Source organism: Onychomys torridus, chromosome 15 (assembly GCF_903995425.1).
Source record: "Onychomys torridus chromosome 15, mOncTor1.1, whole genome shotgun sequence".
NCBI classification, from domain to species: Eukaryota; Metazoa; Chordata; class Mammalia; order Rodentia; family Cricetidae; genus Onychomys; species Onychomys torridus.
The window spans coordinates 50,251,168-50,323,256 of NC_050457.1; the positions used below are offsets into that span (position 1 = coordinate 50,251,168).

General features: G+C 43.1%; 3 protein-coding genes across 3 annotated transcripts in view; 2 read left to right on the plus strand and 1 right to left on the minus strand.

Annotated features, from left to right (window-relative positions):
* Nucleotides 1-1,782: 1,782 nt before the first annotated feature.
* Slc45a2 (solute carrier family 45 member 2) lies at nucleotides 1,783-28,995 on the plus strand. Its single transcript, XM_036206776.1, has 7 exons — nucleotides 1,783-2,167; nucleotides 4,186-4,362; nucleotides 15,818-16,143; nucleotides 21,143-21,286; nucleotides 21,909-22,032; nucleotides 25,160-25,371; nucleotides 28,771-28,995. Exons 1-7 carry the CDS (start codon nucleotides 1,783-1,785, stop codon nucleotides 28,993-28,995), a joined length of 1,593 nt encoding a protein of 530 aa, XP_036062669.1.
* A 4,197-nt stretch (nucleotides 28,996-33,192) lies between these two features.
* On the minus strand, nucleotides 33,193-36,148 carry Rxfp3 (relaxin family peptide receptor 3). The gene is given in 2 exon segments (XM_036207072.1): nucleotides 33,193-34,685; nucleotides 34,687-36,148. Coding segments are annotated over 2 exon segments (1,440 nt in total). The 5' UTR covers nucleotides 35,596-36,148; the 3' UTR covers nucleotides 33,193-34,154.
* A 27,000-nt stretch (nucleotides 36,149-63,148) lies between these two features.
* Adamts12 (ADAM metallopeptidase with thrombospondin type 1 motif 12) overlaps nucleotides 63,149-72,089 on the plus strand; it is a 253,145-nt gene continuing 244,204 nt past the window's right edge. The window contains exons 1-2 of the mRNA XM_036207207.1: nucleotides 63,149-63,275; nucleotides 70,052-70,413. Of these exons, the coding sequence (XP_036063100.1) occupies nucleotides 63,149-63,275; nucleotides 70,052-70,413 (489 nt within the window). The remainder of the gene's footprint in view (nucleotides 63,276-70,051; nucleotides 70,414-72,089) is intronic.

A 72,089-nucleotide genomic window follows, 5' to 3' on the forward strand; every position in this document is an offset into this window, starting at 1 on the left:
CCTCCTTCCCGCTCTACCCCCATCCACTCCTCAGAGTGGGCAAGGCCTCCCATGGTAGTCAACAAAGTCTGGCATACCAAGTTGAGGGAGAGCCTAGCCCCTCCCCATTGTGTTATCAAGGCTGAGCAAGGTGTCCCACCACAGGGAGTGGGCTCCAAGAAGCCAGTTCATGCACCTGGGATAAGTCCTGGACCTGCTGCCAGGGACCCCACAAACAGATCAAGCCACACAACTGTCACCCACATTCAGCGGGCCTAGTTCAGTCCCATGCAGGTTCCCGAGCTGTCAGTCCAGAGTCAGTGAGCTCCAACTAGCACCAGTCAGCTGTCTCTGTGGGTTTCCCCATCATGATGTTGACCCCTTCTTCTTCTTCTTCTTCTTCTTCTTCTTCTTCTTCTTCTTCTTCTTCTTCTTCTTCTTCTTCTTCTTCTTCTTCTTTTTTGAATGCCAAATGCCATTTATTGAAGGAGGGAAGAGGTCTTAAATACAGGCTTACAGCACAATGGGAAAACCCCGGAGGGCAGAAGTTTGCTTCTGATTTTTTTTTTTTTTTTGAAGTCTTTAAAACAGTAAATTTAATTAGAGGATTACTCTGGCGATAAAGAGCAGAGATAGTATCTGCTCATCCAGACAGGGGCAGAATCCAGGAGCCAGGGTCACACCTAGGGCCGCAGGATCAATAGCTATGGGGAGTTAAGGAGACCCCACACCCAGTGTGGCGGATAGGAAGTAGGTTCACAGTGGACATGCAGCCAATGCCAAGAGTACCTCAGGATGACGAAAACAGGATCACGCTTGTTCTCCCTTCCACCCAGGCTTTTTATCAATGCTTGTTGTTAGTCAAATATATCTAGAAGGCAGAGAACAAGGGAGCCTGGGAAATTTAGTCCCATAGGATCTAAGCAAAGTAGGAGGAAGTGACTGGCACAAAACATAGACTGCATATATGCCATTCATTCAACTTGTATTTATTAGCAAATATTTTGGGGAACCTAAGAGGTGCCAGGCTACATGCTGGGGATGCCATAGATCAACCTGATCTCTGTCCTTAAGATAATCAAAGGATATAATTAAGGAAATAACGGAAGCTATCACAAACACTGAACTATCTCATTTGAAAATGTACTGAGTACAATCAGAAAACAGTTCAGGGGCATATGTGACAGTTAATGGTTTGAGGAAAGGATGAGACCCCCTCACTACCCACCACTTTAAGTCTGGTTAATTTGTCTTTTTAAAATAATTTATTTTATGTACATTGGTTTTTTTAAGCTGTATGTAGAAATTGTAAATTTGTGGAAAGGGACTATAGAAAGAATAATTTCTATAGAAAGAAGTTTATACAAATAATTAGATCATTTATATTTTTATTTAGTCTCTGTATAGGAGACTTTATGATTTGAAAACTATGGAAACAATGTGTACAATTATGTATGTTTGTGTGTGTGTGTGTGTGTGTGTGTGTGTGAGAGAGAGAGAGAGAGAGAGAGAGAGAGAGAGAGAGAGAGAGAGAGAGAGAAGGGGAAGGGAGGGAGGGGGAGAAGGTCTTTAGAAAAACAGCAGCATTCTAAGGAGTCAGAGGGCTCACAACAGCTAATCTCTGTCATGCTTCCAAGTGCCAACACCCCCTTTGCTTCTCATCATAACTTGTGATCTTGGAGGCATGAAAGAATTTCAGCTCCTCCTCCAGCCTGCCCATCTCTGCTCAGACAGGCTCCATGTCAGATCCAGTTTGGAGCACAGACCTGAGGGCCACGCAGGAAGGTTATTCTCTCTGTGGTCATGAGTGGCAGGAATGGGCAGGCTGACACCCGTACCTATCAATCCCTAGCCGAGGATTGCCCCTTTGGCTCTGTGGAGCAACCCAAGAGATCCACGGGGAGACTCGTCATGCACAGCATGGCCATGTTCGGCCGAGAATTTTGCTATGCAGTGGAGGCGGCTTATGTGATGCCAGTTCTGCTCAGCGTGGGCCTGCCCAAGAGTTTGTACAGCATGGTGTGGCTCCTAAGCCCCATCTTGGGATTCCTGCTGCAACCTGTAGTGGGATCAGTCAGTGATCACTGCAGGGCCAGGTGGGGCCGCCGGAGACCCTACATCCTGACACTGGGCATTATGATGCTCTTGGGAATGGCCCTGTACCTCAATGGAGATGCTGTTGTATCAGGTAAGTGGAGTACACAGGCCTAATAGTTCACTGTTACTGTGAAATATCACCAATATTTTTCAGTGCCTGTAGGAAACTGGCTCTAATCAATGGTCTCTCCTAGCATGCAGTAAACTCCCTTCCACCTTTGAATGACCCCCAAGCCTATGATTGAGGAGCCTGCTTCCAGAAACATCACAACATTGTCTTTTATTATTGTAAGGTTTCAAAATGGATTGAATTTTTATCCCTTTCACCAAATTAAATATTCTTACTTATTTTTCAGTTGAAGGATGTTTGAGCATATTATGTCTCATGGAATACTTTATCAAACTGTCCAGCTTCAAGCATGAATAACAAGTCACCTACTGTGTACAAATAAGAGTTAATTCTGGGTGGATAACATTGTAATTAGTACCCTGTCAGCTCTGTGGACATCTTTGTATTGTGAATTCTGGAAAACAAATTTGGTGTTAAAGCAATATTTCTAGCTACAGACCAGCTACTAACTCCTAAGTACTTGGTGGCAGCACATTGAAAAGGACATCATGAAGAAACACATATTTTTAGACCATTTATGCCAGTAGAATGAGTGATTATGATACAGGATAAGCAGGTAATATTTGTATATATTTAGGCCAGTGGCTCTCAACCTTCTAAATGCTGTGACCCTTAAATACTGTTCCTCATGTTAAGGTGAACCCCAACCATAAAATTAGTTCCTTACTATTTCAAGAACTGTAATCTTCTATGGTTATTAATCATAATGTAAATATCTGACATGCAGGATACAAATATGTAACCCTCCCCAAAGGGGTTGTGACCCACAGGTTGTGAGCCACTGATTAAAAAGGATGTATAAATATGGAAATGTAGGAAATATCTAGGAAATTTAAGATACATACTGGAGGTAAGAAAGAGAGAGTAGACGTATTTTTCACTTACTTTTATACTGGAATATGTCAAATATGTTTATATACTGAACACTATCCTTAGGTCAACAAAATATAAGAGACACAACGGTATATCACTCTTGGAGGACTGGGTAGATAAATAGAGCATGTGGACGGAATGGGCCCTACCTAAGTGTTAAAAGTACTACAGGGCCTTTTTAACCAATAGGATTTGGGGAGAGTTGGTTGAGGACAGACATGTTTATACTCCATGATCTCACTTGCCTGGGGCATTCAAAATTGTGTTATCATGGGGTTATAGAGTTACAAGCTGTCATACTCACCCCCTTACAAATGCCAAGTCACAGACTTGGGAAATAGGACCAGCTATCTGTGTTTGGTTTTGGTTTTGGTTTTCTTGAGACAGGGTTTCTCTGTGTAGCTCTGGCTCTCCTGAAACTCACTCTGTAGACCAGGCTGGCCTAGAATTTACAGAGATCTGCCTGCCTCTGCCTCCCGAGTGCTGAGATTAAAGGCTTGTGCCACCACCGCCTGGCAGCAATCTGTGTTTTGACAAAATGGTTCAGACAGCAGTCAGGCTGTCCAGAGTTTGAGAAGCCCTGTGTTTGGGCAGCTCTGTACAACTGTGGGCCTGCACATGCAAGAAAGGAATGTCTCAGAGAGTAGCCATCTTTGGAGCTAGGATTTTCTTCAGGATATTTTAAATCATTATTATTTTTAATGTAAAGAGATGTCATTAAAATCCCAAAGTATTCAGATAAAGTATATGACCCAGTGCTCTTTAAAATAGTCCTAAGACTGAGCAACCATCACCACTGTGTACTTACGGGACATTTTCATGCCCTCCCCAAAGAAACCCACCCCCCATTGGAAGTCACTTCCTTTTTTCCCTCGGCACCAGGTACCAGGCAATCACTAATTTGCTTTCTGCCTGTAGATTTGTCTTTCCTGGGCATTCAGTTGCATACTTTCTTAAACATGAAAAAAAAAAAGTGCCAATTTTTTTAGATGTAGAAAGAAAACCACATAACCAAAAAGGGATGATTTGATGACAGTTTAAGTGAAATACAAATATATAGGTTGTTCTAAACATGCTTTGGAAGACCAATGTTTGTTCTGTTTTAGCTTTGGTTGCTAACCCCAAGAGGAAGCTGGTTTGGGCCATAACCATCACGATGATAGGTGTGGTTCTCTTCGATTTTTCTGCTGACTTCATTGATGGGCCTATCAAAGCCTACTTGTTTGACGTCTGCTCCCACCAGGACAAGGAGAAGGGCCTCCACTACCATGCCCTCTTCACAGGTAGGGAATATTCCAGAAAATCTCTCCTTCAGCTTTGCAGACAAGGAGAAACTTCAAGGGAAGGCGTCTCTGTGCTTGGCATCTTTTGAATGAATGGATCAGGTGATAGGAAGCGCCTATCACGCGCTCTGCCCTGTCTCAGTTCGTTTCTCTGAACAAAGTAAGCTTCTGACCAGGGCTTCAGAGTTCTTGAAAAGGAAGTTTATTTAGACAAGAGGCTTCTTCAGAACACTGTGGAGACATGTACAGCTGAAGTAAAAAGGAGCCCTGTGCACTGACCCCTCTCTTTAAAGTGTCGAGCCTAAGGCATTCATCAGTCCGCACCAGCCTTGCTTAGGGATGTGTTGAAAAAGCAGGTTTTTGGGTCCTTTCTTTAGTTCTGCTGATTCAGTGCATTTTAGATGGGGCCCAGGAATTTGCCTTTTATTTGGTAAAGACCCCACGTGGTGTGGCAGGTGTCATAAGAAATACATTTAAAACCAAAATTAGAATTAAGCAAGCAACTGAGTCCCCACCATCTTCAAGAATTCTTAATTCTATAAAGAAATCAGCCTGCTCACTTTAAATGTCCGGGTTGGGTGGGCAGAGAGGGCTCTCTCCATTGCTAGGGGGTTGTGGCCCGCCTCCCTTGATTGCCACTGGGCCGTTTCCTGAGCAGTGCTTGGAAGCACACCAGGAGTGATGAGCAAGCCCCTGTTAGCATGCCAAGGGAAGGCAGGACCCCGAGCCATGGGGATTTCTATATCTAGCAAGGGCCCTTTTCAGGCCACTTTGTCATACTGTCTTCATCATCAAGCCAAATGCAGGTAAGTTTGGAAGCATCTTGTCTCCTTCCCTGGCCATGTAGGGCCCTACCTCCAGACCCAAGGTTAGTTCCTGCACGTGGAAGCCATCGAATCTAGCTTTGTCATTTTGGCAAAAATTTAAGTAATGCAACTGTGAAGGGATGAGGCTGCCCCAGTACCGCAAGCTGTTCCCACCACTTTGGGGGAAGGTGGAGGGTCAGAGCGGCAGTCCTGTCTGTCAGTGGTCTCTGACCTCTGTGTCTCAGGAGGTAAAAATGCTGCAGAACAAAGCCAGGGTTTGAGAAAACCTCTACCTCACCTTTGCTCTTACTGCTCAGCAACCTTATCCTCTCACCTGGGTGTCCAGTCCCGTCGAATTTTTCCCTTTGTTGTACTCTTAACTACTAAGTCATCTCTCCCCACATACCCCAACCCACAAGCTGTTTTCATTCCACACCTCAAGCTTTATTTCCCATTAACCCCCTCATATTCTCCATGCTGTGAATAATTCTCAACTTGTTTCCAGCACAGACATCAAGTCTGTTTCATTCATATCCCCACCCCCCCCCCCTTCGGCCATCAACAGTCTCATTGCAGATGATCAAAATAAATACTAACCCAATGCAAGAAGGAGCCTGCTTTTTCTTTCTTCGCTTTGTATCTTAATAATGCCTTTATTTACCCTTTGAGAATTTCAAATCATTTCTTTTGGTCATATCATTTCCCTCTCCCAACTGCTCCAGACCCTCTCCCTTTCTTTTCTCTGGGTTCAAGGTCTTGGCTCCTTCAGAAAAGCCCTTTAGAAATCAAAAGTACCCTGAAGTTCCCACCTCCTCCTAAAGAGAAGACCTCTTACTCTTTTCTAAATTGCAATTAGACTTCATTTCTAACGTGGTTTTCAATCCACAAACTAATCAAAGTGCCAAAGTTTGGATACAGATACAAAGGGGTTCTGTTGGGTGGATTTCTCCAGCAGGGAAAAGGGGGCTGCACCTCACCCTTCACACATCCTGCAGTGTACCACCCCTGGGGGTTCTCTGGCCAGCCTGGACTGCTGTACCCCAGGAATGCTGCCTAACTGGCTTGAACAGCAGGAAGGTAATCTTCACAGTTATGGAGGACGGCAATCCAAGGTCATGTTGGCGGAGGTGGGTCTGGCAAAGCCTCTTCCTGGCTTGCAAACATCCGTCTTCTTGTGTCCTCACATGACTTCACTTCTGTCCATGTGCCCCCCACGTCACTCTCATTGCCCCCTGGGGTGTTTTTCTTGTATAAGAAAACCAGTTCTGTTAGACTGAGGCTCCCAGTCTCATTTAACTGTCTATACCTCCTTAAAGACCCTGTGCACAACACTAGGGTTGAGGACGTCAGCACATGAACTCGAGGACAGATTGTTTTTGTCCATAAAATGGCCATTGCCGAGCTCAGCTCTCCTAGGAAAAGATGCAATGTTGATCGAGCTACCCACTTTTCTCCTCTTTTTTCCCCTCCAGTTCCCTGCATTTTCCTTTTAGCATACTGGAGATATTCTAGGGTTTTTTGTTTGTTTGTTTTGTTTTAATAAACATAAGAGCACAAAAGTTCTTTATAAAAAGAGTATTTTTTTAAATGTTCTATTTTTTATGTTCATGGTCTAAGGACCATGATTCTTGGGTCTCACTCCAGTGGTTCTCAGATCATTCTGCGGAATGCTTCTTTTAAAGTCTCCTAAAATACCTTCAGCCCCTGGTTTGATGGGAAGAGCAGCTGGTGACAAGTTCAGCTCACCTGTGAGGAAACTACGTCATCCTTCTCAGCTGAAAAGATCAGTCATTTTCACATAATCTCGTTCTTGGCCTTGGCTATTGCTCTCCCTCCTATTTTAGAACATTTCTGCCCACTCCAGGTGTGCCGTGCATTTCACAACAGGAGGAACTATGTAGAGAAAACACGTGTGTAAATGAGTGAGAAGGCAAGGGAGGTGGGATAAAGAGATGGTCAGCTTATTAGTGAACTACTTGCAATTATCTGATTGAAGTCACTTCATTGACACCCTGACTCTCCCCCATCCTCCCGTGGGGTGGCAGGTGCTCAAGGAATGCATAGCCTGGGAAAGGGGTTGGTCACAACAATGCTCACACGCAGTGGCTTACACACCTGGGTGGGTTTGCTTTTCTTAAGTAAAACAAGTCAGGGAGGGAATGCACTGTGGCTTTTGGTCAGCAGCCCATGTCTGCACCAACTTACCTCGCATTTGGTTCCTCTGTCAGTGTGGTGCCTCTTGGATACATGCTGGTTGCTATGGTTCCATCATGTTTCTATCAAGACAGGAGGGATGGAGAGGGGAGTCGGGGATGCAGCGAGAGGGAAGAACCTCCATGGTCTTTTTAGATGAGGGGAGCAGGAGCTTTCTGTTCCCCACAGACATTTTTTACTCTTATTTAGCATAATTAGATCATCCAGTAGGCTCTTGAGGTTGAAAAGTGAGGCTTTGTTTGATTTTTTATTTTTAGGGATGGAGGGAGCGGCATGTACTTCCCTGGAGCAAATTGGGAGCCATTACCAAGGGAGAAGGGACATTTTTACTAAGTAGAAGAAAGCCAATGGTTACAAAATATAGACATAACTGCACTTCGGCCTTAAAGAAACATTTGATTTCCTGGTTTTCTTTGTTGTGTCTCATAGTGAGTACGAAACTCTAGATGTCAGTGTCTCCAGGGCCTGTGTTTGGTCCTATGAGATATTAGTCAGTCTCCATGGCCTGTGTTTGGTCCTATAGGAGATAACTGTGTGTGGATAGCTTCTAGTAAGTCTACCATTCCCCAAGAGAAGAGCAAAATCAAACCCCTCATCTTCTAGGGCATTACTCTGGAGTCCCACCCAATTTAGATCTTAGTTTTCAAGGTCTCTAACTACTTGGTGATGGTGCTCTGCATTATTCATAACTGACACTACTGGATCACTCATGAAATACAGAATGCTTAGTTCTGTGTATGCAAACAGGCACATACATTGTGTGTGTGTGTGTGTGTGTGTGTGTGTGTGTGTGTGAGAGAGAGAGAGAGAGAGAGAGAGAGAGAGAGAGAGAGAGAGAGAGAGAGAGAGATTAAAGGAATTTTTCTACTGTCCCTTAGGGAGCTATTTTATTCAAGCCTTTTGTCTCTTCCACTACAAAGTGACTGTTATCTCTCCAGCCCTGGCTCAGCAGGAGCTGCGATGGGTTTGGTGGACTTGCTCTTAGCCTCTCAGCATACACACCAGTCACTGTGGAGATCAGCTGAGGCCATGGAACCCAGTGAACCAACAAATCCATACGTATAGGTAGGAAGTGTCTTCTTTCTATGGAGAGTTCCTAACCCAGTATATTTGTGCTAAATTGAACTTCAGACTGCCCTGGCCTGGGCAGTGAGATCGATATATCTGTTGGTGACAAACTTGAATCTGGCAGGCTGGGAAATCCTGCCTCCCCTTAGCTGCAGTACAGGCTCAGGATGTCTGAACTTTGTGTCCACCTCCCCCAACCCAACCTGTGAGTCTATGATGTCAGTCGCAAACAAACTGGCAAAAGGGCCCATGCCCAGAATGCGCTCACTTAATTTCTCTATGTGCAACGAGCCAAAGGCCAGACATGTATGCTCCCTTAATTTCTCGATGCTTCCATCTGCAAAAGCTGTATTTGTAAATGAATGCCTCAGGGAGAAACTGATCCTGTGTACTCCTTCAGAAGGAGAGGGAGCAACTTGGTGGGCTTGGCTTCTTCTAACCTCAAAAAAGTACTTCAAAGTGCGCACAAAATATTAACATGTAAAAATAAAATGCTCTGTTTGGCAAATAATTAAAGACAAAAAAGAGAGTTAAAAATGAATTTTAGATAGAGCCCCCTTAACCAAACTTTTTGTTCAGTAGGGAAGACCTACCTTTCATGTTTGGGGCTATTTTAACTTCTCCTCACTCGTGAATAATTGGTGGGTGAGTGGTTTTTTTTTTTCATCAGCGGGGGTTCCTTTTGAAGTGTGTGCCTGCGGAGAACTTTCACATCTCCTCCCCCAGGTGCCCTGGAAAGGACACAGCCAGAGCAGAAACCAGACACTCCCCCACTCCACTTCAATTCTTTTAGTTTCAAACTCTGCATCTATTTTTCCAGGGTTCAGTGTGATCGTGTCTTCGATGCCTGTTTACAGTGTGCAGTGATCAGGGCCGTTACCATTTCCCCCCTTTTACTGATTGTTTCAATGGGTTGAAAACCTTCAACCTCTTCCTTATTTACGTTGAGCTATGCAACAGATTGCTGTAGAATGTCAGTACCTGGCTGTGCTATAGACTATTAGGCTTCGTTCTTTTTACCTAACTGTAGAAAGATGCTGACTATCAAACCTCCCGCCCCCATCTTCTGCTGACTACTATTCTATGCTCTATTTCTATGTGCTCAATTTCTTTTTGCTTCCACTCACTATATATACTTTTCCATGCTTGGCTTTGTTGCTTGACACAATGTCCCTGGGAGAGCTTGGTCACTTAGCACAGTGTCCCCGGATACCAATCGCCTCCTTTGCCTCCTTGTTCTGATTGCAGATCCCATGCTCACACATGAGCTCACGTTATTCATTCATTCATTTGTGGTTTCTTTGTCTGCTTTTTCGCCCCTAGCTGGCAGGAATGTCTTTCCTTTTCATTGCCCTAGGACCAGAGCTTTCAACGGTGCATAGAATATGGGAGGGCCTCAGACACTGTTGTTGTGGTGAATATTCTAGTTTAACATCCTCAGTTTTCACAATAGCTAAGTTATGATGCTGGGAGGTAAAGTGACTGACCCAAGGCCACCTGGCTGGATGTAGAGGAGGGGTAAAATCCAATGAGCCAACACCTAACTGAAAATGTGGCGGCTGTCTTAGTTTGGATTCCTGTAAAGGAATATGGACACACAGTTTATTTGGGAATTAATTGCATAGAAAAGCAAGGAAATGTTATCAAATGGTGCCGCCCAGACATTATGGAGTTGGCTTCTACCTTCCATCTCCCCATGGTACTCAGGGAGCCTTGTAAAGGGCATCTCAGAGCTCTTCATTTGGGGAGATGAAGGATGGAAGATTCACCTCCACTAACCCAAGTGGTTTAAGGAGATATTTGGTTCCCTGAAGTAACGTGAGGTCCAGGTGCACCTGTGAAACTACTTGGCTTCACAATATTCACCATGGCAGCTGCTGGAGCAAGAGAGAACTGGGCTGAGATTTGCAGTGTGGATTAAAAGGGTTTTCCCCTCAGCACGTTACCTCCAGTACTAGTTCCCCAATTCTTCTGGGTCAACACTAGGCGGTGCTAGAGCATTTTACAAAGGATTTCACCTTGTTGATGCAATAGCACATAAGAGTTATAAATATTAGTTCTCTAGACTTGAAAAATTAACTGTAGGCATTCACAAATGGCTCAAAAACCAGATAATGAGCTGAAAACACATTCATTTCTAATCCTTAGTCAAGAAAAGAAAAAGGATCCAGACTTTATGAGTCCTGTCAGAAAATGAGGAGTTTCTGAACTAGGTTAGTAAGCCATTTTCTGCGCTGAAATTGAGAAACCCGTTTGTAGAAAAATGATTAGATAATTACAGTTGATGCTTTTGCATGAACCATTATCAGATTAGGCACGCTCACACAAATTAGAAACTTCCAGCTGGAACAAAACGTGTGACCTCAGCGTATGTGCAATCTTGGGCAAATGCACTTTGCATATTACTGGCATTTATTTGGTTGAGTAAGAACAATATGATTTTGACAATGGTTGACTGAAAATTTTCTAGCATGTAGTATAGGTAACAGCAAAGGGTAACTCTGGATGAAATGTTACGTCTAAAATAGATGTGAATCTGAAAAAAAGGCAAACAGTTTAGTTGCTTCTATATTAAGGGCCTTGCCACAAGACAGGTGGAACTTGGCCTCGACCAGATTGGGATTGTTTCCATTTCTTTTCTCAGGGGTTGCATCCAAGCATCGGTGATGTAGAAAGCAAAGATTTGGAAGGGAAAGTCTATAGGTTGTGTGACATCTGCTCACGCTGGCATTTACTGGGGTGCTCTCTGTCCTACCATATCATAGTGGTCAGGTTGAACTCAACACTGAGTCAGCTCTCATTCACTTAAAAGGCTCCCTCAGACCTCGGATTCTCAGCTTCCTCCAGGCCATCCACTCTAATGTTTCTAAGCCCAAGGAGGCGGTGGTATAAATGGACTATAGTAAAAGTATCTTTAAACAGAACCAAAAATGTGACAAGACAGAGGCTCCCAGGAACTCCGCCTGGAATTTTCCCCACGAACAGTGGTTCATCATTTACTAATGCATCGCTAGTGGCAAGTCCATAGGTTGTAGCGACTGCAAACCACTAGCATATTTCCTTAAAGGAGTGTCTTGAGGACTGACTGTGTCTGTGTGTGACAAATAGAACTGAGTTGGGCACACAACAAATTCATCATCTGTCTAGATTTACTGCACAGCCATTACTTCATGGAAGTTTTACTGCCTTATAGGGGGCCCCTTCTCGTCCCGATTTCCCAAGCCCCCCCCCCAAACCCCCCAGAGGAGGGAGAGCTCTTTCTTACCTCCCATTCTCCAACCCCAAGAAAGTCTGCTGAGAAGCTGGGCCATCAGTGCTAAAGTGGTTGACTACCACCTGTGAACGCTCCCACTGTGAATGCTCTGAGGCTCCTGCACACATTCTATTGAATCCACTAGCAACAGCTTTGGGGCCTGCACCAGTTCTTAACGAAGCAGGTTGTTTATATAACAAGGCCTTTCCACACACTTCATTCCTTCCACATGTGGTTGTTTCCCCTCTCACTTCTCAGGGCCCCTTAGCAGATGCAGGTACCATAGTGTTTGCCTGCCCACACGGGGAATTGAAGGCTCCTGCTGCCCTGGTGCAGACTTCATGTGGGTGCTGGAGATCTGAACTCCAATTCTCATGCTCGTGGGACAAGCACATTGTCAATGGAGCTCTCTCCTATCATCAGAGATCGGAACTCTGAATAATCTTTCCTTTTAGATGCTGTGGTTGGTAAGGATATTGTTTTTATCTGGGATGGAGACCTCACTCACCAAATAAAACTACGAAGTGATCCACTAAGGCAAACGATTTATGTTTGCTTAGGCGTGATGGGAGGCTAGGATGTTGAAGAGTTTTGGACAGAAGAATCAGCCCTATCCAAATTTGTGACATAATACGGAGGGTGTGTTTGGCATCAGTCATCTCCTGCACATTTTCAGATTTCTTGGCAAGTCTCCGTTTCAGCCTTGTGTTATAAGAAGTCCCCCATATCTGCCCTGAGAGGAACATCTGAGCCACAGTACTGTTTCTGTGCTGGGTTGTATAATGTCTTGTGCATAGAAGGAACATTTGTGTTTAAAGCAGGAAGTCAAGAGAAGGGATCACTAATAACGGTGTTTCCGATGTAAGAACTAGGGTGGAATCAATTTTGATGAGCCCTGTCTCAGTGCCCCTCAAGTGACACCGTGTCAAGCATAAGCATATAAAGCAAGAACCAGAAAGCCTTTACTTTAGTGTCCTAGAAGATGATAATAGACTTAGAAAAATTCATCTTTAAACTGTTGTTCTTATTTCTGTAGCTATAACTGCGAACAAGTACCTTAAATTTCTTTCACGGTGAAGAAGAGAGTTCTCAAGTCTCTTTGATCATACCACGCTAGTTTCATATCTTCTTAAGAAGTTTAATGGTAGACAGAGGACAATAAAATCATTTTAATGCTGCCAGAAATTCATTTTATGGACTCATTTAGGTCAAGAATTTGAGTTTTTTAAATCTTTTTTGTTTGTTTGTTTTAAATTTTTTATTCATTTTACATATCAATCACAGATCCCCATCTCATCCCTCCTCCTGCTGCACCCCTCACCCTGCCTTCTCCCCCCTGACCCACCCCTCATCTCCTCCTCCAAAAGGGTAAGTTATCCCATGGGAGGGACAGCTAAGCTTGGTACATTCAGTTGAGGCAGGACCAAGCCCTTCCCCTCCTGCTTCAAGGGTAAGCAAGGTGTCCGACCATAGGTAATGGGATCCAGAAAGCCGGCTCATGCACCAAGGATAGATCCTGATCACATTGCCATGGGCCCCTCAAATAGACCCAGCTACACAACCGACTCCTGTATGCAGAAGGCCTAGTCTGGTTCTATGCAGGTTCCACAGCTGTCAGTGTAAAGTTCTTGAGTTCCTTTGAGCTTGGTTCAGTTGTCTCTGTAGATTTCCCCATCATGATCTTGACCCCACCCCACCCCACCCTTGCTCATATAATCCCTCTCCCCTCTCTTCAACTAGACTCCTGGAGCTTGGCCTGGTACTTGGTTGTGGATCTCTGTATCTGTTTCCATCAGTTACTAGATGAAGGCTCTATGATGATAGGGTATTCACCAATCTGATTACCAGGGTAGGACAGTTTATGCACCCTCACCACTATTGCTGGTAGTCTAATCTGGGGTTGTCTTTGTGGGTTCCTGGGAATTTCCCTACCACCAGGTTTCTCCCTTACCCTATAATGTCTCCCTCTATCAAGATATCTCTTTCATTGCTCTCCCACTCCATCCCTCCCCCAGCTTGACCATCCCATTCCCTCAAGTCCCCATCCCCTGCCCTCTATTGCTCCCCCATCCCCAGTTTACTCATGGAGATCTCCTCTGTTTTCCCTTCCCAAGGTGATATGTATGTCCCTCTTAGGGTCCTCCTTGTTCCCTGGCTTTTCTGGAGCTGTGGGTTGTAGTCTGATTATTCTTTGCTTTACCTCTAGTATCCACTTATGAGTGAGTACATACCATGTTTGTCTTTCTGAGTCTGGGTTAACTCATTCAGGATGATATTTCCTAGTTCCATCCATTTGTCTGCAAATTTCATGATGTCATTGTTTTTTTTTTTTTCTACTCCATTGTATATATGAGCCACATTTTTTTTTATCCATTCTTTAGTTGAGGGGCATCTAGGTTGTTTCCAGGTTCTGGCTATTATGAATAATGCTGCTATGAACATAGTTGAGCAGGTGACCTTGTGGTATGATTGAGCATTCCTTGGGTATATGCCCAAGAGTGGTATCATTGGGTCTTGAGGTAGATTGATTCCCAATTTTCTGAGAAACCACTATATTGATTTCCAAAGTGGCTGTACAAGTGTGTACTCCCACCAACAGTGGAAGAGTTTTCTCTTGTTCTGCATTCTCTCCAACAGGAGTGTTTTTGATCTTAGTCATTCTGACAGCTGTAGGATGGTATCTCACAGTTGTTTTGATTTGCATTTTCCTGATGACTAAGGATGTTGAGCACTTCCTTAAATGTATTTTGGCCATTTGGGATTCTTCTGTTGAGAATTCTCTGTTTAGATCTGTAGCCCATTTTTTAATTGGATTGCTTGGTATGAGTTCTCTGTATATTCTGAGATCAGCCCTCTGTCAGATGTGGGGTTGGTGAAGATCTTTTCCCATTCTGTAGGCTGTTGTTTTGTCTTATTTACTGTGTCCTTTGCCTTATAGAAGCTTTTCAGTTTCAGGAGGTCACATTTATTAATTGTTGCTCTCAGTGTCTGTGCTACTGGTGTTATATTTAGGAAGTGATTTCCTGTGCCAGTGCATTCTAGACTACTTCTTACTTTCTCTTCTATCAGCTTCAGTGTAGCTGGATTTATGTTGAGGTCTTTGATCCACTTGAACTTGAGTTTTGTGCATGGTGATAGATATGGATCTATTTCCAATCTTTTGCATGTTGACATCCAGTTATACCAGCACCGTTTGTTGAAGATACTTTGTTTTTTTCCATTTTGCAGTTTTGGCTTCTTTGTCAAAAATCAGGTGTTCATAGGTGTGTGGATTAATGTCAGGATCTTCAATTTGATTACATTGGTCCATATGCCAGTTTTTATGCCAATACCAAGCTGTTTTTATTACTATAGCTCTATAGCAGAGCTTGAATTCAGGGATGTTGATGCCTTCAGAAGTTGCTTTATTGTAAAGATTTGTTTTAGATATCCTGGGTTTTCTGTTTTTCCATATGCAGTTGAGTATTGTTCTTTTGAAGTCTGTGAAGAATTGTTTTGGGATTTTGATGAGGATTGCCTTGAATCTGTAGAAGAGTTTTTTTGTTTTGTTTTGTTTTGTTTTGGTTTGGTTTTGGTTTTGGTTTTTCAAGACAGGGTTTCTCTGTGTAGCTTTGTGCCTTTGTGCCTTTCCTGGAACTCACTCTGTAGCCTTGGCTCTGCCTCCCGAGTGCTGGGATTAAAGGTGAGAGCCACCACCACCCAGTGAGTTTTGTTTGTTTCTTTTTTGTTTTGTTTTGTTTTGTTTTGTTGTTTTTTAACGAGTATAGAGAACACAATTTGGGAAGGCCACAGTATTTCCTATGGTGGTAATTTATTAAGTACCTGTTGTGTGTCTGGTGACCTTACAGGTAGGTTACTTGTCAGTTATTACTGCATAATAAGTGAGCAAGACAAAGGTGACAGCAAGTAAATACCAGAGCTAGGACTTGAACCCACACTGCCTCCCTACAGCTGTCTTAGTCTCTTGCTGTATTGTCCCTTCATAATTACCAGGCTGTCTCTGGTCTCCCCAGGGACTTTTTCCACAAAAGCTAAGGGCCTGTGCATGGTAGGAAACAAACATAATTACCAGACAATGCCAACTCATCTCTCTCTTTTTCCCTTTGCCTTCTAGGTTTTGGTGGTGCCCTTGGCTACCTTTTGGGTGCCATAGACTGGGTGCATCTGGAAGTGGGAAGGCTGCTGGGCACCGAATTCCAGGTCATGTTCTTCTTCTCGGCCCTGGTGCTCACTTTGTGCTTTGTCATCCATCTGTGCAGTATCCCTGAAGCCCCACTCAGAGACAGTGCACAAGACCCTCCCTCACAGCAGGTCTCCCAGGGCTCGTCCTTGTCAGCAGATGGGATGCACGAGTATGGCTCTATTGAGAAAGTTAAGCATGATGGCGCAGACCCAGAGCTGGTGATGCAGGGAGGGAAAAACAAAAAAGCCACGGAACAGGTAAAGATGCAAAGTCTTTTTTCTTTTTCTCAGCATGGGGGGGGGGAAAGTTCTTCACTTTCTTCTTTGTGAAAAATTGTTTGGTTTGCTTGTCTGATGTGAAGAGTTATGTGAAGTCTGTTTGAATCTTCAAAACCTCAATTAGCCATTAGCCTTTGGCATGAGAATTTTGTACCCCAGTGGTTCTCTTGCCTCTTACTCCTTTCAAAGCATCAAACTGGGGAAGGTGATGGCAACTGTAAGAGGTTAGAATATAGGAGAGCTCTCCAGCCACACCCTGGCCACAGATAACAGTCTCTTATATAAAAATTACAGTCTATAACTTTGTCCCTCCAGATGACAATGTTGTTGAGTTGATGACTGGATTAGACAAACAATATTTGCATAACATGACTTGGTTGGGCAAAATGTTCATTAGTTTCAACTTAAACAACAATAACAACAAAACAACACCAATAACAAAAAAATATCCTCCACTGCATAGCAGAGAAATGGATCAAGATCCAAAAGAAATGGTCAGATCAGAGAAGAGATTAGAATCGTGTTCACCAATATAGAAGCCACTAACCCCACCCAACTACTTAAATGACAATTAATTAAAATGAAATGGAATTAAGTCCTCATTTCATTAGTTGCATTAGCCATATTTTGAAAGCTAAAAGCTACATGGGACAGGTACTGCTGTCCAAGGCACAGCAAGTGTAGAACTTCTCCATTGTTATAAAAAGACAAATTGGACAATATTGATGCAGTAACTGCATTATTCCATCAGCTGCCCTTAGATATCCATTTCTTGGGGCTATAGTACAATGGCTCCACTCATTAGCATAGACATTGGAATCTTGTACCTGGCTGACCTGTATTATTCATTGACAAATAACTGGCAGGGTGGCTTTAGAATGGACTAACAATTTAGAGCATGGGTCAGCTTCTGACACTACTGCCTTTTTAGATGTATGGCCTTGGAAAAGTAATTCCATCTACCAGCAAGGGTATTGTGCAGTTCACATGGGGTAATTCTATGTCAGTCACTCAGGATGGTTCCCATTGGATAATAAGGTGGTACCGTTTAGGCATTGTTCCAGTGAATCTGTGAATGCTGAGTGCTCTAAGCACAATCAAAGACATGTAAACAGCCCAATGAGTCACAGCTGTCCTTGAGGTCAGATCTCCTGTTGGTTTAGCCTATTTACCAGATAGAAAGGTGTTTCTTAGACTTGACATTAAGGATATAAGCATATTGTTTATAATTATTATTCATGTAACAAATTGCTTTGGATACTGAGTATGTACACAGCACTGTATTCAGAGACTATTCCATTGACTAATGTCCAGACCCTGTGCTAAGGAATTTATAAACCAGTCCCCATGCCTGGGAAATTATAAATGAGCACAAACCATTTATACCATCACAATATGGCACAAAGTGGAAAATGCTATAAAAGCAATGTATCCATTAAGATTTTCTAAATAGCAGGTGGGTAGAATTACATATTCAAGAGATTCTCAGGGGTAATGCCACATGAAAGACGAAGGGAAGAAGAAGTAGGAAGTGGCATCTTCCTATCAAGATAAAAGTCAAACACTTATGAAAGGGAAGAGACGTAGGCAGATCAGGATGCTTCTCATATGTGCTGCAGTTCTTAGGTGTTTTTGTTTTTGTTTTTGTTCTCAGCCAAACTGGCCCCAGGTAAGTCCCAAGTCTTAGGGGAAGAGGCTGGCACTAGAATTTTACATCTTGCTTAGCCGTCATCAAGAATGTGTGGTAAATCTAGAGAGACAACACTTAGACTGTCACTCATCCATGTGTTCCCCAGCCGGAGATCAAAATGGCACATTGCTTGGATGGTCATGATTCTCATAGCAAGTACAATTGATTTTGCAAAAGGCAGAGACTGTTCTTAAGTGAATACAGCAAGGCTTCATGGGGGAAAAAATAACATCTTCCTAGAGTGGTGCTTGCTTTGAATGATGGTCAGGATTTGAAGTGGAGATTTGGGAAGAATGATCCTGGTTGAGAAAAGAGGAACAGCAAAACCATAGAGTTAAAACAAAACAAATAAAACAAAAATCCCCTCAGTGTGTATGGAGGAAGGAAAGTGCTAACAATTCCACACTGGCCACTCTTAGATAACAGACTTCCAGTCAAGTCCATAAAATGAGAGCCAAGGGTGGGACTTCCTGGTAGAGCATGTATCTAGCATGTGCAGGGCCCTGGAGTTGGCACCCAGCTCCACAAAATAAATTTAAAAAGACGTTGAAGGGCATCATCGGTGATAAACAGATCAATTTACCAAACGATAAACTTCATAAATATACATCAGCAGTGGCATCCCATCAAAATCAGTCTCCCATCCCTGCATGCCAAAATAATTTGTCTTCTTACCATTTTCGTTTTCCTCATGAGAGGATATTTTTGTGTGTCTTCCTCGTGAGGACTCTGAATCTTGTTCACTTGCTATCCATCACTTTCCAGTCACTGGCTGACGATGGAGTCGAACCTGTGCAATGACTCTGGGGGTTCAGAGCCACTGAAAAGGCTTTTCTCAGGGAATCGATGAGTCAGGGGTAAGATGCCAGCTAGATTTTTCATTCTGTGTTAAAATACTAAATATTTATATTTCCAGCTTTTACCGAAATGCTAAGCTCCATTTGAAGGTTCACATTTATTTTTGGAAGGAAGGAGAAGTTAGGTTAACAATGGAGCAGGCTGAAAATTATGTGGAAGGCAGAACGATACATTAATATTTGGAGTGAGGCAGAATGCATGCTTGCCAGAGTGATTTTCCTGGTTGTGTGTTTTGGGGGAAAGGAGAGACAAAATGAAGAGAAAGCGCTTAGTTTAAAGCATGAAAATCAGAGGCCATTCCCTAGACAACATCTACCTTCCCTATGAATAAAAACATTCTACACATTTGTTACAGTAACCTTTTATTTTAGGTGTTACATTCTGCATACAGAGTACTGTTATTTTTCCTAAATACAAGAGAGTGCTTTTTTGATACTAATTAAGTATAAGATTAGTATAGTCACTATCAGTGGGTTAAATACTATAAGATGAATTAAGTTAGCTGGGTGTGATGGTGCATGTCTGTAATCCCAGAATTTAGGAGGTGAAGTTAAGAAGACCAGGAATTCAAGGTCATTCTCTCACCCTCAGGGACAGGGCAAATTCAAGGCCAGCAGGAGCTACATGAGATCCTGTCTCAAAACACAAAATGGAAACAAGGATGATGAAAATTGAAAGAATCAACTATATGATGAGCCTGAAATTATTAAATCTAATATCTTCAACAAAGAAATTTTAAAAAAGTATCAGATAAGTTTAAGAGCTATAAAACAGGGGGCTGGAGAGATGAATCAGCACTGCCTACTCTTCCAGAGGACCCAGGTTCAATTCCCAGCACCCACATCACAGCTCACAACTGTCTGTAACTCCAGTTCTAGGAAATTTGACACACCCTCACATAGATATACATGCAGGCAGAACACCAATGCACATAAAACAAAAAGTAACTTTAAAAAAAAAAGGGTTATAAAACAGAGCAAAGACAAGAAAGAAGTCTCACATGCAGAAAATATCATGCAGTAAAAATACCAGGAATGTAACATTTAATATAATGGAGTGAAGGGTTATCTCATCATAAATTTATTCTTTCCTCGTATTTACTATTATGTAAAGAAACATATTCCATAATAAAGTACTATATGGCAATAGATGATAAAAGGAGTTATAAAAAATATGTTACTATAATGAAAACAGACAATCTCAGGAGACTGTCTGATAACTCAGTTGTGTCAACTCTAACTCCCTCAAGCTTACTGAAACTAAATAATAATAGTAATAATAATTACAGCCCCTGCTGTTAAAGCATAAATCTAAAGTAAGGAATCTGGGGCATGAGTATTCATCTTTTATATATGTGTGTGTGTGTTTACACTGTTCACATTTTAACTCAACACAAAGCTCACTTACATATACCCATCATTGGCTAGAGTCGGAGAAGTGACCTGAAAGCAGGAACCTACCTAGCCAAGGGCAGGGAGCTGATCAGCTCTCTGTGTTAGTTTCCTTAAACATCACTACAAATATTGCAGGTTAAAGCAACAGCCATCAATCACCTCATAGTTTAGAAGGTCAGAAGTGCTGGTAGGCTCTAGTGGGTTCTCTGCTCAGGGTCCTACATCCCTGCAATCATGATGTCAATAGTGCTGTGTTCTCATCTGGAGGTTCAACTGGATAAAAACTATCTTCAAGCTCATTCAGGTCATTGGCAGAATCTACTTCCTTGAGGTATAAGAGTAAGGTCCCTGTTTTCTTGTGGATTATTGGCCAGGAGCTGCCCTAAGCTTTGAAGGACTACTTCCAGCTCCTTTCCATGTGGCTCTTTCTGTTTTCAACCCTAATGCTGCAAGTTGCTCTGAATTCTGCTTCTGTTCACAACTGGAAAAAAAAAAACAAAAAACAAAAACAAAACCCTGTGCTTCCTAAGGGCTTGTGTGATTCAACTAGTATTAACCAGGTAACCATCCTGTTAATTCCCTCAAGGTCCTCTAGCTAGTAACCTTAATTGTATTTTTCCAGATCCATTTTTACATGTAACAAAACATAATTGTGGGTACCATCAAGACAAGAGATCATGAACTCCATCTTGAATTAGCCCACCATGCTCTAAGAACAATAATTACCTAAGAGATTGTTTACACTCGTGGGCTTTGTCTTCCTGCAGAATACCATGTAAAGATGGGTTAGTTGTCTCTTACATCTTGAACTGAGTATAGTTCCATTCCCAAACTCTCCACCCTTAGGTTATGGAAGTTATTTATGGGCCTGGAACTGCTAAGTAGTCATTCATTTTTAACAGCACATTATCCATAAGTTTGTCCCCGTGGAAACCTACATGTGATGTCATGTGATAGACAAGTGACAGAGATGGTTGTTGCTTTGACTCCTGCCGCTAGTTGGGCACCTACACTGAAGATCCATGCTTTTTTCCAGAGTCAGAGGGCAATGTCAATGAAGTCACTTCTAAGGGCATTAGTGAATATGCCTTCCCATTATCGCTGTCTTTGCATCAGCCACCTCATTGGATGGACTGCCTTCCTGTCAAACATGCTCTTCTTCACAGACTTCATGGGACAGGTAATAAATGCATTATGCTCACACACTTATTGGGAGCTTCTTCTGTCTGTTTGGAATAGGTATAACAAAGAGTACCTTCAGGAAACTGGTTTATAGATACGTTCTAGAAGTAGGCTGCTACATCCTGTAAAACTAAAATACTCTAAGATCTACCACTATGTGATCAAATACAACAAATAGATAAGAGTAGATAGGATCTTCAGAGCTCATGTGAAGCTTTGAAAAAGAGGTATGTGGCATGAGCCTGGCCTTTGAAAGGTGACTGGGGTTTCAGAGATTAAACAGGGAAAGAAAGAATTCTACGTGGGAATAGGAATGGTGTGGACAGAGGTGAGTTCGAAGTCTGTTAGCTGTACTAGAGAATGGTACTAAGTCAGATGGGGCTAGGCTGAGAGGGGGGACTGTTAAAGATCACCCCAGAGAAGTGTTATTTATATTTGATGCACAGATAGATATACTTCATGAGGGTCCTTGAAGGAGACAAAAATTGATGAATGGAGGGACCTGGTGATGTCTGATTGACATCACTCTCTGCCCTCGGAAGGGCCCCGTCCCCCAGGTGTTGAGAAGCACGAGAAGAGCTGCCTGCCTAGTTATTCACCCACTGGAACCTCTCTTTCAGACCGTCTACCACGGGGATCCCTACAGTTCACACAATTCCACGGAGTTTCTCATCTATGAAAGAGGAGTTGAGGTTGGATGTTGGGGATTGTGTATCAACTCTCTGTTTTCTTCACTTTATTCCTGTAAGTGTTCTTTACCTAAGAGAGTCTTCAAATGGCTAGCAGGGGGACCCAGATCGTATACTGCAAAATCTATTTGCTTCTCTTTAAAATATTTCAGTCTTGATCATGCTTAGGAAATCAGGACCAATTGTTCCTTCAGAAAGGATCGTGTGAAAGTGTCATTTTTCATGGTCAATTCTAGGAGTCATTTCCCTTGAACTGTGCTTGTAATCAGTGGGTTTCTGGGAAATATTTTTTAGAAAATAAAAGGGAATTTTGTGAGTAAGATGGTGAGATATTGGACAGATGAGATGTGAATTCCAGCAGCTCCATGCTCTGCTGGAGCAAGACCACTCGTGATTTCAGAGCTGTTTTGTAGAATTCATAGATGATTCAGCAAATTTGTAGATGATGCCTAAATTCCTACTCTAGCTACCTTAAATTGTACTTCCTTTGTGATATTATTCAAGTTTTCCTTCTGCTTCTCAACCCACCCTTGGCAGAAGCTATCATTTTCTTCATCTCAGAGCCTATTGCTGCTGCTCCCTGTTCTCAATTCATCACAGAGCATCAGGTGAAGATTCAGCACCTCCAGCTACATAGAGCTCCACAGTGCAACCTGCTTGCCTGGGTGGAGAATGGTGACAGAGAACCAAACTTGTTTTCATCTCCATCTGCATAACCAAGAAACAGCCTTCTAGTAGTTACTACAATAACTGAGCAATGGGATATAGCTGATCTTCCTACCCTATACTAGTATTCATGCCTAATATTCAACTCAACAATTTCTTCCTACCATAAAGACAGTACTGTTGAGGGTGTGGCCAGTCGTGGGTATCACAGGCAGCAGAGACAAGGAAATTTTGTCCCTGAGATGTACTGACTTCTCTTCATGAATAAAGCACTTTAAACTAGACTTTCATCTTTTATACTGTTGTTATAGATGTGTTCAAATATCTCTGTATCTTTCTTTGCCTCTCTTTGGCTTGCTAACACAGCTAGAAAAGACCTATGCATTGATAACATCTTTTGAGCACTGAGACACCTTAGACTAAATTTTCTACATGAATATAAATCATTAAACAAACAGGCTTGTCAAGGATTATTATGAAATTGAACTAGCTTTGTGCTGCTTGCATTCTCAAGCCTTAGCAACGGCACCCCAGACATGGAATACATTTGATAGAGGAAGTAATGTTGTCTGCTTGTCATTTCTACAGCTTGTCTTCCCTCCAGTGACCTGAGACAGTGTTTTGTTTTGTAATTGATTCAAATATAATACTGATTTTGTTTCTTGCCCATGAAGTATAAGTCCAATAATAATTCCAGCAGCTAGTCATTCTTAATAGGCACATCTCAAGCATCTAGCTGATATGGTCTTACAGAATTTTCCCAAGTTCCAGACCTGAGAAAATTCTTCCCAGAGTCCTGGGGAAGATGCTAAGTCAGGCCTGGGGTATCTGAGAGGAAGGAATCTACATACACTACACTCTTTTGTCCGTTTACTTTATTCCTTTATGACAAGACTCTATCTACATAGCTTCAGTTCTGTCCTGAGTCTCAGTTACTCTTTGTACCTACTTTTTCTGTCTGCTCATAGCCCTGGTAATAACTAAGCCCTTATGCTTTTGATATCATCTTCGTCCTTTGTTCCTTCATCCTCCATCTATCCTTCCTGGCTCCTTACCCCTGGCCCTGATAAACTCTACTAGAGATCTGCTTTACCCTCTACAGAATATTTGTCTTCCTCTCTTTTCTCTGACCACACTGTTCTGTGTCTGCCTCTGGAATTCTGCTCTAGTCCTTACTGCACCTGGTTATGCAAAAACCTCCTTTGTTCTCAGTCAATTTCTCTGCCACACCCCTAGGTCTGAAGGAAGGGGTCATGGTCTGAGCTTCATTTGCACAAGAAACAAAGCTATGCATCTGTAGCCTACTTGTCTCCTAGGTTCAGGGGGAGAGTTAGTTACCTAGAGGTTCAGCAGGTCTGAGAAGCTGAACTATTTGCCAATTGGTCTAGTAGTATATGGGCCCACAAGAAATTCATAGCAAGGTACAGCTGAATATTAAACCTGTATAACACCAAATATTCCATGATAAATGGCTTCCCATTTGATGGACCCTTGGTAAGTTAAAGTATAGCTTTAATACACAGCTGAATCTCTATAATAATCTTGTGGCCCAGAAGAGTGGTCCAATAGAGTAAAGTAGAGGAGTGATAACTCTGTCTTTATAGTTATATTTGTATGTGCAAAGTGTATGCTAAGAGGGGAGTCAAGTCCATAGTCAGCTATCTTTGGCCCACCCTGCAGTTGGTAAAATGGCAATAGCCACATTAACTGAATATCTTTCTTGTGTCTTTTAGTGACCTGGGTGACTTTTTATAGATTTCGCCTCATTTGATTTTGATTCTGACTAACAACCTCCACTACAATTTACTTCCTTCCTTTTCTTTTCTTTTTCTTCTTCTTTTTTTTTTAATGAGAAAGCTGAGATGATGAGCAATTAAGTAACTTGTCTCTGTCAAGGAGCCAGCCGTGGGGAACTGTAGGAACCCCTTCACAGCCTTTGGATGATTGACAAGACAGGGAAAATGTCTGCTGAGAACCTCACATCTTTCTTACCTGTACAGACCGCCTTCAGATTGGGGCTAAGAAACTAAGAATGATTTGGCTCATTCTGCAAAACCTGGTTGTTTTAATATCCCCAACCTGACTTTGGGTGGTGCGGTCAGGTTAAGCATACACTGTCCACTGGGTCCTTTTAGGCCAGTCCTCTCTCATCAGAATGAACAAGACTCTTCCTCTGTATCTTTCACCCTCTGAATCCCATCACCAAGGTTTGGTTTTTGTCTCTTCTTTTTACATTCTTTTGATATTTGGCTGGTTGCTAAAAGTACCTGGTTCTCTTCTATGGACAATAAAATCAGCAAGGCAATTTTATGCTGTCTTTTATGCAAAGGATTTAAAACTGATCCCTACATCCAGCTGTTTCTTGCACACAGATAAGGAAGTGTTTTGTTCCTGACTCAGTATCAAAGGAAGTCATCTAAAAAAAATGCATCTTCAAAGGAAAGGATTATCTGAAATTATTAGACATTGTGAGGCACCTGCCAGCTGTAATTTTTCCCCCTTTATTCTCTCTACAGACTTTCAGAAAGCTTTGGTTTCGTACATTGGATTAAAGGGCCTTTATTTCATGGGATATTTGCTCTTTGGCCTGGGAACAGGATTCATAGGACTCTTCCCAAATGTCTACTCTACCCTGGTCCTCTGTTCTATGTTTGGTGTGATGTCCAGCACATTGTACACTGTGCCCTTTAACCTCATTGCCGAGTACCACCGGGAGGAGGAGAAGGAGGTGGGTAACTAAGGAAATCTACCTGAAGGGTGGGGGAAGGGAGGAATCTGGCAGAAGAGTTTGTAAACAATTATCACCATGCAGATATGACTACCAGCCTAGGTGAGTTCTTCCCTCCTCCTTGCTGTGAACCCTGGTGCACCTTTTGAGTTTTAGGGCAATGATAGTGACTCCCAATTATCCGTTTCAAGAAGGTAGTCTCAGTGATGCTGAGAAACCAGTCCACAATCAGACCGAGACAAAGGAATGGGACCAAACAGGCCTTCCCAGTTTACATCAGCATTTCTAGATACTCATAATGATGCCTTCCCTGTTTCAAGCACTGCAGAGGAGTTGCCATTTCTTGGGTTTGTGGGAGCTGTGACCTGATTCTTACCATGCTTCCTGGAGAGGTGCTGCCCACCTATGGCTTGGAATTCAGACTATAACGAAGGACCTTAAACAGTCCTCCTGATTGTATTCAAGGAGGGTAGTAAAGAGACCACTGAAATGGCTGCTCTATCATTGAGGGGTTTCTTATTGTGGATAAGAGAGAGGAAATATCCAGAGACATTTGGAAGAGTTTAGACCGGAGAAAGGCAGAGACTAGCCACGTGAAAACGGGGAGGTGGAAGGGCAGCTGGAAGGAGGGGAACCTGTGAGCTGAGCAAGCCGAGGGGATAGAGATAGAGACGTGTGTGTGTGTGTGTGTGTGTGTGTGTGTGTGTGTGTGTGTGGCCAGGATGGGGGCTTTGAAATGTATAAGGGGTACTTTTGAATAAAGACAGTAGGAGCCCAGAGGCTGGCATGGGCTTAGGTATGTAACCACAGGTATATTGCAATGGAGAGCCATATGTCCCTTCTGCCAGAGACAAGGGAAATGATTCCTTTTGGCAGAGTGGGAACTCATTTCACAAGTTCCTGAGAATTGCTGGCTTTTATCCAACCAGAAATCCTTCTATTATTATCTAGCTTGAGTTGGGCCTAGACTGTCATTTCTGGACATACGCACTTGGGGAATTGGAGTTTCCTTTGGACCTGACAATGAGAAGTCTGAGTAGTTCTGTTCTAGAATTGCTATCTCTTCTAATAAAAGCATACCACAGTTTCTCTCTGCAAACTGACTTGTGCTGCCTGAAATGGAGCAATGATGAGAAACCTAAAGTGAGAACCATGAGTTCATCTCACCCTGAAACCGTAAAAGCGCCAAGCACATGTCAGTGTGACGTCATTTCAGTATTCATTTACGTCGTTTGATTTGGTGTGTGCAGCCAGGCAGAGCTGCACCAGAGTTAAGACTTTCTGAGCAAGCATGGCGACTGTCCTTATCCCCTTGTAAAAGCTGTAGTGCGTTGTAGGGACAGGCTGCTGTTTAAAAGGCAGTCACCAGAAAAGCCCCCCCCCCCCACACCTTTTGGAAAAAGTTACTGGCACCAAAATGTAGAAACTGACAACATGACCATTCTATGGTATGGTTAAGGGGGAGGTTTCCATTGTAGACACGAGGGAACAGTCAGAGGCATCTGGAAGAGTCCAGAGCAGAGAGAGAAATTAGTAAACGGAGCATGGCCCGCAGACTGGACATGGCAAGGAGAGAAGCAAGAGCAGAGCGTGAGGACAGAGAGAGAGAGAGAGAGAGAGAGAGAGAGAGAGAGAGAGAAGAGAAAGGGGGAGGGGGAAGGGGAGACAGAGAGTCAGAGAGCGGGGGGGGGGGGGGGAGCATAGCTGAAATAGCAGGGTTATAAGGAGAATGACTAGCTGGCAGGAGGGAAGTCCATGAGCTGGAGGAGTTTAGGGTAGGGGAGAGGTGAGAAGAGCTAGCATGTTAACATGAACTCTGAAATGTGTAACATATACTTGTGATACTGAGGGAGCCTGGAGGCCAGCATGCATTTCGGTATGCCAATAGCCACCAAAAAGATCCATTCCACCATTCCACCAGTGATAAGGGAAATGACTCCTTTTGGTAGAGGGGATTCAGGTTCACAAGTTACTGAGGAATGCTGGCTTTTGTCTAACCACCAGAATTTGGGGGGAAATGGAGTTTTCTTTGTATCTAACTCATGGCAAAGAAAAAAAAATAGCAAAGATGCTTTGGAGTCACAGAAAACTAGACTGAAATTCTGTCCCCTTTGGAGCTGTGTGACACGGACCATATTTTTCACTTAGTCATTAAGTAGCACTTTAAATGAACTCACTTTTACAAGAGGTTATAGTCTCACAAGGTTCAATAATCACATTATACAAAAGTGTTTTTGTGAAGTCTCTCCCTCAAAAAAAAAAAAAATTATTTTTGTCTGTACCCACACATGCTACATTACCACTCTTGCTCAAGTTCTTAAAGTTTATCTTTTCCATGTTTTTAAATGAAAATCAAGCAAACATGAATGTGTTTTGACACTTCCTCATTTTCCTTGAGAAGATAATAGTCATTTTTCTCTACCAAGACTTATTTCACTCGAGTAGAGGGAATGATCACTCAGGCACCAGATATCTTTATCAGTCAGGAGAGATTAATAACATTCACCACATAAAGCAGGTGGGAAAGTAAGCATGAACATATAGATACTGTGCTCAGCACAGTACTTACTTAATACCTCACAGGACTCCAAAAATGACAGAGTTATTTTCTGTCCTGGGGATCATGACAGCAACATCTGCACCTAGTGTGCTAATAATGAAATAAGATCCTAACTGCAAAACAGCCTTGCATGTAAGAGACACCAAATGACATTGTGAACCAGTTGGGGCCAAATATCAAATATCTACCAGGTGTTAACATGTCAACCAAATAGCCATGCTGTGAGGGGGGTTGAAACTTGCTCTTCCTATGTTTAAAAGTAATTTAGCATTCTTTTGAAACTGCTTGCCTTTTTAACACCAGGGAAGACAAAAAGTTTTGAATTGATGCCTTGTTGAGTTTCTGCAACATTGTATTTATTTACTTCTTACAAAGAGAATCCTGACCACATTAATGTTTACGCCATATGCTCATTAAAGTTGGAGGAAAAGGCTTCCTGGCATGTAAGGACACAGCATCAATGGAGTTCCCTGGAGTCCCTTAATTAGGAATTAGCAAACTATGGTCTGCTGGTCCAAGGCAGCCTGCTGTTTGTTTTCAGACAGTTTATAAGATAAGAATCCCTTTTAAGTTTTTAAAAGATTGAAATAAATTCAAAGAAGGATGCTGTTTTGTGGTGCATAAAATTGGCATGAAATCTAACAGGGTCGTATTGGAGTGTAATTTGTTCTTACCTGAAATCTTTCTTGATTTGTGAGATCAGAGTCAGTTACAACCAAGATCCTCGGAAGCCCAAAGGTATTTACCAATGGGTTCTTCTCAGAAAAAAGTAAGCTGACCCCTGGCCCCGTGTGACAGTGCCTTGTCAATCAATTGCTCTTCCTGTGTTTTTCTTGCAGAAGCAGCAGGAAGCCCCTGGAGCTCCTGGCAGCAGTGGGAGAGGCAAAGGTGTAGACTGTGCTGCGCTCACCTGCATGGTGCAGCTAGCTCAGATCCTGGTTGGTGGTGGTCTGGGCTTCCTGGTCAACATGGCTGGGAGTGTCATCGTGGTGGTGATGACAGCCTCTGCGGTAGCACTGATAGGCTGTTGCTTTGTGGCCCTCTTTGTTCGATATGTCGATTAGGTTTATAAAGAGACATCGACCCAAACCTCAGACAAATGAGGCCATGGCACGAAACCAGTCTTTGCTCAGGCTCTCTGGCTTTGAGAACTGTATGCCCCATTTTGGAATCTCACCGTGCATGCACACGTGGGAGAAGGGGAGTGTGGTAGGATTGCCCCTCTGCATCTCCCTTACCATCCGCCCCTTGGTGCAGGCAGAGGAAAATCAGCTTCCACTTCTCCAGGGGCATTTCAGGACTTGATAACATCTGAGGAGCAAATCAAGCCTACCTGTGATGCTGATAATGTAATTTTTAAGAAAGCAGTCCATATATCATTGGGAAATCACATATTTCATCAAATTCAAAAATACTTAAAATATTGCTGATTGTTTTATGGTGTTGATTTATTCAAATGTAATTTTCTCATTATTAATTCCTGTTAATGTATGGCATTCTTAATGAATCTGCTTTGAATGTCTCATTCTGAAAGCTGTGCAACTTAAGAGTGTTCGTTGGATTCATTGATGCGGTAAAAATATTTTTATTGAGTCTGTACTTTCATTTTATCCTCTGGAATCGACACTTTCAAGAAGCAATTCCTGGGTTCCTCCTATGATATTATGTCCCACCCCCAACTAAACACTTTTTCTCTAGCCAAACCCCTCAGTTGGCTCCCACGTGGGGAATTTTTAGCAGCCTGAAGAGATTGCATCGATACCGTGCTGAGAGACCACGTTACTTAATAATAGGAGAACTAATCATGAACTTTAGAGCCTGGCTAGTTTTAAGCCTTCCTTTAATACTCAATGGCAGCATATTTAACAGCATATGCTCATGTATGCATTTGGTATAATGAATTCCATTCTCAGAGCATTGTGACAATGGGTACATAACACTTGTGGAGGGCTTCCTTCCCATCATTGCAAAGGTTTAGACTTTGTTGATACAGCCATTGACAATGGGTGCTATGGCTGGTCTTCACATTTAGAGGAGGGAACTGAGGCCAAAAGCAATTAGGGAACTCATCTGAAGGCACACATTTCAGAAGTGGCAGAGCTGGACTTTGAATCCAGGGCTTTGTCTCTACTGCTTCCTGTGGAGAGGAAGCACAAGCAGGTGGCTGGCATGTGATCTGTGCTTAATGAATGCTGTGGTCATTGCTGGCCAAGCCTCATCACCAGCCCCTTCTCCTTAGGTTTCCTGAAGCCTTTGTTAAGTATCATCTGTACAACTCCAAATGTGCCTGACCCATGCAGAAAGGACTCTTTGGATCCCTGGTTTTTCCAGATTTGGGCTTTGGGCTTTGTTCCCAGACCCGAGTGTGCTACTGTTTCACTTATCAATCTACATGCTACCTTGCTCTCCCTTTTCCCCACATGGGTGCCGTTCATCTGCTGCCCCTCAATCAGGTCTCCCTGCATTCTATTAGTACATTAATTCACAGATGAAATCATCTTCTTAGGGGGCATGTGTAAAGTCATCCCAACTGTCCTAGACTTTATCCCAACCACCATGACCTATGTTGGAGAACTGAGAATTTGACAGACTAGAAATGTGACCCTGGAACTCTATAGCATGAGACAGTGATGAGCAGCTTCTAAGAGGTCCTGTGTCAGTTCCCGCCATGACAAAAGGAGCAGGCCAAGCTACCTCTCTTGCTCTTCCCACTTATGCTCATCTCCATAAGGTTTCTATGGTACCCTGAGAATTCCATGTCATTCTTAAGCATAATTCATTCTTGGGAGCGAATGAATGGGCCAGCTGGGGATATGTCGTTCATCTGAGGGCCATCCTACTTGGGCCTTAAAGAAGTCAAGCATAGCCACCACTGATCAGCCACAGGACCTTTATTACAAGCAACCAAACATCAATGGGTCATGGTTTATGAAAAAAGTTAACACATGAAGCAATAAATGTTACTTTACCAATGTACAGTGTTGATTTTACAACATTTGATAGAGTATTGAGCTGGGGTAAGGGCCTAGAGCAATTTCTCTCTGTGTCACTGTCTCTCTGTCTCTGTCTCTGTCTATCTCTGTTTCTGTCTCTGTCTCTGTCTCTCTCTTACACATACACACACACACACACACACACACACACACACACACACACTTTACCCATTGAACTCAATTCCCCGTTAAGTTTGAATGAATAGACATAATGCAATTTTTAAAAGCCTTTAATCACTCCTGGAAACCCACATTTTTATTTCCTTGGGCAAATGAAGTTCATTCTGGCAAAAAGCATCTGAACCACAGACAAATAAAATTATCGTAGGGGAGTAAACATTTTTACTAGAAATTCAGGGAACCCCTGAGGGACAAAGGGGAGGTACACTGTTGGCTTCCTGCTTCTCCAATCTATCTGCTTCCCCTCCCCGCTCCACCATCAGAATCATTTGTCAACATTGCATCCATATTCCCTGGACCCACTCAAATATTATTTTGAGCAAAATCTGTCTTTTTTTCTTGGATTCTCGTACCCCCTTTCTTTTATTGTAGCCTCATTGAATGTCCAAATCATTGTTTTCTGCATTGTCTTGCTTTGCTCTCTGGCTGTTTGTCCTAACTGTGAAGTCTGTGGCTGTGTCTGGTTTATTCCCTGACCACAGGCACACAGAGGGGCTGCCCAGCCACCTCCTGTTGTTCTGCCTCTGAGCAGACAGAATCCATAGTCTTTGACACCCCCGCCCCTGTGGTGTTCACTGAAGCCCTCAGATTTGGATTTGGACAGAGAGGCTCCTTTTGACAGAGAGCCCCAGCACAGTATCTTCACTTTCTGTAATGCCCACAGCAGAAACACACACACACACACACACACACACACACACACACACACACACACACCAGTAACTTTTCTTAAGAACTCTGAGCTATCCACAAATAATGTCATTGTCAAAACTGAAATAGCAAGTGACATTAATCTCCCAGGAATAGTCTAACACTGATGTTGTACGTGAACATGCTATTGTCTGTTTCTTCTTACGTTGACCCTTTTATTTATTTATTAGTTAGGGTTTCTATTGCTACAACAAAACACCATGACCAAAAAGCAAGTTGGGGAGAAGGGGGTTTATTTGGCATAGTAGTTCATCATTGAAGGAAGCCAGAATGGGAACTCAGACAGGGCAGGAACCTGGAGGCAGGAGCTGATGTAGAGGCCATGGAGGGGTGTTGCTTACTGGCTTGCTCCCCATGGCTTGCTCAGCCTGCTCTCTTATAGAACCCAGAACCACCAGCCCAGGGATGCCATCAACCACAATGGGCTGAGCCCTCCCCCATCAATCACTAATTAAAAATATACCCTACACCTGGATCTTATAGAGGCAGTTGAAGTTTCCCCCTTTCACACAACTTTAGTTTGTCAAATTGATGTAAAACTATCCAGCACAGAGCATTAGGGGCTCATGTTCCAACTGTTGCTAGCCTGGTTACTAGCCAATACCAGATCAATAATGCCAAAGAGCAAAGGAGGACTGGTGTGCTTGCTTTGAAACCAAACTTCAGGAGCTGCTTTGATTTTGCTCTTTTTGTGGGAAGGTCTCTGAGCACAGACTGTGTTGCAGAGAATGCGGCTTTGATGGCAGGCGTGCAGATCCCATATTCCAAGCTTTAAAGTCCCACACAGAACAGTGCAATTTTGACAAAATTACCAAATAGTCCTATAGCACAGGAGGCAATTTAAAGCAGCCATGCTTTTCTAATGGTTCTTCATTGTGTTAAAGTGACCACACCACAGTGGGAGATGCCTGCTGTAGCAGCCTCTAAAGCCCAGGCCAAGCCAAAGAGAATAGCAGCCTCTCGACTGATCCTGGTTGAGGGATGGGTAGGTTAATATTTGATCTCAGTTCTCAGAGCAGACACAAGAAAGGACTGTGAAGACCTTAAGATCTTACACCGTGACTAGCACTGAGCTGTCATGAGGAGTCTGCTCACTCCTCAGAGACAGTGTGTAGCTTTACCGCATATGCAATGAGCAAAACATTCAAGGGTACCTGGAACTTGGTTGGGGTAGTCTATCCAAATTCTGAGTCCTGCCGTCTCCTGTCAGGAGTAGAGCAGCGCATAGCTTCACACATACAATTCTGCGGTGCTCTAAAGAACCATCTCTTCTTTCTCCGTAGGATAGATTTTACTTGAATCCCCCCTCTCTCTTAAAAAACAAAAACAAAAACAAACAAACAAACAAACAAAACCCAACCTCTAGAAAACAGCTGGACAGCACTTCCTGCTCTTCTAAGCCCCAAACATCACTGAGCCATCCCTTTACCGGCTACTCCAGTTTCTCATCTCAGTCAGTCCATTCCCAAAGAGTAAGGTGGGCTGCTCGATCACCCCCACTCACAGGGGAGCTTTCAGGGTGCTTGCTGCCTCACCTGTAGCAACATACCAAAGCACCAGGTACTCATACTGTTCTCAAGAGATTCTGGGTACCCAGGATTGCCATGGAGACATTACACTTCCCGCCCACTTACCTAGTCCCCCCTTTCCTTTAGGGGCTGCATCATAGTGATCTTTCTTGCACCCCATGTCACTTCCTAGAGACTCACGGTGACATTCCTAGAGACAGACATTCCTATGCTCTCAGAGGCTTAGCAGAGAGATCAGGCTCAGCATGTGCACCTTAGCCCTGTCCAGGATGATAAAGGATACCAGAGTTCTAGTTCTCATTTTCTTTTCCAGACAGTCACAGCAAGTTAGATCTTTGCTTGGGCCAGTCCCACAGATCAAAGCGCATTAAGACAGGCTTTATGGGCCACTTTCCCTGCGGGATTTTGCTTGAGGTCCCATAAAGTTCTCCATAAAAGTCTCTGGGCCAAATGATCCCGTCTGGACATCATTTGGTTAAGCCCAACTCCTACGCAACCCAATCCCTCTGCTTCCCGGTGCCAATCCCAGCTTCTGGGTGTTCCAGAGTGTTCTGAGGGCATGGTGGCTAGTGGAGCTTGGAGTAAAGGACAGGGAGTGAGTGGGGAGTGGGGAGCAAGAGCCGAGGCTGCAGACTCTACCTGCTGGCAGTCGTTCCTCCTTTAACCTGATTTCTGGACAGACAGGCCTCTGGCTTTTCCCAGATTGCTCTTCCCCGCGCACGCCTTTCCTACTTATCTCGATCCTCCAGCCCCTAAACTGCTCTCCCCTTTTTCTCTTCCTTGAAAGGCCCTCTTGAGCCTCGGCAGGTCTCAGTAGGCTGAGCTGCTAGGTAGCAGGTCGTAGCGCCCCCCACTGTAGACCACCACACCGGGTGGATAGTAGAGCAGGTCAGGTTCTGCAGAGGCGTTAAGCGGCGCCAGGGCCTGCAGCCCGTGATCTTCCGGCTCTGGTTTGGTGGTGGCAGTGAAGGGGCGCATGCTGGTGAGCGAAGGGGACGCGATGCGCCACAGCAGGTTTTTGAGCGCCTTTCGGAACTCGCGGCGCACTAAGCAGTAGAGGATCGGGTTGAGGCAGCTATTGGAGTGGGCTAGACACACGCTGACTGGGAACGCGTACGCCTGGCACAGAAAGTACTCCTGGCTGAAGGGCACCGCGTTGAACTTGATGAGGATGCTCCAGGTGGTGAGCGCCTGGTTGGGCAGCCAACACAGGAAGAAGGACAGGACTACGATGGTCACCGACTTGGTGACCTTGGACCGTCTCCGAGCGCTGGCTGCACTCAGGCCTCCTCCAGCCGCTGCTGCTCCCCCAGCTCCATCCGTCGTCCCCACTACGCGGCGGGTCGGAGATGAAGCGCACCAGCAACAGGTAACACAGACTGATGATACTCAGCGGCAGCAGGAAGCCCAGCAACACCTTCTGCAGGTGGTACAAACCCAGCCAGAACTGCCTGTCCCAGCCCAGAAGCTTGTCCGGGAAGTGCATGAGGCACAGCTCCTCGCCCATCACCCTGATGGTGGTAGAGAAAATGACATTGGGCAGCGAGGCTAAGCAGGCAGAAGCCCAGATCAACCCACACAACACCTTGGCTGAGAAACAGCAGCTGTTCCTTAAGCTCTGGCCGCAGCAGTCGCCTCGGCCATGCCCTCGGGTCCGATGGCTCTTCAAAGCCGAGGCCACAGAGTGGTAGCGCGCCACGCTCATAGCGGTGAGAAAGAAGACGCTAGCGTACATGTTCATGGACGTCACCATGGACACGATCTTACACATGGCCTTGCCGAAGGGCCACTTGAAGTCTAGGGCGTTCTCCACCGCCCAGAAGGGCAAAGTGAGCACGAATTGAAAGTCAGTCAGCGCCAGGTTAGTGACGAAGAGGTTGATGGAAGATTTGCGCCACCCTTGCTTGCTTTTCATCAGGTAGAGAACCAGCAGGTTGCCGGCCAGTCCCAGAGCACAAACCACCCAGTAAACCGCGCTGATGAGGATCCGTACCCGGGCCTCAGTGTCTGCGCTCTCTGCCCCGCCGCTTCCAGGGGGATACCCGGGCGCCGCACCGTCTGGCAACTCCAACCCCAGGTCCCACCACAAGTCCGGAAGCTGCAGCGACGCGTTGCTGCTCGTGTTGGCAACCTCCAGCAAGCCTGGGATGAGACTGAAGAATTCTGAGAGCTCATCACCGGCAGCCGCCTTACTCATGGTGGCTGCGGTGGTTGCAGAAGCCACCTGCATGCGCAGGTGCCTCTGGGTCATGTTCTGCCGGCCAACCACCCGAGAGGCACCGCTGCTCGCTCCGGGTGTGGTACCCAAGCGGGCGCGGATGCTGGAGCAGTCTAAGAAGCCGCTGAAGCTGCGCCTGGAAACTGGATGCTGAGCCCAGTCCGCGCCCAGAACCGCCGTGGGCTCAAGATTTGGCTGAGCTCAGCGTCACTTCTTAACCAGTTTAGAGCAGAGGAGGGTAGTTTCAGGCAAGTGGCCCGGGATCAAGGCTCCTCCTGGTGAGGACTGAGTCTTACCTCTCCGCTTCCCTGTTGTGACTTAGACACAGCCTTCTGCCCAGGAGCACAGTTCTCTGGCCGCTTCTCTACCCAATACCTTTGTTGGCTTTTGCTGTTGCCTGGACGAGATTCTCTCCTTTTAAAAGAAAACAGAGATAGTGAACATCCGTATCTCACTCTGCCTGGGGGTTATTTCACGCCATCGCAACCTGTAGTTCAGTTGGTGTTTTCTGTTTGTCCGGTATTGTCAACCCCGGGTGGCTAACCAGAGTTACAGGAGTTACATTCGCACCCACTGAGTCTCTGCGGAGAGCCCCAAAGAGCATGCGTAATCCCCCTGTGCAGGAAGGGAGTGCTTTCCGAGGTGCTGAACTCTGCGCGCCACCCACGGGGAGGCAGCTACCACTGGCAACACCCCGTCTCTTCTCCCTAGCTGCAGAAGGAGTGGTCTTAACCTTTTCTTTTCTCAGTGAGTCTGTTTCCTTCCTTTTTTATTCTTTTTATGGCCATTTTTTTTTTTTTTTTTGCCTTTTCTCCTCTCACATTGAAATCGTCCGACTTACACAATAGTGGCACCCTTTCTTCTTTAAGTCAAATGACAATTTATCTTTTCCGAATACGCGAACTGACGCTCCCTCTCCCCTTCAATTAGCACATTGGCAGAATTCCAAGGATTGGTGTTTGCCTGGAATCGGGTGTATTTTGAAAACTGGAACTATGGCAGTTACTTCTCGACGTTGTAGTTTATTTAAATGCCAGACTAGTTGCTCTGATGTAAACTACACTTTTAAAGAAGGACCTAATGAATTTGGAGTGTTTTCTTTACTGAAGAACTAAACTGAAATCCAAGTGTGCTAAGCATGCAGAAATTGTCCTAACTTCTGGGATAATAAAGGGTTCCTGACTTTAATAACAGCAATTAGGGTTGTAACATTAGGTGTAGTGGAAGAAGTAAAGACATTTAATGAAAAAGAGAAACAATAAGAAAGGAAAGAAGTACTCAACAGTCTTAGGAAGTTTAACAGTCTTAATTGCGAAGCACATTTTAAAAGGGCACTTTGCAGCAGACGCTGCATTTCTCTGTTTTACCAATAGAGGCCGCCAGAGCTTTAATAAAAATCAAACGTAACAGCAGTGGATCCGTTCTGATCTGAAGCCTCTTCCCTGCCCTGGTAATTCTGAGCAGCTGTGGACACTTGTGCCTCTTGGCACCCCTGCTTTATAGCCTAGTCTTCAAGCTCACTTTTTCATTTTTAATAAGCTTTTTCTTTCTCCGTCATTTTCTCTTTTGCTTTGCTTGTATTTCAAGAGCTACTGAAAAATAAGGAAGCCTGGGGTAATACCAAAAGCCCTCTGCAGTGAAGATTTTAGTGTGCTGGTGTCAATCACTCCCCAACCCACACAAATAACTTCTCTGTCTCCATGCTTCGAGTCTCATCCATGAACATATCTTCTTGGTACACCCCCAGGTAACATAAAGCATTCACACACTTGATGAAGATTATCGGAGGAAGGTCATTCATGACATCTCACATTCATTGACTGTTCACGTTTAGCTGGGCCCTGAGCTAAATTGAGAGATATACTACCAGGACACAAGCCCTCCATTTTGGCCTCCTCTGGAACTCAATCTAAATGAATGTGCGTTTAGGAGCCCTGTGGCTGAAGTTTTTGTTTAGACTTACATGTCATTAAGTTATCCCGAGTGCAGTTGACTTGCAACAGACACATGGACAATAATTTTAGCTCTTTCCCTATTTTCTTTTGGAGGTGGGTAGGTAATAAGTAGTTTACTGTACTATTATGGGATGATACAACTTTAGATTTGGGCTGGGGGTTATTTGGGGATTTAAATTTGGATAAACCACCAAGGGGGAAGATTTGGAGTTTGCTTTGTTACACATGTGCTCCATTTTTTTCTATATTCTTTTTCCCTGGAGGTGAGGTCAGGCTGCGATGGAGTCCTACAGAAAAACACATTAGCATCAAGAAGCTGTTTTTCTCCATGGAGGCTGGGTGTGGGATCTTGATATCTCTTTTTTCTTTCCTTTCTTTCTCTTTCTTTCTTTCCTTCTTTCCTTCTTTCTTTCTTTCTTTCTTTCTTTCTTTCTTTCTTCCTTCCTTCCCTCCCTCCCTCCCTCCCTCCCTCCCTCCCTCCTTTCTTTCTTTCTTTCTTTTCTTTCTTTCTTTCTTTCTTTCTTTCTTTCTTTCTTTCTTTCTTTCTTTCGAGCTGGGTTGTATATCTGAAATTATGTGGTCCAGGAAACATCCCGAGAAGAACAGAGGCACTGCAGACACTCTAGCATGTAGTTCTGCACATCTAGAATTGTAGAGTATAGCCCTTATACAGTGCAGGGGAGGCCTGGAGAGGTGAAAGGATTTACCCCCGGTTTCATTCTAACAGGTCTCCATACCAGCTTTAAGCCATAACTCAATTGACCTTCATGTGATGTCCTTTTGGTCCATTCTTCACTTCCTAACTTGGATATAACTGCCCCAGAGCTTTCAACGTCAGAGTAGGTGATAGGCTGAGGAATATGTTCTCCAAAATATGTACATCTCAAACTCTGGGCCCTCGGATATTATTTCATGTAGACAAAAGGATCACGCAGGTGTGATTGAAGGTCATGAGATGAGAAAGATGTTCATCGATTACCTGGACAGACCTAATACACTCACAAAAGCCCTTACCAAAGGGTGGCATGAGACACGAAGATCAGAGAAGTTAATGTGGTAGTGAAGCAGAGGTAAGAGTGATGTACTTTGAGACAGAAAAGGGGCCGCACCTGGGGCTAGAAAGCCTCTGCCATACTTAAAGACACCTATAGGGATCAAGAGAAGTCCCGAGTGAATGCATGTTGTTGACGTGGGCATGGCCATATCAAGAACCCAAATACCACATTCCTGTTGGAGTGGCAAAGCCTTCCCCGTGGTGAGGTTCAACGGAATGTCAAAGCCTTCCTCTGGTCAATGTACGGATGTTGGTAAAAATGTCCACCATAGCTTTCTTCCCCCACCAGATATTTATAGTTTCCCAACATAGACTGCTCCTACTGAGATTAGACAAACCTGCCTCCCTGTTCAGCTGTCTGTAATAACTCTGACTCCTTATTTATCTGTAATAACCCCACCTCCCTCTTCAACTGTATGTTGACCCTTGGAGGTGCTGTGGCTTCTCCACCCAGAAGCCCAGACCACCCAAGCTTTTATGTTAAGAAAAGAAAAAGGGGCCACAAACTAAGCCACTAAAAGGTGAAAGGAGGCAGGATGTGGACTCTCTCACAGGGTCTCCAGAACACTCTAGCACCACCAGTGTCTCTGAACAATGATTCATGAACTCTAAGTCTCATAAGAGTTTGGATTTGCTTTGTTTTAAAGCACTGCATTTGTGACAGATTGTTGCAGCAATAGAGAACCATATATACATATATTCTCACTAAAACAATGCTGGTTTAAGTGTATCATTTCATTTTAACCTATTTTTCACTCATTCAACAAATACTTACTTAATATTTCTTTATATTAGGTATTATTCCATGACTAGACGACTTCATGGTAATACAATCTGTTAGAGTTCACATCTGGATGGGTGACACAGATATTTAGGAGTTATGTGATTATAATCACAAGACAGAAAACAAAGTAAAATGAATTATAAACCATCTATAAGAAGGCTGAACTTTCTGAGCTTATCTATTTTTTAACAAGGGTCACAGCTCTTCAAATTAAACATTTTCAAATTGCTATTAATTTCCAATCACTGTATGGTTATCTAAGGAGATAAGGGTTTTTCTCTCTAGAAAACTAATTAGTACGTGTTAGGCTTTGGAAACGATAATGTCTTAAAGGAAGGGGAATTCAGTAACTATGTAAAGGGCTCCTCCCTTTCCATAGGAATAGAAAGAACGTTTGTGCAGAAGGAACGTTGTGAGTGAAGACACCAGCTGGGAGTGAGTAAGTTGCTTCTGAAGGCCAGAACTGGGACTAAACCCCGGTGCCACAGCACAGCAAGTGGGGCAGGTAAGGTATGATGAGTTGGATAATAATGCCTAGCCAAAGAGCTGTGATCCTCAACATCAGAGCAAGGAGAGGCACTGGGGAAATTCAGAAAAGGAAGCAGTAAGATCAGTTTTGCAGATGCAAACCATCCCTTTAGCTGTACAGTGGACAGGATGGAAGGAACAAAAACAGGAACATTTAAGCAATTAGAAAGCTAAAGCAAGGTGCATGACCAAGGTGACTGCAGTTTGGCCTGTGATGGAGAAGAGCAAAATGAAACTTACCTAGATATTTTGAAAACTGACTACTAGGACCTTGACGGGGCGGCATGCAAGGTTGCACGTGAGCAGGAAACCAAAGAGCCTGCCTTGAGATTCTACTCGGCATCTCGGCAGGTAGGGATACTGTTCTCAGATGACGTGGTGGGAAAATGACACATTCGGACTAGGCAGATGAGACTGCAAATGCTTATAAGACTATCAATGAGAAATCGGGGGATGGTTGAATACATGGGTTTGCAACTCTGAAATCTAGATCTCAGATAAAACTGTGTGAGTCAATAGCACAGAGTTGAAAACCACAGGGTTGGCAGTGACTGGTGGAAGCTTGAAAATAAAATAACGGAAGAAGACAGCAGACCTGGATATGACAATAACAAGCGGAATAAGGGGCAGGAAACATAAAAAATATAAGAGGAAAGAAGAGGCTGTGTCTAATGCCACTGAGAGTGAAGGATGGCAAGGATGGAAATAATAGTCATGTTTAGAGATCAAGAGACCATAGGGGATCTCAGCACTCAGCAGCATTTCAGGAGGCAGACGCTGGGCAAAGGGGTTACTAAGATTAGTAAGAGAGTCTCATTGACTTTTGGCCACTAAGGAACTGGAGCCAAGGGAATGGGATGGAGTTCAGAGATGCTAACATTCTGCTCATTGGAGATCTATGGTATAGGCTAAGAGATTCACCTAGACAACTGCCAAAGAGAAAGAATGTAGTCATGAGTTTGGGCCCCGGGGTCCTCAGTGTGTGTTGCTCACCTGAGAAATCATTTCAGTCTAAATGACAATTTTGAAACTTTGGAAATGTTGACATTCTGAGATTGGTAATTCTTTGTTGTGGGAGGGTGACCAGGACTCCTGACCTGTCCCCACTAGATACCAGTAACATGTCTCACTCCTGAAATGCCATCCAAACTGTCCTTATATGACCAGGTGTTGTCTGGAGCAAACATTCCCTTCCCTCTACTAAGAAACTATGATCTAAAGGCAGATTATATGAGAAGAGCATTGTACAAAATGATGTGGAAAATCCTTGTGACCCCATTCCCATTTCTAGGACAATAATTCATGGGCCCTTGCCTTTGGGCAGGAGTTAAAAGAATGTACAGAAAGTACCATGTTATAGTCTCTTAGGCTACATACATACCCCTCTCAGGGTATGAATACATCCTTCCAACTAGAGAGCCTTGTCTCTTTTCTTGATGCTCCGCAATTAAACTAAAATGGAGTTGATGACACTATTATTGGCATTATATCAAATTGTAATCAAACTGGGAGATTTTCCCAGGGAGCCGGAAGCTCTGGTTCATATATGACAGCTGAGACTCCTGGCCTTGTCTGAACATGAGACAAGTTGGGGAAAATGGGGCCCCATGTGTAGTGAGGCAAGCTCATTCTCCTGGTTCTGTTTCCATTATTGTTGTACTGAGAGCTCTTTCAGGTCACCCAGGGCTGTAATCATAGCTAGTGGATATTCCATTGCTATGGATACTCACGGCCCATCTTGGAAGGGAAGGAAAGAACAAAAGACAAGTGTTTGTGGCTTTGTAAATCTTCTTCTTATGTGCCTCCCAATGAAGTTTCAGGTTAGACTTCTCAAACAGGCATTCCAAGTCAGTAGATATTTTGAATATGGAATAGAGAAGTCAAAGTCTCTGCCACTCTTGCTTGGAAATGAGTGATCTCAGGGCTGACCCCCAAGCAATCAGATAGTGATTCCATCCCACAGTCGAGTGATGCTTCTAGCTGCAGATTCTCCATGTAAGGAAGTAACTGGCAGTCTGGAATAGCCTGAGGTAGATGCTGGGCAAGCAGCATGAAAGTTAGTGGGGAGCTTGTCAAAAATACAGATTACAGACCTTTCCACATCCCATACCATCCCCAGAGATTCCCTTCTCAGAAGGGTTGGAAAGGAGCCCAGAGGGCCACAATTTGGACATTCTGCCATGCAACTCTAATTTTTCCCCCCAAATTTGAGCCTCTGTACCAATTTCCATGAATGCTCTAAACCTCTAGGTAGGTAATTCTGAATTCTGGAGAACAGTGGTCTCCAATGCCAGTTTATTACGCACTTGACTGTGGATGGGGTGAAGGAGCTGTGGAGAGACTTGATCACAGTCTCTCTCTCTCTCTCTTTCTCTCTCTCTCTCTCTCTCTCTCTCTTAAATTTATTTAACTTTATTTTATGTGTGCATTGGTGTAAAGGTGTCAGATACCCTGGAACTGGAGTTGCAAACAGTTGTGAGCTGTGATGTGGTTGCTGGGAATTAAACCCAGGTCCTCCGGAAGAACAGCCAGTGCTTTTAACTGCTGAGCCATCTCTCCGGTCCAGCCCATGGTCACATTCTCTTAATATCACAGTTAAGCCCCTGTTGATTCGAAACGGCTACGTGCTGCAGAGGGGCCATGAGAACTCGTTAACATAGGACTCAGCTTGACCCCTTAGAGATGGCTGTCCCTATGTGTCACACCCACAGAACGTTGCCAAAATGCCAGCATACCTAGAAAGATCTTCATTCCTTACTCTGTTCTCCAACATGAATTGCAGATGATGTGTAAGAACTTTCAGTTGTGTGTGACTAAGTCTGTATTACGGAAGGACAAATTCCCTTTTCAGACAAATTCATTGTCAGAGAAAAACTAAACTTCAGACCATTTATCTGAACAGTGTTGTGCCTGTTTTGCTCAGACAGCCCATACAAACTCAGAGGAGAAAAGCCTGTCAGGGTGAAATGCTGTTAGGTGTGCTATTAAAAATAACATCACCTCTTTTGACTTGCCATATGAATCCCTACTGGAAAGTTGAACAATGTGTAATTTGTTGATATTGTTAAAGAGTATAAACCTTGTGGAAAAGTAAAAAAGAGGCTGCCTTTCTTCTACAGTCTGATTTAAACCAGCCACGGTCCATTCTGCATTTGCAGTCCATTATTTTGATGATCAAGTTTTAACATTGTGGGTGTTCACTTGTCAAACTGTTTTCCTCGGCTGGCACTGCCTTTGTTAAAGACGCTCTTGTAAATGTTTCCTCTCTTTTTCCTTGTCAAAACATTTCACTCTTGCTTATACTTCAAGAGTAGGCAAAAAATGCTACCATTTTGAGAAAGGTCCCCCAATTCACTGAAAAAGATGCACCTTTCCCACCTCATCTACTTCTCTTCAGGCATGCATCCCACACGGTTTTTCCTGCTGGCAAGGTGTGTGTGTGTGTGACCATTCTTGAAGTTCATAAGCACTAAACATATTTTAAGAAGAAAACATTAAAATTAATGATCTTACCTTCCAACTCAAGATACTGGAAGAAGACCAGTAAATTACATTCAGAAGGTAGGACCAGAGGAACACAGGCAGAGCCTCAGTTGCATCAGGGACTGACTTTCTTACTGTTATAGCATAGAGATATTCATAGAGAGGTCTCAGGAGGAGGCCAGAGCGTCTGGGGACAGGGTTGCTTGGGGTCCTGGGAAAGAGTCTAGTTAATAGGTATGTAGGTATGTATGTATTTTTTGGAAGCCTCTGATGCCACCATTATACACCTCAGTTCACACAAACATGAATCATCACAATGTTGTGCATTCTCTTGTCAATCCAGCATCCCAAACTCTGAACTACAGGAATATTAACTCACTAGTCATTCACCACATCCTGAAGCAGCCTAGCTTCTTTCCTTTGCCCACCACGTATGTTCTCTTTGCTCAGGTGCGAATTTCCAGTCTCTCGGCTGTCTGAATCACAAGTTCTCTTTCTTAGAGGTAATGTTGTCATTTTCCACTTTAAATTTCTTTTGAAAATCATATATACACATATAAGGAATTTTTTGTCTTTTCCATCCCTCTTGCCTTCTTCCGCCCCTGTCCTTCTCCTTCCCATGCTCCTACTTTCAGCCCCTCCCCCACTGACTTCAACTGAAGTTGCTTGCATGAGCATGATTTGTGATTATTTCCCAGAACACTGGCATCTTACCAGTGGCTCTCCCACTGAAGAGGGGCTGTGAGCACTGGTAACCATTCACTGTCCAGCATCCCTCAGTAGGCATCGGAGAATGTCTTGAATTCCTCCCCTTGGCAAGATGAAATGGTGATGAGCTCAGTCTCATACAGGTAACCACAGCTGAAACCACAGTGTCTGGTGTTTCCCAGCACTCTTCCTTGTCTTCTGGTTCTTAACATTCTTTCTGCCCATCTTCCTTGATGTTTCCTGAGCCGTGGGAGTTGGGGAGGGGTTGATACAGATGTCCCATGTAGGACTGAGCACTCCATAGTCATGTATTCTCAACACTTCGACTTTGAACTATTAATCAGTCTTGAAGATTCAACTCATACCTCATTTCTTCTTTGGAGAGTTTGGTAATTCTTAGTGCTCCCAAAAGAGAATCAATCAATCACTCTTTCTATGTTCCCAGAGGACTTTGTATAAACATCTGCTATTGTGCTTATTGCTCACAAACCACAACAACGAAGTCCTCTAAACTGAATGCATCTTGAGCACTGTAGTCAAGGCTAATTTTGTATCCTCAGCTCTTGACAAAGTGCCTGGAAAGTCCTATGGAACTTGAACCCACATGAGTCATTAATTCAGTTCTTTCCTGACCACTAACATCCATTTAACAATGGAAAAGCAATTTCCAGTTAGAACACCCTGCAGCAATGACTAAGTTCTGTTTCAGTTACTTCTCCAGGTCTCCTCATCACACCTTGCACAACATGAAAGCTGACACTTTCAATGCATAGGAAATTATTGTTGCACAGTGAGGCCTGCACAGGTCTCATTTGAGTAAGGAGGCTTCTATAATCAGGCTAACAGTAAGGGCTCCCAAAGAACTAATGAAGACTTGCTCTAGCAGAAGATATTGAAACTGGTCTTCATTACTTCACAACATCCTGAAAACAAAATCAAATGTCAATTTAACTATCATTATAAATCTATTAAACCTGGCTTAACTAACCTGGCTGGATTTCACGTACAGCTTTCAGGCTCTTGTGTTGGTGTGTGAATGTGTGAATGTCGTGAGCACACAAATGGTGTGTGTAGAGGGCATGTATGCCGTGGTGTGCAGCTAAAGGTCTGAGAACAACATTATTAATTAATTAAAAATTATAGTATATGTATGAATGTCTGTGCACCATGTGCATCTCTGGTGTCAGCAAAGGCCGGAAGTGTTGAATGGCTCTGAAAGTGGAATTACAGGAAGTTGGGAGCCTCCGTGGACCTGGGTCCTCTGAAAAAGCAGCCAGTGCTTTTTCTTTCAATCAGAGCCATTTATTCAGCCTCAGAAAACAACTTTTGTGGGGCTGCTTTCCTTTTACACCTTTATGTGGGTTTCAGGGACTACACTCAGGTCTCCAGGCTTGCACTAACAAGCACATTCCCTGACCCTTAGGTTCTTTTTAACAGCTCAACATTTACCCATAGTTACCACTTCTTTTCAAGGTTTCAAGGAAGTGTACTTCATACCGAATTTCACCTTACACACATCTTTATAAGAGAAAATAAAAGAACCATTTAGCTTGTCCCACAAGTTCAATTAATCTAGCCAGTCTCTACCAAAATCACTTGAGGAAAATGAAATAATGTTTTATCAGCAAGATGTGGCTAGTTGGAGTCAGGAAATATAAAACCAGAGAGGAATCAGAGGTCTATCTATTTGCCAATGAGGTCAGTGGTGCCACTGATGAAGACAGATTACTTTTAATGCTGATATAGTTGCTACTTATAATATCCAGTTCTAACGCATCCAAAAGCTTTCTCCCATCCCCTTTGTAATGATCCCTCCTATTGACTAGCTCACTCTGGTGTGCCTGTCATTACAGAGGAGTTTGTTTTTATAGAGGTGTTTATCAGTGCAACCTCACACTATGCACCGTGCTTGTTTATATGTGAGGAGGAGAGAGTCTGGCTCCTTGGCTCTGAGTACTCAAATCTGTGCTGCCAAGTGTAGTTTGTTCTTTTAATGCTTATTATTACTCTACAAGATGGGAATAAAGTTTATTTATATATTCACAGATTATATAATTATTATATATAATATATTATATATATTTATTATATATTGACAGATTTGGATTATTGCCAATTGGGGCTTTCATAGAAGGCACTGCTGTAGATGTTTATGGTAGTTAGAATAAAATTGGCCCCCATAAGTTCATGGGGCACTATTGGAAGGTATGGTTTTGTTGGAGGAAGTGTGTCACTTAGGGGTGGGCTTTGAGGTTTCCTCTGCTCAAGCTATGTTCAGTGTGGTGGTGCACAGTTCACTTCCTGTTGACTGTAGACCAAGATGCGGACCTTTCAGCTCCTTCTTCATCACCATGTCTGCCCACATGCTACTATGTCCCACTATGATGATAATGAACTAAACCTCTGAAACTATGAGCCACCTCAATTAAATTTTTTTCCTTTATAAATGTTGCTGTGGCCAGGGTGTCTCTTCACAGCAATAGAAACCTTAACTAAGACAGGGACTGGGGTATTATTATGATAATGTTTTTGCTTGGAGGAATTTGGGCTTTGGCACTTTGGGTTAGGAAAGCAGCAGAATGCTTTAAGCACTGCTTAATGGGTCATACTAGTAGGAGAATGGAAGATTTGAACTGTAGGAGCCTGGTTCAAGAGATTTCAGAGACAAAGAATTTTAATATGCTGCCTAGCAATCATTCTTGTGATATCTTGGTGAAGAATGTGGCTGCTTTTTGTCCTGGTCTGAAAAGTCTGCCTGAGCCTAAAATGAAGAGTTTTGAATTAATTGTTTGGCCAAGGAACTCTAAAAATAGCCTAGTATAGACTGTTGTGTGGTTACTAGTGTTAACTCTAATGAAGATTTATAATGAAGGAACAAACTGAGAAGGAAAAATACAAGATGTATAATTTGAGGGAAAAAGGAGCACCATGAAGTGGAATGGAACTAAGTCTTTTGATCAAGGTAATAAACCGATTAAGAAATGGAATAAAGGGGGTGATGATCTCAGGGCAAGTTCCAAAACAGCTAAGTTTCTAACTCGTGAAAAAGGAATTAAAGAAAAGTTTAGAGTCAGGTGTGGTGGTGCACTCCTTTTATCCCAGCACTCTCAAGGCAGAGGCAGGTGAAGCTTTGATTTTGAGGACAGCCTGGTCTACAGATCTAGATTCAGGATGGCCAAGCTTAGGCAGTTAAGAAAACCATCGAAAACTGAAAGCTGGTGAAGATCTAATTGAAGGAGGAGGCCATGTTCCAGCCTCAATAAGTAGCAGAATTTGGCAGCTTTGGCCATGTGGTTCTGGAGTTAAGGACAGAAGAAAGGAGATATGGAATCTCTACTAAGAAAAGCTACTGAGTCCAGGAATGTGCCAGGGGTGTCCCTGAATGGGCGCCTAGAGAGGTCATTGCTTGAATCTGTGAATCCTGGATTACCTTGGAGAACTTAAGGTGTTGGAGATGCCAGAGCCATGGGATACCTGCCAAGGAAAGCTACTAACAGGGAGTAGAACCACACCAACAGAGAGAAGTGTGTTGTAGTCAACAAAGCTGAAAGAATTTGGAGATCTGAAGAGTGTTTTGACATCAGACATGGAGATGCTGAGTTTAGAGTTTGTCCAGCTGGCTTTCTGTCCTGCTTTGGTCCATTATTTCCTCACAATGCTCCATTCCCTATAATTTGGAATGGTAATGTATATCTGTGTCATTATGTATTGAAAATATGTGATCTGCTTTTTTATTTTAATTTTATAGGGGATTACAGTTACAAGATTGCATGAATCTCAGAAGAGACTTTGAACTTTGGGCTTTTAAATATTGTTGAGACTGTGATAGATTATGGGGACTGTTAAAGTTGGACTAAATGCATTTTGCATTATGACATTGTTACAAGCTTTTGGGGGCCAAGAAGTATAATGTGGTGCTTTGAAAGAAAATGGTCCCCAAAGGGAGTGGCACTAATAGAAGGTACGGCCTTGTTGAAGTAGGTGTGGTCTTGCTGGAGGAAGTGTGTCACTGTAGAGGCAGGCTTTGAGGTCTCATATATGCTCAAGACACTCCCACCATCTAAGACCACTTTCTGTTGCTTGTGAGTAAAGACGTAAGGATTCTCAGATCCTGCTCCAGCACCATGTCTATCTGCATGCCACCATGTTGCACCATGATGATAAAGGAATAAACCTCTGAAATTGTAAGCCACTCAATTAAATGCTTTCCTTTATAAGAGTTGCTGTGGTCATGGTGTTTCTTCACAGTAATAGAAACCCTAACTAAGACAATGATGGTGCTTATGACTTTGGGTGGATAACAATTGCTTTCATTTATATTGGGCTAGTGCCAAAGAGTGGAATGGATTAAGTCATAGTACTAGGTAGTTATAATTTTAAGAAACTGGTAAGCTGTTTTCAAGAGGTTTAAATGTTGCTAGCCTTCTAAATTTTAAGTTGAAATTCTAAATGGATGTTGCCAGCCGCTGAGGACTTTGGAAGCTCAATCTTCACAAATGGTATGGAAACCCCAGAACCTGACTCATGACATGAGGAAACAGAGAATAACATTGTCTAAATAAGCTGGAAAGCAGCTGCTCAGCAGAGGCCCTGATCTTGAACTTCTCAGCTTCCAGTATGCTTGAGGATGCTTTCTGTTAGTTGGTCATTTCCCTTTTTCTTTCAAGATTTCAGAGATATTGCTTGATTGTCTTCTTGCTTGCTTTGCTTTGGATGAAATGTTTGTCTCATTCTGCTTCCTGTTCACATGTAGAATGCCTTACCTTATTCTTCTGGCTACAAACTAGATTTCACATTTCTTATTTGTTTTGAGCATTTGGGTTGTGATGTGCCCTTGGGGTGGTTTTTATATTTCTGTGTTTGCAATTTATTGAATTATCTTGTATATGAAGAGAATAGTAATATGTGTATATATATATATATATATATATATATATATATATATCTCCTCTCTTTTTTATTTAAAAATGTATGTCGTCAAGTTCACTGACATTTTCTTCTTCAGTGTCTAATTAACTAACAATGCCATGTAATACAGACATTGTTTTCTTAATCCCTAGAAGTTTGACTTGCTTTTTCACATTTCTCATGTCTTTCTTTACCATGCCTATACTTTCTTAGCCTTTTTCTAAATAATGTGCTCACTTGAATATAAAAATATCTTTATTAACTAACAATTACCAACAATTCAATAATCATTTCTGGATCTGTTCTTCCTCATTTAATTGCTTCTTTGAAGTAATATTTTATTGTTATTGTTGTTGTTGTTACTTTGTCTGTTTTTTTTTTTTTTTCCCCAGAGCTGAGGACAAAACCAGGGCCTTGTACTTGCTAGGCAAGTGCTCTACCACTGAGCTAAATCTCCAACTCTGGAAATGATATTTTTTAATTGGATGATACATATGATAAATGTTACCTTGTTGGATAATGGCTCCTTTGATATTCCTTTAAATATTCTTTTTAGTTCTTCGACAGTTTTATACATGTATATAATTATCTTCTCTCACCCTCTTTCTTCTGCCCCCCCCCCCCCAGCTGTAACACTTCAGATTCCCAGCTACATGCAGTTGTCGGCAGTGTGTGTTTGAACATTTTCTTTCGCGCCCTGCTTCAGGTAATTTTATTACATGCATGGGATGATTAGAATTCAGTAAAGGGGATGGGAGTGAATCCTCTATAAACTGCATCTCTCTTCCTTCTTGGCAGGTCCTTCCTCTCCTGCAGCCTTTCCTGTAAACTCCTTGCCACTTTGGGCAGCTCCATTTCTTGCCTGTCTTCTCAATGACATGTCATCGAACTGTTTGAAGCCTGTCCACACATCTGCATTGCAATCTGGGCAGTCTCTCTTGACAGTAACCTGGCAACACTATCCCTCGTTTTATCTGTTTACTTAACGCCACCATCTCCTTCATCTCACCTGTTTACACAGGGAGATGAAATTGTCCTTCTGATACTCTGTTACCGTTTCAGATGCATATCCTTTTCGCTAGATATTTATACACAGTCTCTACAAGGTTGGAGAGTGTCTTCACAATATCTTCATCAAGGCACGTATCATCAGCAATCTAAATAAGGAACATCTGGTGTTGTTAGAGAGAGAGATTGCTGAGGTACTTCAAGTTGCTGCTGTACTGTGAGATTTTGACAACGTGTTATCTGGTCTTGTCAAGACTAGTGCTCATTTTTAAGAGTGTAAATAATATATAGCAGTACCAATAATAAGATATTGTGAAACAAATAATAAATACAACTCCAGCCCCTGAGGAAACCTTGGTGGGCTTGTGATAAGCCTCAGTTTCCAGACCTCACCAGCAAAGCAATGACTCTTGATTTCTCTTTCTTGCTTGTGTTCCAAGGTTAGATGTCAGACCATGTGCAGAAATGACACTGTGGTGGCCATTCGAACAGACCAATGCTTCATCTACTACTGCTTGAGTACATATTATGTATCCCTTAGGAATGTAGTACATGTGTGTATATGTGAACACACAAACATGTACTTATGTGACCAGCTACTTTTGCTTTCAGTAAATCTGTAAAGGAAAATACTTACTCTTATGAGCAAAGGAAGGCAGGAAGATTTTAACACTGAAGTCAGAATTTGTTTTCCATGGTCATGTGGGAGTTAGGAGAGAAATCAAATCTTTTTAGCAAAAAAGTGTGTCTATGGGCCTCAAACATTTCTCATACTGTTCCTCACAGTTATTCATCATACACCCATCCTATGATCAAATATTTAGCAGGTGCGTCTTTGAGTGATATGCAGAAATGAATAAAACATAGTCCCCACTCCCACTGCTTATAAACAAGCGAGAAACCAATCAAAACCATCTAATTAACATGAGTCTTTCTGTGTGAAATGCTGCTCAGTTGCCACTTTCTAATTCACTATCAAGTGAGTTATCACTTTGTGTTCACAGACTTCCCTAATTCTTGCATGCTAATCCACACATTCAGTCAACATAGCCTGCACTTCTCACTTTCTCACACTCAGTTTCAAAGATACTACCCATCTATTCATAGAAAGATGAACACTCTCACCTTTAAAGATGAATCACACCACATTAATCTGATCATAGACACAGCTTTACTCTAGGAGACAGTGGCTGAATCAACACAACCCTTTGATCTGGAGTCCTCTCAGGTGACCCAGTGGAGATTTTGTGTGACAATAGAACAAATAACTGATAGTGTGAGTCAGTGCTATCTGCAATAGACAGGGAATTATAGAACAATAAAGGAGGTCCCAGCTACCATAGAGGCCAGGATTCACCATGGATAAAGGTGTTAGCAGAGGCTCTTGGCCCTCCACAGCTGTCTCATGGGCCTCATGCAAGGATGCTGGGGAACACAGCCTGGCTTTCTGTGCCATGAAAAATCAAAGTGCCACAAATACTTGTCTCATGGATATGGGGATGATTCACATTTATCTCCAGCAATGTGGGCAAGCAATGTTGAAATTCAACAAAAATCTTTAGTTTCTATCTAGGGTTAATGTCAAGGTTGATTTTTTTTTTTAAACTATATTATTCAGAGAAGAGACATACTGTTCATGAAAGTCAATCATCTCAGTACTCAGGGCAGTTGCTTCCTTGGTTCCAGGGAGAGATCTCCAACATGCAGCAGCAGCATGAATGTCTCTGCCTGGTTTTAGGCTCCAGTTTCTATTATTTCTATATTTAGCGACAAGGAAAATCAATTGATAAATTGTGATACCACCATACAATGAAATACAACTTGGGAATCAGAAAGAGCAAACGAAACACACAACATCCATGCATCTCAAAAAGAATGCCCAGTGAAACAAGACAAATAAAAATGAGAACTTCTGAGTAACTCATTCACATAAAACTTCTATAAATATGCCCAAAACAACCCCCAAATGTTAGTGACAGGAAGCAGAGCAGTAGCTGCCTGAAGTTATGGGTCATTTAACTAGACACAGGAGGAAAGATCTTTCAAAGAAGCCACCCAGGAAACAGCTGGTTTGATGTGTATATGTTTATTATTATGTGAAACAGATTAATGTTGTAGTGATGGTCTCACAGGTCTATACACATATTTTCAACACATATAAAGTTGTATACTTTAAACAGGATTAGTGTTTCTTATGCTGAATTATACTCCAATCATGACTGTTTACAAAATGGATACTACTATACTTATTACTGCCTAAACTAATCTCATTTTTTCACTTCAAGTTTCTTGGGGACATAATTAACATTCTGCTCTCAGCGGTTCCAGTAGGGGAATACCAAAATCCAGTAATGTAGCCAAATTTCTAAGCGGTCTTATTAAATAAAAAACACAGAGCTAAATATAGGGGTAAAAGTCTTAGAGATCAGGGAAACAGTGAGAGCCACCAGCTGACCTTAACTCACCATGCCATATCTTCCAAAGAGAGCTACTTCCTGTCTAACCACACCTTTATTGCATTGCTCTTCTGCCCTCTCATTGGCTCTCAGTCCAGCTACCTCACTTCCATGTCACTGCCTGTCTGTACAGACCTCCAGGTCTTTGTGGTTGGTATTGGGATTAAAGGCACGTGTCACCACACTTGGCTCTGTTCCCTAGTGTGACCTTGAACACACACACACACACACACACACACACACACACACACACACAAACTCTGCCTGCCAAGTGATCAGATTAAGGGCATGTGCTACCACTGCCTGACTTTTGTGTTAGTGGCTTGCTATTTCCTCTGATCTCCAGGCAAACTTTATTAACATACAAATAAAATATCACCACATTTCAGCACAAATAAAATACACAGTAATACCAAGGAGTGATTCTCCAGGACTAGAACAGCATGTGCTGATACTCAGCTGGTCCCTCTTCTGAGGATGAGAGCCCTCCCCACACTCCCATGCTACCCTTAGGCTTCTGGTTCAGTGCAATGTGTCAAGCAAGCATGGAAAGTGCAGTAAACCAAGACTTAGACATCCCCTGGTATTTCCATCTCTTCTGGACAGCACTCTATGATGGAATTTCTCATCTTTATGGATTTCAAGGACACTGACTGTACGACATTTACTGGTGGGTGGACTTACCATTTCTTAACTGCTTTTGTTTTCATTTTTGTCAGTCATGTTTCTGAGTCTTCAGAGGCAGGTTTCTTCTCTTCTGAATGACTGTTGGAGCTGGTGAGTGCTCTACATTCTCAGAAACTCTTCCCGCTTACTTTTGATGAAAGTAAATGTTTGTAATTCTCTACTGCTCTCATTAGCCAATCTGCAGGCTTCTTTATAATTCTTTATTTCTCAGCACTTCAAACAAGAACAATTTTCAGGAAAATGGATGCAACTGGAAAGAATCACACTAAGCAAATCAAACCAATTGCAGAAAGACAATACTGTGTTTTTATTTCCCTCATTTGTGGTTCCTAGGTTTTATACAGATATATGAAATCCTATACAGAAAGTATGATGTGAAACATGTTCAACATACAACATATACACATAAAAAAGCTTGAAAAAAATAAATAATTTAGAAAGTAAGGAAGTACCTCATGGTTCAATCATCATATATCTTTATTATCTGCTAGCTTTAGTCAGTTGGAAATTTCACTAATCTTTGTGGATATCAATATTACCCATATATCCATGATGGTTTTCAAGTATATTCCTCAAATCCAGAACCTGGCTTGAAGTTCATTATAAATATTCGTCAGTCCACTTGGTCTTTTCAGATGGCTGTGACTCATATTGAACTTAAAAAAAAAGATTTATTTATGTATTTATTTATTTATCTCATTACAGATAGTTGTGAGCCACCACATGGTTGTTGGGAATTGAACTCAGGACCTCTGGAAGAGCAGTCAGTGCTCTTAACCTCTGAGGCATCTCTCTAGCCCCCATATTGAACTTGTTAGGGTCCCCACTATAGCAAACCTCTCATACCTCCAATCTTTCCAATTTCTGTAACTGAGAACTCTAAACCTTACCTTCACCCATGATTTTTTTTGGCTTCCCTTCTATCACACATCCAATTCCATCAGAAATCTTAATGGTTCTGTCTTTAAACTAAATCTAGGATCTATCCAACTCTCATTATGCCTTAAAAAAAAAACAACCTTATCTAATGCAAAGTTATTTCCTACCTAGGTTACTTCAATTATCTGCCCAATGTGTTTTGTGTGCATCTGGTTTTGCTTTCCCACAGTCATTCTCAACCCAGCAGCCAAAGAGATTCCTTTACATTTGACGTCAATTCCTGTCAACTGTCTGTAATAAATCTCCCAATGGTGTTCAAACTTGTTCAGGGTCAAATCCAAAGTCTCTGGATCTACCTGAAGCTCCTCTTCCCTTGCTTTTCTGCCCAAGCTCTCTAGCCACAACACACTGCTGCTTTCCCTTACATTCTCCAAGCTTCTTTCTACTTTGATACTATCATTTCCTCAGCCTAGGAAACCTATTTTACTCCGATTCTTCTTTCCTCTAGGTTTCTGTTAATATCTTAGCAGAATTAGAGAGGATGTTCTGGGCCCTCTTAAGTGAAACATAAACCTATGCTCCCAAACATACTTTGTTCTATAATATTTTGACTGCTTATTGGTATCCACTGGCTGTTACCATTGCCTTACACATTACATACTTACGTTTGTTTATTTTTCTATTCCCGTTTCCTACATCCCCAAACTAGAGCATATGTAAGTACAATTACAAAGTTTCTATTTTATTTATTATTGTATTCTTGATGTTTGGACACAGTAAGCAGTCAATAAAATATATTGAATGAATAACTGTTTGCTATGACAATAACACTCAAAAGTTCTCCAATACATTCATCCCTTATTTCTTCCTCTCCTTTGCAACACATATGTTATAAATATTATATATATTATATTAATATTATAAATATATATATATATATATATATATATTCTTAGTGCTTAGTATTTATGACAGAATAAAAGAAAAAGGGTATTTCTATTAGGCTCAAGACCAGCATAGGAGCAGTTTGGTGATGACAAGTCCATGGTTTCCAGGCTGTGCACTTTTTCTCACTTGTCAAGAGACCACCATACACTGACATGTACTTGGCTACTGCCTTCCAGAACACATAAACCTCATTAATTAATAGTCTTCTCTAATTTTCATCTGTGTGCCATCTCTATCAAGTGTTAAATTGTTATAAAGAATGTGAAGTCTGGTACTTTTTAATTTAGGAACTGTCCCAAGATTGCAGGAAGTTGGAGACAGCATTGAAAAAGAAGTCTTTGTGCTCTGAGTCAGTCTAAGAGTGACCTGTCAACTACACACTTCATCATTTTCCAAATGTCTGAATGCATGTCAGAAGTCAACACAGATATCCCTCCTTAATCCCAATTACTACAAGCAGGAACTTAATGGTGATAAAATGATCATCCGGTCCTCAGCCCCCATAGTCCCCTTAAAAGTATTATTAATTCTTCCAACAATGGTCTTTGTGACAGGAGCACCTAATTCAAAGTTATGTGTGACACCTGGTTGTCAAATCTCTTCTATCTCCTTCCACCTGGAAAATTCTCTTTGACTTTTCCATTTCTCTTTGACTTTTATGGCTTGTAAAGTTAAATGCCAGTTATTTTGTGCAATCTCCTGCAATTTTGGTCCATTTAGTGTTTCCTCCTTGTTAGACTTGGGTTATATACCTTTGGTACTGATGTTATATAAGCAATGCTGGTCTTCTCCTTGCAACCCAGCAGATAGTACATGGCTTCTACTTCCTGCATTGTTGATTATGTTTGCTATTAACAGGCTTGAGGTGATATCTGCTAGATTTACCCCACAGTACACTCCTGGCTTTTATAATTAATAAATGTCTGAGAAGATATATTTAATATTATGTGACGTTTCCAATCTTCAACAGCTTTTGTATTCACTGATGTCCTTGGATCGGCACAAACTGTGAGTTACTGTTTTATTACATGGTTAACTCTTTATTGCTGTTAGAAATTTTCTGCTGACATTTGACACATGACATCCCTTTCATGCTAGCTCCTCTGCCCTGCTGACACCACCTCATCTTCAGGAGTTTCTTGGGTTTTTTTGAGCAGGCTTATCCATTTTCTAAGGCTTAGCATTAGACACTTCTCTAAGGAGAGTGGGTAGTTAGGCTCGATGATCAGGTGTGCACATTGTTTGTAAGGGGTCATTGGTCTAATGACCTTAAGTAGACAGGCTTGGGAAAAAAAAAAAAAATATATATATATATATATATATATATATATATATATATATATATACATGCTTGTGTGTGCTACTACTATGGACCCTCCTGATTTCATTTCTGCATGCATCTATAACATACAACATTACTTACTAGCCCATAGCAGCACCTTAATTTCCATTTCAGGGCTCATTTTACTTTCTCTCTGTTCATGTTCTACTTCTTTTCATTGTCAGTGAGGAAGTTGGTTCCCATTATTCCTATTATTTACCCTTACTTCATCAATCTCTCTGTACGCACCTCATCACAGCCATCAGTTGTCACTATCACCCCACTTATCTGCCCCTACTCGGGGGACATTCCCTCAGATGGATGCCTTCCTCATCCTCTTCACTCTCTGAGATCTTGCATTGTACAGGGACAGCTGCCTCATTTTCATTGTCCAGACGGACATCTTGCCACAAGCTTTTCCTTTTCTTCCTCACACCTCACGTGGTCTCCTTCTGGCTGATCTCGGAGCTGGCAGGTTTGGTGTCAGCTTAACACAAGCTCCTGTCATTGGAGAGGAGGCGGCCTCCATTGAGAAAATGCCTCCGTAAGCTAGTGCTGTAGGCAAACCTGTAAGGTGTTTTCTTAATTACTGATTGATAGGGGAGGGTCCAGCCCATTATGGGTGGGGCCAGCCCTGGCCTGGTGGTCCTGGGTTCTATAAGAGAGCAGGCTGAGCAAGCCAGTAAGCAGTACCCCTCCATGGCCTCTGCATCAGCTCCTGGTTCTAGGTTCCTGCCCTGCTTGAGTTCTAGTCCTGAATTCCTTCAGTGATGAACAGTGTTATGGAAGCATAAGCCAAATAAGCCCTTTTCAATCCAAGTTGCTTTGGGCACGGTGTTTCATCACAGCAACAATAACCTTGACGAAGACAATTTCGCACATGTGTTATCACCTGGCCAGTCTAGCTACATTTCATTTTTATTAGGTTTAACTGATGTACAAGAAGATACTGGTTTCAATACACTATAGCATTGTTACCTAACACTACATATTCTATTTGAGGTGTGCTGTTTCCTGAAGCCAACAGTATGCTTCATTAATCAGGGTCCCATGGCCTTTTTAGCCATTGCTATGACATTGCTTCATTAATTAAGCTGATTAATTACAGCATCAGAAGAACGATCCAGTCAGAATGGCACCACTTAACTGCAAAGTTAGGAAGCTTTATATAACCTGTGACAAATAGAATACAAGGTCTTTAAGCTGATTTGGGAATACAAACTCTCTGGGATTGGGAGTATGCAAAATTATGCAAAGTTGTTGATTATTGACCCACTTACCCATTTAATACAATTGGTTGGAAGAACACAAGTGAATTGATTCTCCTGAAGGTTACAAAGATCAATTCCCATCTTATTCCAAGGGCTACAGAGATGTTGAAAAGAAAATAGCAATTGAGATAACGATTATAGTGTTTAAACAGAGTTGGCAGATGTGAAATGTCTTTCTGTGGCGTAATCATTTGCAATTCTTGGGGCCAAATCATGTGTGTGTATGTGTGTGTGTGTGTGTGTGTGTGTGTGTGTGTGTGTGTGTGTCCATGTATCAGTTTCTTTTGTCTTCCCAGTGTTAAGGACAATTACAAATATGAAAGATACAGTGAGCTAATTTTCTTGTTCTTCAGCCATATCTTGTGCTATGAAAAAAGTGTGAACAGAGGGAACTTTTTGAAAGGTATCCTAAATATTTTGTCATAATTTCTATGTTTATGTGGAAAATGTTTTAATGTAATGAATTAAATTACCTGTGGTGGTTAGTTTCCATCAACTCCACACAGCTGGAGTCATCCACAAAGAGCAAACCTCAATGGAGAGGCTGCCTTCATCAGATGGCACATTGATTTAGCAGGAATCTTAACAGGTCTTATTAATAAGAACAAACCTGAGGCCAGTTATTGGGGTGAATGCTGGAAGATCAGAGAGACAGAACAAGACACAGCTATCTCACCTTGCCAGTTCCTCAGCTGATCTTATTTCCTCAGACTGGAAGCCTCTGAGTCCTCATCCCAATGGATCTCAGCTGAACTGCTGTTCCAAAGCCTGAATGCTTGACCAGCCAAATGCTTCTAGTTTCTGGTCTTCATGCCTTATATATCTTTCTGCTTTCTGCCATCACTCCCTGGGATTAAAGGCTGGATTTCTGGGATTAAAGGCGTGTACTACCACTGCCTATCCTCATGTTTAATATTGTGGCCGTTCCGCTCTCTGACCCCATTTATTAGCCTGCACAATATTTTGGGGAACACAATACCACCACAGTTGACAAGTATGTGGGGCATTTTCTTGATAAATGATATATGTGAGAGAGCGCAGCTCACTGTGGATAGCACTACTCCTCAGGAGATAATCCTGGGTATACAAGGTAGAGCAAGTCCACTGAGCCACGAATAAAGTCAGTAGGCAGCACTCTTCCATGGGCTCTGCTTCAGTTCTTGCTTCAGGTTCCTGTTTTGTTGTGTTCCTCCTGGGTTCTCTCAATAATGGACTGTGGTCAAATGCGTATAAGCCAAAAAAAAAAAAAAAAAAAGATTCATTTCCCCCAAATTGTTTTTGATAATGGTCTTTATCATATTAGCAGAAAGCAAACTAGGTCACTACCCAAGGCACTCTGATGACGTCGAAGCATGTCTTACTATTCTTAGCCTCTCTGCCTTTTGAGTGAGGACATTCTCAGTAGATGTGGAGCTGCCTTTGGACCTGTGTAGTGATCAGACTAAGTCTCAAAGTGTCTTGACTCCACTGTTTCACCCTGATTATTCATCTCCTAGTCATCAAGGCAAGTTACTTAATGTTTCAGTGTCTAGTTTCCTGCAGCATGAGGTTACTAATAGTACCCATGTACTAGGTTTTTGTTTTTTGGTTTTTTTTTTTTGGTAGTGATTAAAGGAAGTGATGTAGACAGAGTTGTTAGCACAACACCAAGTATGCTTAGCATCAATGGATGCTCTCTACTCTTAGCTGTCATTCTACTCTGGAACCATGCATGTTTTTGTAGTTTCCCTTCAAAGGCAGCACATTTGCATCAAGTCAAGGATGGTTGAGAGATTATGCAGTGATTGACAGTTCTGATCTCTATAGTGCTTATGAAAGGCAGTTGGCTTTTTAAAGCAGTGTATGACAATTAAAAACTTTAATATGCCACACAGTGGTAGTGCATACCTTTAATCTCAGCACTCAGGAACCAGAGGCAGGTAGATCTCTGTGAGTTCAAGGCCAGCCTGGTCTACAGAGCGAGTTCCAAAACAGCCAGGACTATACAGAGAGACCCTGTCTGGAAAAACAAGCAAATAAACAAACAAACTTGAATATCAGTCACTACTGAGCAGAGGAGAAGTTGGGGAGGATTAGGTTTTCTCTGAGAAAGCTTCAATCTTCAGGGGAATTTTATGAATTCTGGAAAGAGTGGGGGGAAAATCGGTGATAGAATAGTAACAAAATACATGCTTGTTCCGAGCCACATTGCGAAGGTTGAAGAAATGAATTGCTGATCGCACCACTGGGAGCAACAATGAGCATCTGTCCAACAAAGAGCAATGAAAGTCAGCAGTTGGTGGAACAAAGGTGTATTTTGATGAAGAAAATGTGAAATCTTAAAGGGACTTGCTTAAGGAAGTAGGTCATAGAGTTATCACTGGACAAAAAGGAAATGAACCAGACAGAGCTTATGGGTGTTTGAAAACCTAGGTTGGAGAGACCAAGATGAGAGAGTCTATTTGGTCTGAAGGACCACTGCACTTATTACAGTGTGTTGAATGGGCTGACAGAATAAAAGGCTTTTTAGTGGGCTTTTGTATTTGGAGTTTTTAGTCTTGGATGACTTCTAAATAAATGATATTCCTAGTCTGTTTTCATTGTTTTACTGCAGTGACCTACCTGGGGCAGTTAAAATTATCAACAGAAAGGCTTATTTGAGATTTCAGTCCAAGGTTTCATGCTATGGACCACAGCCCGTGGCTCCAGACCTGTGGTGAAGTCACCAGGCGACAGAGTAAAAAGCACATGTTTGAACAAATGAATCATGCTACAAGCTAAGAAACAGAGAGACTGAGGGACTAGAAATATCGTATAATTTTCTTTGATGCCCTACCCACAATGACTAAAGATCTTACACAAGCCTCCATCTTATAAATGTTTACAGTACCTTCCAGTACTACTACCCTAGAAACGGGGGGGGGGGGGGGGGGGGGGGGAGGAGGTTTTATTTTAACCCATGGGCCTTTGGGGGACACTGTCCACATCCAAACCTGGCATGGTCTTGAGAATAGTTGGGTTAGAAGATCAGGAGGATGGTACCAGGGTCGAAGAAGTTAATCTGCAAAGCCAGAGTTCAGGGGCTCATCCTTGACATAGAGGTAGGACTCCAAAGCACCACACAGTTCTTTGACTTCTTGTTTAAAAAACAGATTTCCTTCCAGGTCACAGGAGCCAGAGGAGGACTCAGTCTTCAGAAAGCATCTGGTTGCTCTTAAAAGAAGAAAAAGGAGGAAGAAAAGAAGGAGGAGCACAAGGCTGGGGGTGGGGAGTAGAGAATTAAAAGAACATGCATGAGAGGTCAGCTCAAAGGGGTTTTTTTTAATGACCTTGTAAACGCATATCTGGCAGGCCACAGTGCCTACTAAATTTCAGCTATTTTGACCCGGGATATGAACTTGATTCTTCCTGCCTGTGTGATAGGAATAGAGGCTCAGCCACACAGTTACCTGGTTTCCTTATCAGGATATAGCATGCTACACTACATGGCAAGTCGAGTTTGAGGTTGCGGGTGGAATCAGCACACTAGTCAGATCAAGATGATCCCGATGATGAGGGTGATACCCAATGTACTCAGAAAGGGTGGGGAGAGGCAAAATAGAAGAGAGTCAGAGAAACATTACATGGGTAAGACCCGACCAACCATTGCTGACTTTGAAGATAGGGAAGGAGCTCTAGGAACTAGAGAATTCCAGAAGCCAGAAGCCAAAAGAGGCCAGGAAATAGATTCTCCCTAAGACTTCCAGACAGGAATTCAGCTCTTTGATTTTAGCCCAGTGAATTCTGTTTCAGATCTCCAGAACCGAAGACAATAAATCTGGGTTGTTTTAAGGCAATACATTTGCAAATTTGCACTAGCCCAAAGGAGAAAGCTAACATCCCCCCTAGAAGGTCTTGATAGCTCTGCTCCCCAGGATGAAGTCCTTGGGACCTCCCATCTCAGGCCTTGTATTTTGTACTCCTGGGGATGGCTTGGCTGTTCTATCCCTATCCAAGGCCAGGGGTGAGCTGACATCCCAGACATCTTGTTGAAGGAAGTGACTGGCTGTCAGCCAGAGACCTCCATATAGGAGGCTAAATTCCTTCTGAATGGAGTAAGGAGGTCTGTTTCAACCCAGAGGTAAAGAATTTTGGCTGGGTTATCCTAAGTAAATTCTCAAGATGCCTGGCAACTGCTGCTTTGTGGCATTCTCTCCCTGATGAGAAAGTCTGAGCATCTGAATGAACACCACCCCTCCACACACATACCATACACACCACACACACAACCATACACACCACATACATCACACACAGACACACACACCACACAGACACACACACCACACACACACACACACACACACACACACACTCACACACCATACACACCACATACATCACACACACCACGCACACACACACATACCACACACACACACACACCATACACACCACATACATCACACACAGACACACACACACACCACACACACTTACACATACACACACACACCACACACAGACATACACACCACACACACACACACACACACACACACACACACTCACACACCATACACACCACATACATCACACATAGACACACACACCACACACAGACATACACACCACACACACACACACACACACACACACACACACACACACCGGCAACAAATGTTGGTAAACTGCATACATGCTCAAGGCCTGCTTGGGCTGACTCCTTTCTCTGCGATGCTAGTCTTCTGCTGGTGGAGGTGAAGGAAGAGAGATGGGTTTTGAAAATAGGAAAGCAGACACTGACCTGCAGCCTCAGAAGGCCTCCCAGGCATTTTTCCAGTCACCCCCATCTCGCAGATGAAGAGACTTGTTTGGGGTCAAGGTAGCACATTAGCTTGAATCATTTCCTGTGTGACTTGGCGAAGAGAAAAATTGCCTATTAATTGTTAAGTGGAAATCTTAGCCTACACTGGAAGAAAAATCCCAGCGGGTTGCTAGTGGGTGGGAGTTTTGACAGAATAGGGTAAGTTCAGGGTCTGGGAGGAGCTGAGAAGAGGGGGGGGTCCTCTCTGGCCCATAGCTCACTATTTATGCGTACATTTCAATCCGTGTGTGTGTTGGGGGGGGGGGGGGGCTGGGGTTGAGTACCTTAGGAGCCTCTGACTGGCTCTTACTCTAGTGCCTTCCCAGACAGCTGTCTGGGGTCTCCCCTATTTGGCCCGAGGGCTCAGGCTCAGAGCCTGGAGGGAGGAGCTTGAGGGAGGAGGGCGTCCCTAAGGAAGATGTGCTTGCTGGCTGGAGGCCTGGCGGGTGGGGAAAGCAGAGGGGTGGGGATCTGGAGTGGGCTGCGCCCCTTGGCTCGGACCCAGGCCACGCTCTGGCCTGCAGAAAGTAGAAGCTCTCAGCTCATTCACTACCCTTCAGGAAAGGGAGAGAATACAAGCTCTCCGGCCCCCTTCTGCTTTAAAAAGCCACAGAGCTCCGCGGGCAGCTTGCTGGCCGCTCCCTTCCCACGCCTGGACCATGCCCCGTAGCCGCTTCCTGCGCGGCCACAGGCGAGGACTCGGTATCTGCAGCTGAGAGCTAAAACTTTTTTTGACTTTTCTTCTCCTCCCCCCCCCCCCCCAACTGAACCATGCCGTGTGCTCAGAGGAGCTGGCTGGCAAAGCCCTTGATGGTGGCTCAGCTTCTTAGCTTTGGGGCTTTTTGCCATGGGAGACAAGCTCAGCCCGTCCCGGTTCGCTTCCCAGACCCGAGGCAAGGTCAGTGGCTTTTCTTTCTTTCTTTTTCAAGCCGTGGTGGTAGGGTAGTGGAACTTGGTCTGTCCGCTACCCCTTCCCCCAGCAGTCAGGGCAGAACTCTGAGCCTTCTGGCCTGTCTAAGGAAAACTGGGTTGTGGGCTCCGTCTCCGACTTGCTTCTGACCTGGGGCTTACGTGTATTTCCCTGCCCACTGAGGGGTGACAGACACCTTTGCTTTGAAAGACCCAAGAGCAAGAGCGGGCTCCCCGGACCAGCACCGCCCGCCCCCCCCCCCCCTGGTTCCAGCCCCCCCCCCCCCCCATCCCAGATTCTAACATGGAAATTTATTTTTATTAAAGAGACCCAGCTGGTCGCAGGCAGTCCTAGCAATGTTCCCTCAATTTTCAACGCCGGATCTGGAAGGTAGAAATTTCATTCCGGCCCCCTGCTGAGCACACTTGGCTGTGTTTGGGTTTCCTGGAAAGATTTAGAGTTTTGTTTTTTTCAAATGACATCCCTATTGGGGAGAAATTTACGTCCTGGGGACTCGAGTTTCTCCGTCCCGCTTTGTAGGACTTTTCTCTTTCTAAATTTTGTGATCCGTGTGTGTTCTGAGAGAAAGCACTGGGGGACTGTGAAGAGAGTTTGCAGTTGGTGGTTAATAATAATAATAATAATAATAATAATAATAATAATAATAACTACTAATATTATTAACAATGATATTACTATTATTACTGTTATTTTAGGCCTAATGCCCAGGGCAAAGTGATGATGTTGCTTCTGTTTTTTATTGAACTTTGAAGAGTTTCCTATTCAGAGAGGACTGCTGTGGTATTGCTGAGCGCCGCGCGGGGGGGGGGGGGGGGGGGGGGGGGCTATGGGGGGGCAGTGTCCCAGCGGAGATGGCCTGTTAGCCCCTCCCACTACTGACAAGACCCTTCTGGAGTTCAGGTGCTATGGCTACCATGGCTGGTTTACAAATGGGGAAGCTGGAACATGGAGACCTTGTGAAACACGGTTTTGAACCAGGTGTCCTGACTCAAAGTCATGCAGCCATGCTGACATCAGTAGCAGGGATACACACACACACACACACACACACGCACACGTACACACACACACACACACACACACACACACACGCGCGCGCATGCACTTGTCCATGTTTAAGGTATTGCTAGACAGTGTTTTCTGCCCACGTTGCAAAGTCAAATGCTGCTGGAGAATTCCTCTGGGGCGGCTTAGAGAGCAACCAGATGCAAATCCCTCCCCTCCCTTTGCTTGACTTGGAAGCCAGAGTGGGCAAACACTGGGGTTGGATGTCAATCAGCCAGCACTTGCTTGTGTAAACGTTCCAGATACAATCTCAAGCCCCCAAGTTTAAAATAGCAGCTTTTGTTGTTCTTTGAAAAACAGGGCCTTTGTGAAAGGTCCCTATTCTGGGGTAGCACAAACAAAGCCCCGCCAGCACTTCCCAGGGCATGCGGAGATAATTTCCTTCAAAGACATTCTCCTGGGTTAGTTTTCCAATTCTGCTTGCTTCGCATGTTTGTAAGGGAAAATTTATCGTGGTGTAGAGCAGACACTGCTGGGCCAGTCTTGTTCCTCTGGAAAGTGAGATATGACTCTTTTCCCTAGTGACCTTTTTGGGATATGATGAGAATATTTGATATTCAGAAGTAGTTCTAAAGTTCACTAAGCGTATTAATGATGCAAATATATTTGGATTTAAAAATACTTTCAGTTTTTAAAAGCATTGATCTTTTCTGAGAAGACATTTCTTAGTGAGTTTCCATTAGAACTGAGGGAAAGAGGGAGAAGAACAATAGAGGAGGGGAGAGATGGGGAGGGAAGAAAAGGGGAGGGGAGAGAGCAAAAGAGGAGGCAAGGGGAGAGGAGGGGAGAGGAGAGATAGGAGAGAAGAAAGAAGAGGGGAGAGGAGAGGAGAACAATAGAGGAGGAGATAAAAAGGAGAGGAGAGGAAGGAGAATAGCACCCAAATTCCAAATATTCAGAGTTGCAAACTCAGAGATGATCCCACCCATCCTCATTTTCACCAATTGATTGGATTTGCATGTAGGTATTGAACACTTAGGGAATACTACTGAGCCAGGGTGGTGAAGAGAGCCGTGGGGCAGCTGGAAAGGAGTCTACACACTAGTTAGCCTTGCACATCCTTTCCAGTTCTCAGGTTTGCACAGAATCATGGTTTTAGTTCTGGGCTGGGTGCAGTTCAGCCCCAGGGCACTTGCTTAGCATGTGCCAGACCCTGGGTTCCATTCCCAGCACCACAGACATAAATATTGAAGGTTTTGGTCCCCAGAAAGAGTATGGTGACAAATCTAATCCTTTCCACGACAGATTGGGCTAATTCTGCAGAGCCCTCTTCCTACATCAGTCAGTTGGTGAAAAGATGTGTTATGCCTCTCCAGGCTTTCTTGATTGATAGCCCAGAACTAAAACCATGATTCTGTGCAAACCAAATATCAAAATTTGAAGGATACCTGGCTTTGCATACAACATGCTTCCTCTCCTCTGTATCCAACAATGGTCCCCCGAATTTAGCTTTTTCTGTACAGACACTTCCTGACAAGTGATGTGGTTACTTGCCAATAGTCTATCAGAAGTTGCAAATACTGTTGCCTAAAATGCCCCTTGACACACTCAACTTACACAACACCACAGCTTAGCAGCATGATTCTGTAGAGCATGGGAGGCCACTGTTGTGACCATGTGGCTGGCTGCCATCTCTATCTTACTACTGCTGCCCAGCATGGTAAGAGAAACACTCCCAATATCTCTAATCCCAGAAAAGATCAAAATTCAAAGTTAATTGTGGCTCTTGTGACATTATAGAGTGAGAAAACCAGAAAGCAGGCCATTGTAGTTCGAAAACCACCCATGCTGTCTACAAGGCACTGGTCACTTCCATGTTGCCTTTTGCTCTTGGTGACTCTGTGACATCTGCAGGGCATGTACTTTATCTCATTTTAGAGATGGGCTCTGACTACACAGGCTTATAGAAGAGCATGGAGAAAATCTATTATCTTTTGTTTCTGCTATGTGGAAATTATTCTAGTTTTTTTTTTTTAATTGTAGGAAGAGATTCACAACTATGTCATTTTGTGTTATTATATGTCATTTTTGTGTTATTTATAATAAATTATCTGGTCAGTAGATATATTATTTAATAAAGCTAGCCTTTTCTTTTAAAAAAGCCAATCAATTTTATTGATTTCTTTAATAAAATAGTTGTGCAGTGAGAACGACCTGTGGAAGATAATTATGGAAACAAACCTCTATTACAGGACTTGTAACAACTTTTTAAATAAATAAAGAGTCTAAGATACTCAGCTACTAATAATAGAAATAATTGAGATATATGAATATAGATTCCTGTTTAGCAGAATTTCCACAAAAATTGGAATTGCACAGAAAGAGGAGCATGGCTGCTGAGCAGAGACAATGCACTGACTCATCTGTTAGTTCCCTAAACCATGATATATAGATCTAACCTAAACCATGATATATAGATCTAACCTAAACCACGATATATAGATCTAACCTAAACCACGATATACAGATCTAACCTAAACCATGATATATAGATCTAACCTAAACCATGATATATAGATCTAACCTAAACCACGATATATAGATCTAACCTAAACCACGATATACAGATATACAGATCTAACCTAAACCATGATGTATAATCTAACCTAAACTTCACGGGAACAGATCAACGGTCTCTCACACTCCACTTTTCTTCCTACACTGAAGGCAAATGATTGCTTGGTGTTGGTTTTGTCTTTTCGAAATGCTGCTTACCCATGGGCTGCTCTTAGAGCATCTCATGAAGCCTCTTTACTATAGTTGCAAGTAACTGAAGCTTGTGGTTTAGGCTTTCAAATCTAATTTTAATCAAGGCTTGTCATTTCCACAAATGCCTATGCAGGCTGTGATCTAGTTATACTGTCTCACTCTCCTGCCCTTCCCCCAGTCTTAATGATCCCAAGTGGTATTTGGTCTGTAGTGGACCTGCCAGAGACAGTAAGGATGGAGTGCAGAGGGGAGCTCTGAGCTCAGATTTCACAGGTATGAGTCCAAACCTCTTTTTATCTGAGATGAGAGTAGAAGCCAAGAAAAATGTGTTAGTGCATTTTCTGTTTCTATCACAAATTACCTGAGCTGGCTGATATATCCAGAAAAGAGGTTTATCTAACTCACAGCAGCATCTTTTCTTGGGCCAGAACTCATCACTTAAGGTTTCCAAAGGAACCAGAAGGATCTTCAGATCCCTTCCTCCCCAGTGTTCGGACTGTTAATGGACACCGCCGTACCTGCACTTTTACATGGATGCTGGGGTTGAACTTGAATCTTCATGCACTTTCCTGACCAGTTGTCTCGCTAGGGCCCCTCCCCCAGAGAACTTCTTTGAAGAAAAGTGGTTACAGCATCTTTAGAGTAACCGTATCTCAGCACTCACCCAGCTGAGGGGGACTTTTTTTTCCCCCCATGGTGTCCCTCCAGTGTTCCAGCCTCTCTTGAAGTAACAGTAGTTCAGAGCAATGGGAGACAGTGCTGCAGAAGCTAACTATATCTGCACCATCCTACCTGGCTGCCCTGCTCTTAACTGGCATCTGAATGTGGAAGGGCAGGAAAGTGCCAACCTTGGATTGGTCCAGACATTTCTGGAGGAGTGAATGGGAGGTAAATGTGTGAGGGGCGAGTCAGTTATATTCCTCAGTTCATAGAACACTATAGTCATCAGTTTGTTGACAAATGTTTTATTTATTTATTTTTTTAGTTATTGATGTATTTTTTTGGGAGGGGATCATCACTCTTTATGGAAAACCCTGCAAATGAGTTCCGTATGTAGTTTTTTGTTTGCACATGTTTTGGAAAACTTAATTGTGTGTGTGTTTTCCATTAATATCAGTAGCCCTGTGTGGATTTTTCTTGTTTCTTATTTTTCATTAAACGTTGCTTATTAGATTATTATTAGATTCTTCTTATTAAACTGTTTATAAGATTTATCCCTATGTGGTTTGTGCCTAAATGTTGCAGTTAGAACAGGCCTGGATATTTTACCCTTAAAAATCAAGATTCTTCCGGGCAGTGGTGGCACACGCCTTTAATCCCAACACTCGGGAGGCAGAGACAGGAGGATCTCTTCGAGTTCGAGGCCAGCCTGTGCTACCAAGTGAGTTCCAGGAAAGGTGCAAAGCTACACAGGGAAACCCTGTCCCGCCCCCCCCCCCCCCCCCCCCCCCCCCGCAAAAAAAAATCAAGATTCTTTGTTGATTCCTGAAAGTGGACTCTCCATGCTCTGCTCCATATCGCATCGAAGCCTGAGAAGAATGGGTCAAAAAAAATTAGGACTGAAGGAATTTGCTTTGAGGAAAAGCTCCTTCTTGTCCTCTATCAAGTCTAGTTCTTTCAAAGACCATCAACATGGATATTCACTGATTTGTCAGTACACGATATACAGCCTATAATGCTGAGATCCTGCCTCTGAAAGTATCTGGAATATGTAATATAGTAAAGAAAAGGCAGTGTGAAATAAAGCCATCCTGGGAAATGAGCTCTCAGAGGAACGAACTAGAGCTTCAGCTGTCTGGGGATGTTAGCATGGAGGAGAGCCGGACTCTGTTCTTCTTTTGTCTTTTGAGGGAAGGTCTCACCATGTAATTCAGATTAGTCTCAAATTCTTGATCTTCTATTTCAGCCTCTGCAGTACCACCATGTCTAGAGCTTTGAATTTCACTTTTTAATCTTAAAGCATAAATGAGATTCTGATAGAATGCAAAAGACCTTACAGTCCTGGGAACCATGTGAGCAATGTAGTGCACGCTAGAAAGTATCAGGTAGAATCTTCTCTTTTTCTTTTCCCTTCCCCTCCCCACTCTTTCCCTCCCCTCCCCTCCCCCTTCTTCCTGGTTCCCATTTCCTTGCCCTCTCCATGGCCTCTCTTTCTTCCCCTCCTTCTTTTGAAAAGGATGAAATTTGGGTGAGTCAAAATGAGTTTTCTGGTGAATTGCAGGACCAGCTGTCCCCATTAGAATCCCTGTACATCTTGGTAGTTTGATGTTCTCAAATAATAATGGCTCTAATGAGTAAACTGAACCATTAATGCCTCGGTAAAATGCATTTCCAGAGTGGCAGTTTTCATTGTTTGAGCCAATGCCTTAGATCCAAGGACGTTTCATTATCATTTTTACTGAGTATATTTTAAACCCTAAGTCTACTTAAGTACCCTGCTACATCGTGGGACCCTCTGATGCTGCCATAGGTGTGAAGTTTGTTGATGTTTATCAGGGGTCGTGTGTGATGAGTTCACTGTTTATATTTTTTGTAACCTGACATAGTAGGAGTTCTTGAAGACTGGAGAACCACGTCATAAACGGTGGAGCTCTGTAGATCACATTAGTGAACCCTACCCTGGCAATGTTCTATTTGGCGCACCGATCCTGCTTCTTCACTGGCAGTATTCCTCGTAAAGCAAATCTCATCTTAAGTTGACTGTGATAGAATGAATGGCTGATACCCAAAGATCTACTGTAGGTCAGTTCAGACTGCTGCGCGCCCTTGAGGACAGCTGCTATGCACATGTTAGTTGCTCAGAGAGTTTCATGTCGACAGTGTTAGTGTGGGGGAAACATTCTCTGTGCTTTAAGGCAGTGGTGGTTTTGCAATCGGCAAGCTGCAACCTCAGCCCCAAATGGGAGTGTGTTTGTCTTGCTTACACTCAGCTTGGGTCTCTGAATTTTGCTCATTTCCTTTTCTTGCAGAACATTTTATCAAGGCCCTGCCAGAATATCACGTGGTGGGGCCAGTCCAAGTAGATGCCAGCGGACATTTTCTGTCGTACGGACTGCGTCATCCTGGCTCCAGCAGCAGGAGAAAGAGATCCACGGGCCACTCTGAGGACAAGGTGTACTACAGAATTTCACACGAAGAAAAAGACCTGTTTTTCAATCTGACGGTCAACAGGGAATTTCTTTCCAATGGCTATGTCGTGGAGAAGAGATATGGGAACCTTTCCCATGTGAAGATGGTGGCTTCCTCTGGCTCACCCTGCCATCTCAGGGGCACGGTTGTGCAGCAGGGCACCACAATTGGGACAGCAGCCCTCAGTGCCTGCCAAGGACTGGTGAGTATCTCATGTCCCCCTTCCTTAGCCTAAGAACCGTATGCTAACAGGTGCATACCGGACATATGCCAATTGAGCCCTGTGGTGGGGGCCATCCTGGATTCCAAAGGAACTGGAAGACTATGGATACTGGTCTAATCTAATCAATTCTGAGGTGCAGAGAATGAGGTTAGGAAGTAGAGGGGGCTCCAGGGAGGTAGGGGGAACAGCTTGGAACAAAACCAGAAAAACCGGAGGGGAGTTTGAGTTGGTCTTTACACTTTGGGGCAGCTTCAGGGTCACCTGTTGGTTCACTCTCTCTCTTGCTTTGAGTTAGGAAACTCTGATTTGGACTGAGTAAGAATGTTACGAATACTAACTGCGGCTGTTAGGATGTACTTGGTCATCAGACTTCCTGTGGGACCCTGAAATGCCTGTAGGTGTTGTTGATCTTCTGTTTCTTTTGGTTTTGTTTCATCTGTAAAACGGAGGCAATGAGAAAACAGGCTCGGAGAAGGGGTTGAGAACAACGTGGCCATCTGTTGTTTGAATAAAGTTTTACTGAAACACATTCATATTCAGCTATTTACATAAAATCTGTGGCCCCTTCTAAACCATGCAGCAGAATTGAGCAGTGCCTTACTAAGGGTCATATGTCTCTGAAAGCTGAAAATGCTATCTGGCTTTCATGGAAGAAGTTTTCTGACTGTAGTTGTAGTGTATTTTAGGAGGGTGTTTAATACATAACTATATTCAATGAATGCCAGCTCCCTCTCCTCTTATTTTAATTTAAAAAAAATGCAGAATGGATGATGTGGCTTGTCTAAAGTCCCTCTCCCACCATCCCCCCTTTTTTTCTTTTTGAGGGAACATGAGGAAGCCTGGAAGTGCTGAATAGGTTTCTTGTGCTGGTTAATTTTGGTATACATTCCCACTAGTACACACTGCCTCTCAAAGTGTGACAAAGTTTGGTTTTCAAAATCTGCACACATATTTATATATTTGTGGGGCTGTGGGGTTGCATGGTGGAATACTTGGCTATTATGTTTGAAGCCCCAGGTTCAGTCTCTAATAGTGGTAGATAAATGCAAGAATGTAAAAGATTGATTCCTTTACCCTTTTACTTGTAGCTGCACCCATGGGGACAGCTCTGCCAGCTATTGCATGGGAAATGGTGTAGGAACCGTGCTGAGGTTAGCTGAGGTTCCCCTCAAGTTGAGTGGAGGGGCCACATGCACTCACACTGTATGTCTGGCTGACTATATGTACTTGTTCATCAGACTTCCTGTGGGAACCTGGGCTGTCTGTAGATCTTCCTCCTCCTCCTCCTCCTTCTCTTCACCCTCCTCCTCTTCTTCCTCCTCCTCCTCCTCTTCCTCCTCCCCTTCTTTTGCCATCTGTAGAGACAATGATTAAACAGGCTCAGAGGATTGCACACTCTGGTGACCTGTGATTTCATGAAGAATCTTCATAAAGAAAGTTGGGTTATGGTTGCTCTGAGCTTTGCCAAACAAAATCACTCGGACACCAGCATTCTTGCAGAAAGCATTTGTATTATCTTCCCATTACTGCTTTTCACTGAGAATTCCTATTCTGCATGGTTTAGAACTCTCTATCTGCATGGTTTGGCCAAGCAACGTGTCAAGTACCAATACAGCACAGATATGCCTGTTTGAAAAGTATCACTAACCTGTTCT

Coding starts and splice junctions, on each gene's coding strand:
- Slc45a2 (XM_036206776.1), top strand. CDS start 1,783: ATGAGTGGCAGGAATGGGCAGGCTGACACCCGTACCTATCAATCCCTA. Junction 2,168..4,185: donor TGGAGATGCTGTTGTATCAG/GTAAGTGGAGTA, acceptor GTTCTGTTTTAG/CTTTGGTTGCTAACCCCAAG. Junction 16,144..21,142: donor ACAAAAAAGCCACGGAACAG/GTAAAGATGCAA, acceptor GCTTTTTTCCAG/AGTCAGAGGGCAATGTCAAT.